At 42.7% G+C, this 72,089-nt stretch overlaps 2 pseudogenes; one reads left to right on the plus strand and one right to left on the minus strand.

The window, feature by feature from the left end:
• Nucleotides 1-3,934: 3,934 nt before the first annotated feature.
• LOC130875670 (rRNA 2'-O-methyltransferase fibrillarin-like) lies at nt 3,935-4,885 on the minus strand (annotated as a pseudogene).
• Nucleotides 4,886-28,017: 23,132 nt separating this feature from the next.
• On the plus strand, nt 28,018-36,249 carry LOC130876033 (RNA-binding protein EWS-like; annotated as a pseudogene).
• Nucleotides 36,250-72,089: the final 35,840 nt, after the last annotated feature.

The raw sequence follows: 72,089 nt of genomic DNA on the forward strand, positions 1-72,089 counted from the left end.
GGACCAGGTTGGGTGTGGCCTTGGGTACCAAAAAGGTGAGTGCCTGCCCCCTCCCCTCTTCTCTTGCCTGGATGCTGGATTCGATTCCTGTTCCCCATTCATGTAGAGGACTGTGATCTGTGAGTCCCCCTATATAGAGAACCCCCTTATACACATTTCTGAGTTAGTGTGGGATTAATTTATTCATATTCCCCTTCACATCCCCATCCCCAGGCCCACGTGGAGGCCCCCATCCCCAGGCTCACGTGGAGGCCCCCATCCCCAGGCCCACGTGGAGGCCCCCATCCCCAGGCCCATGTGGAGGCCCCCATCCCCAGGCCCACGTGGAGGCCCCCATCCCAGGCTCACGTGGAGGCCCCCATCCCAGGCTCACGTGGAGGCCGCCATCAGCGCTACTGGGTGTGGGCTCTCAGAACCTGTTTCCTTAAGAGGACTTTGTGATTATGTCACTGTCAATGTTTGATAAGCGCTGTTAGTAAAAAACAAAGATCCTATCAGAGAAAGGGCCTGAGTGTTGATAATGTTGAGTCCTAATCTGCAGATGTCAGGACGCTGTGACTTTTGTCCATTGGTAAAGTATGAGCACATCACTGGGGACAGACACCTGCCACTCACATGACAGGTGTTTCTATGGTAGGTAAGCTCAATGTTGCCAGGAAGGCAGCACCATGGAACCTGTGACCAGGACTTCACAATCAGGACTCTGTACATTTGCCCTATGTTAGAAATTGGGCAATAATAATAATAATTAATAATACTAACAATAGCCATGAAAATAAGAGGAAGACTAGCTGGGGGAAATGGGATGGGCAGGCACGGGAGGGAGAGAAGAGGGGGAAGAGGGAGATACGATCATAACGCGTTGGATATGGGATTGCCAAGAAGGATGTTCAATTAAAAATTAAATTAGAAAAATTAAATTGGGAGCTGGGGAGATGGCTCCGTGGTTAAACCCAGGACCACTCTTGCAGAGGACCAGAGTTCAATTCTCAGCACCCATTTCAGGCTCACCACCATTTGTAACTCCAGCTCCAGGGGATCCAGTGCCCTCTCTTGGCCTCTTTGGTTGCTGTATGCATGTATCTGTGCCCCCCCCTCCACTACAGACACATACACATAAATAAATAATAAAATAAACCTCTAAAATATTAGAATCATAAATGCAAAGCCATAACCACCAGTCCTAATATAGTAACATTATGTAAGTACATTTTTTTGGTGTCAAATATTTCCTGTTTCATAAAGGAAAAGTATACAAGATTGACATTGAATATGGAAACTCCCAGAAATGGAAAGATGTGGATGCTAGCATGGCTGTTATGGTGGTGACCAGTTGCTCCTTGACTTCATTTGTGCTTGCTCTGTGGGAGGGACCCCACACCTACTCTATAAACACCCAATCCCAAACCCGGGCTGAAGAGGCCTTGCGTCCTCAGGGTGCTGAAGACTGCCGTTTGATGGAGCCGACACCTTCTAAACATCTGTTTCTATCCACAGGGACGAGAGATGGGAATGCAGAGACTCGCGGCTGCACAAGATGCTGAGGATAGAAGATGGGTAAGTGCCCTGCCCTAAACAAGGCGCTATTTATACTACCCCGATGGCTGGGGGGGGGGGGAATCACTGTAGGAGGGGGTGGGGCCTATACAAGAGCTTTAAGATAAGAGCTACAAACGGTCCTTGGTTGCTGGCTTTTAGGCTCATGGGAAGATGGAACCTCAGGGTTGAAGCCTGTGCTGATTAGAACTGCTCCTGTAGAGGTGGGGGGGAGGGGAGAGAGAGAGAGAGAGAGAGAGAGAGAGAGAGAGAGAGAGAGAGAGAGAGAGAGAGAGAGAGAGATATCAACCCGGGAAGAGAGACAGAGAGATGGGAGAGGGGAGAGAGGTGAGGGATGCATGTGGACACTAGGGACAGGCTGTTCTCTTCAAGGGCGTCCCCCTTAGTAACCTACTTCTTCCAACTGGTTCCCCCTCCCTAGTTTTCTGCCTTCCCCGGTCCATTAAGCCTTGAGGACAATGATTGGATCAGAGGAGGTCAGAGTCTCCGGGACCCAATCACCTCCTATGGGAAACTGCTGTATCAGGTACCAACCTTCAACAGCGCAGCCTGGCCTGGAGCTCACCGTCCACCTGCCTCGGTGTCCTGAGGGCTGAGATTTGTGTCACCACATTCCGCTAGCCCAGCCAGAAACATCCTATTTACATATGTGTGTGCGGGTGGCTTGTGAACGCACACATACCATGGCATGGTTCTCCCGTCCCACCGAGTGGGTCCTGGGAGGCAGGCGCCTTTACCCGCGGAGCCCTCTCTCTGGCCCAGCCAATTTTTTTTTTTTGTTTTTTGTTTTTTTGTTTTTCGAGACAGGGTTTCTCTGTGGCTTTGGAGCCAGTCCTGGAACTACTCTGTAGACCAGGCTGGTCTCGAACTCACAGAGATCCGCCTGCCTCTGTGGCCCAGCCAATTTTAACACATAAACTTTTGGGGGAACATTTGAAGCCTGGTCTTTAAGGAAGGTTGTGTAAGAAAGAGAGGAGGAGCTTATGGGGTTGTTTTAGAGCAGTGCTTCTCAACCTTCTTATTGCTGGGACCCTTGAACACAGGTCCTCTTGTTGTGGTGACTTCAAACCGTAAAATTATTTTGTTGCTACCTCTTAACTGTATTTTTGCTACTGTTATTAATCGTAATGTAAATATCTTATACGCAGGATATCTGATATGTGACTCCACAGGTTGAGCACTGTCCGTTTAGAGGTCTGTTTCTGGCTTTCAGTTCTCATTGCTGTGACAAAATCCCCTAGAATGGCAATTGAAGGAAGGTTTACTGAGGTTCACAGCTCCAGGGTGCGGCTCAGCATGGTGAGGAAGACTGGGAGGCAGGAGTGAGGTGATGGTAGCAATGAAAGCAACCGTTTGTCCCGCTCAAGGGAGGGTGGGGGTTTCCCCACCGTCCCCAACCCTGAAGGTTGCCCTCCTGTTAACAAGGTGACACCGTGTGTCCCTGCAGGAAGGCCTTGGTCTGTGCCGGGAGAGCTGGTGCAAGGCTGTCCCGCGGACCGGAGGCGAGCACAGGGCGGGAAGCAGGCTGAGCCTGGCGAGCTCCATCCCAGCCAGGCCAGCTACAAAACCGCCTCCCAGCAGCGCCACCTGCCGACCACACCCCGCACTATCCCGTCCCGCTTTCCCCGGCAGGCTTCCTTGAAAAATGTCTTAGGGTGTTTGTGTACGCCTGTGTTTGCAGGCACGTGTTCGTGTGGTGTGTGTGTGTGTGTGCGCATAGTACGTGTGTACGTGCATAATACACGTGTGCACGTGTTCGTGTGTGTGTTTGTGTGTGCGTATGCGCACGCGCATATATGCATGTGGTCACGTGTTAGGGGTACGTGGGTATGTATGTACATGCCCAGCTACAGGTCAATGTTGGGTGTCTTCCTTCATTGCTCCCCACAGTTTTGTTTTTATTTTAAATCCTGTGCGTGTGTTTGTGTATGTGCATGTGTGTATGTCACCCTGTCACTCATGGTCCTAGACTCCACAGCTCAGAAAGAAAACACTGAGTGAGTTTCTTCAAGAGCAAAAACTCTCAGAACCCCACTCCCACCCCCCTACCCCTGGTCTTTCTACCTCTCTTTCTGTTTGTTTTCTTCTGGATCCCGGATCAGGCTCAGACCGCCCCAAACACCAATTTCAAGCCCAAAGAGATCCTTTATTAAGCAAAAAAGGAGAGAGACTGGGTGGATGAATCTGAGCAGGCAGACATCACAGACAAGGGGGCGTCTGTGATAGGGTATGCTGGTCAGTCCTGATTGGACATCTCGGGTGCTGTAGCCAAATAAGGCATTTTAATAGCTGGACCTTGGTGGCGTTAATCCTAAAGATTCGGAGAATCATCATGGCCACACGAATTAAAGCAAGCAATCAATGAAAGCGAGCTTTTTTATTCATGTACACAGTTCTTCGCCTCGGGAGGCGGCCTGTACACACCTACAACCACAGCGTGGTCCCGTTCATACCTAGGGCTCTAGCGTCGACTGCTCCCGGGGCTTCCTGTTCGCCTGCTGCATCTTCTTCGCTTCCGATGTAAACAGCAGCTACCAGGCTGTGGAGTCAATGCAGTTAGTTGGCCTTAATGGAAATCACAAAGTGCCCTCCATTCCGCAGAAGGGTGTGGGCATTCCGGGCCACACTCTGGGTTTGGTCTGGCTGCGCCATGTCAGCAAAGATCACATCCACAACCTTGGCAAGCATGCGCGATTTGTGTGGGTGCGGAGCATTTTAAATCACAGGAACAGTGTTGGTCCTCTTCTTGGCCAAGTTGATGAGGTCACGGCCAGAATGGTGGGAGAACTCAACTGTATAGACCAGACCACGTGAGAGACGTGAGAGACAGCGGTGCCTGAGGCTGCCCCAAGGTAGAGCACCTTGGCCCCCTGCCTGATGTGGATGTGGTCTACGCAGCCCAGGATTGTTGCCGCCAGCTTGGAATGGAAGCGGTTCCAGGCTCGGTACTCGGTTTTTTCATCTCCCTCTGAACTAGAGACTCTCTTCTCCCCTGCACAGAATTCTCCAGGGACCAGCTTTGTAGCACGGCCTCCTCCTTTCCGTGACAGATAAAGACGCCTGGTGAGGGGAGCAGAGAGGGGCTGAGGCCTCGGTCGGTCCACTTCGAGCTTCAGCTGCTCCCCCCACCCCCACTGCGCTCGCCTTCCTGTCCCTGTGGTTCCTCCACCATCACATTCTTCCCTGACTGGTTTTCTCTGGCCTCCCCAGCCGCCACCTCGACCAGGCTGCCCCTGGACTAGAAGCCTCCACCTCGTCCACCACCTTCTCCATCTCCTCGACCCCTGAAGCCTCTACCTCCGTCTCGACCTTCACTAAACCTCCTCATCCCCTGCCAAAGGCCTCCTTGTCCTCCTCCTCTACGACTTTTGCCGCCACCAAAGCTGCCCCCACAAGGGCTGGAACCTGGTTCCATCACTGTGTTCTGGTCGGGCGGCTCCAGCAATCTTCAGAGTCCCCCACTTTGCGAGTCTCAGGCTTTCCGGCTTTAAACAGTTTTTGAAAGGTTTTTTTTTTTTTTTTTTTTTTTTTTTTGATTAAAGATTGCTGCTAAAAAGATTTTCTTTGGACCCAGACAGTCCCAGATATTAGAAAACAGTTATAAAAATTAGAAAAATTTAAAGATATAAGTAGGTCCCAGTTGCTGGAGGTAGCTCAGGAGGTATTTAACAACAGAGAACTGATTGGGACAAGACCTTTCCCCTAGACTAAAACTTTGCTACTGATGAGATGCAGTTAGACTTACAGAGAACCAGAAGAATTTGGTGTCTGTCAAGAATATCTCCTAGCTACTTCCCATCAAAAGATACAGTTGGACACTCTCTCAGACTGACAACAAAGATTCCTGGGGATATTGGGCAGAAACCCCCCACCCCAGGACTGTCCCAACACTAAGCTCCTACAATTGTTCAACTAACCGGTTCAGTTACCCCTGTCTGGATTAAACAATACACAGTCACCCTGGAAACAAAAGGGGAAAATGAACTCCATATTGTCTGGCTTGAAGAGACAAGAATGCTGGCACTCTGCTGGTCATCCTGAAATATGCTCTCATGCCTAGGAAAAAACCTGGGGCCCCTGATTCTGGTGTAGGAAGATAAGGCCTACAAGGCCAAGAGATGAGCCAACCTGGAGTCTGTTTGAGGGCCTAGCAACAGGCACTGTCAGAGGTCCTAATCACGCCTAGCCAATGAGGGGTGACCTTGCAATACTGCCTGAGCGCCTAGCAACAGACACTGTCAGAGGTCCTGATCATGCTTAGCCAATGAGGGGCGACCATGTAATGTCAGTGGATAGGAATGCAGCCTGCATGCTGGCAGGAGGGTGTATAAGGCTCTCTTAGTTGCTGAATAACTGAGTCTGCTGTTGGCCTTTTACCCGACCCCCGGTGTCTCTGCTGTTAACACCACGGCTTTCTCACCCCCTCCCCGGAGGGAGCTACATCTGTTTCCTGAAGAGGTTCTCGTCATCTTCCTCTGCTCACTCACCGTGCTCGACAGTGAGAAGGCCTCTTGACGTGTGTTTTCAGTCCCTTTGGCAGGAAAGCATCGGGACCCCCTTCCTTCCATCCTTCCTTCCTTTTGTGTAGTCTGTTATGTTTGTCTGTCTGTCCAATTAGGAAGGCACATTTTTTTTCTGTTTCAATTTGCCTGGTGCCTCCACATAAGGGCTGACCCTCCAGTAGGTGGAACCAAGGGTCAGCTCCCGAATGCCATCCCTTGTCCAGAGACACCATGTGGGCAAACGGCCATGGCCAATAAAACCCCCGACAGAAGTCATCCACTAAGCATAAAACATAAAGGTTGGATACAGGTTTCCACCCCGCCCCTGGCGAGATGGAGAGATCCTATCTCCTTCCAATGGCAGCCACAAGACCCCCCTGCTAACCACTGGGTGAGGGTATGCTTGTGTTTTTCCTCAGACGGTCATGTCGCCAATATGTGTGCCTGACTGTGGATCGGCCCGTTTCCATCAAGGAGGGAATAGCCCAGGATGGGTGATGTATAGACACCCCCTTTTTGCTCTCATGGCCCCCCCCAAATAAATTGATTTATTATTAGAGGAAGAGATTAGTACTTTAAATACCTTGATAAGACTCAGTTGTGACCCACGCTTTTCCGCCTTTTGAGATGAGGAATGTTAGTTCAGTGTGCCTGGAGATGGCTAAATATATTAAGGGCCCATGGTCAACTAAGTTTCTATATTGTTCATTACAGCTAACACGTAAAATTTTTTCAGTTAGATCAGATAAGGGCAGAGGTTATGGCCTTTGGCTCTTCATTTTTTTTTTTTTGAAAAAGTTTGGCATAATATAAAAAGACGATTTGATCGCTTCTGGATGCTTACATATGCCTTAATTGGCAGGGTGGTATTGTTAATCCTTTTTTTTTTTTAATTGAGAAAAAATTTTCCGCCTCCTCCCTGCCTCCCATTTCCCTCCCCCTTCTCCTGCCCCTCTCCCCCACCCCCCACTCCTCTTCTCCTCCCTCTCCAGTCCCAAGAGCAGTCAGGGTTCCCTGCCCTGTGGAAAGTCCAAGGTCCTCCCCGCTCCATCCAGGTCTAGGAATGAGAACATCCAAACTGTCTAGGCTCCCACAAAGCCAGAACATGAAGTAGGATCAAAACCCCATGCCATTGTCCTTGGCCTCTCATTAGCTCTCATTGTCCGCCATGTTCAGAGAGTCCGGTTTTATCCCATGCTTTTTCAGTCACAGTCCAGCTGGCCTTGGTGAGCTCCCAATAGATTAGACCCACTGTCTCAGTGGGTGGGTGCACCCCTCGTGGTCCTGCCTTCCTTGCTCGTGTTCTCCCTCCTCCTGCTGCTCTTTAGGACCTTGGGAGCTCAGTCCGGTGCTCCAGTGTGGGTCTCTGTCTCTATCTCCATCCATCGCTAGATGAAGGTTCTATGGTGATGTGAAAGATATTCATCAGTGTGGCTATAGGATAGGTTCATTTCAGGTTCCCTATCCTCAGCTGCCCAAGGAAATAACTGGGGACATTGCCCTGGCACCTGGTAGCCACTCCAGGTTCAAGTCTCTTGCCAACCCTTAGGTGGCTCCCTTAACTAAGATGTGCTTCCCTGTTCACCTATCCAAGCTTCCTTTATCCCCAATCATCCCGTTTCCCCAAGTTCCCCCCATCCTCTCCTTCACACTTTTCTCTCTCCATCTCCCCTTACCCCCATCCCACCCCACCCCCCAAGATTCCAATTTTTTGCCCGGCAATCTTGTCTACTTCCCATAGCCAGGAGGATAACTATATGTTTTTCCTTGGGCTCACCCTCTTATTTAGCTTCTTTAGGATCACAAATTATAGACTCAGTGGCCCCTATCCACGGCTAGAAACCAATTATGAGTGAGTACATCCCATGATCTTCTTTTTGGGTCTGGGTTACCTCACCCAGGATAGTATTTTCTATTTCCATCCATTTGCATGCAAAATTCCAGAAGTCATTGTTTTTTTTTACCGCAGAGTAGTACTCTAATGTGTATATATTCCACACTTTCTTCATCCATTCTTCCATTGAAGGACATCTAGGTTGCTTCCAGGTTCTGCCTATTACAAATAATGCTGCTATGAACATAGTTGAACAAATGCTTTTGTCATATGATAGGGCATCTCTTGGGTATATTCCCAAGAGTGGTATTGCCGGGTCCAGGGGTAGGTTGATCCCAAATTTCCTAAGAAACTGCCACACTGATTTCCAAAGTGGTTGCACAAGTTTGCATTCCCACCAGCAGTGGATGAGGGTACCCCTTTCTCCACAACCTCTCCAGCAAAGGCTATCATTGGTGTTTTTGATTTTAGCCATTCTGACAGGTGTAAGATGATATCTCAAAGTTGTTTTAATTTGCATTTCTCTGATCACTAAGGAGGTTGAGCATGACCTTAAGTGTCTTTTGGCCATTTGAACTTCTTCTGTTGAGAATTCTCTGTTCAGTTCAGTGCCCCATTTTTTAATTGGGTTAATTAGCATTTTAACGTCTAGTTTCTTGAGTTCTTTATATATTTTGGAGATCAGACCTTTGTCTGTTGCGGGGTTGGTGAAGATCTTCTCCCAGTCAGTAGGCTGCCTTTTTGTCTTAGTGACAGTGTTTTTTGCTTTACAAAAGCTTCTCAGTTTCAGGAGGTCCCATTTATTCAATGTTGCCCTTAATGTCTGTGCTGTTGGGGTTATACATAGGAAGCGATCTCCTGTGCCCATGTGTTGTAGGGTACTTCCCATTTTCTCTTCTACCAGGTTGAGTGTGTTCAGATTGATATTGAGGTCTTTGATCCATTTGGACTTGATTTTTGTGCATGGTGATAGATATGGGTCTATTTTCATTCTTCTACAGGTTGACATCCAGTTGTGCCAGCACCATTTGTTGAAGATGCTTTCTTTCTTCCATTGTATACTTTTAGCTCCTTTATCGAAAATCAGGTGTTCATAGGTTTGTGGGTAAAAATCTGGGTCTTCTATAAGATTCCATTGGTCGACTTCTCTGTTTTTATGCCAGTACCACGCTGTTTTCATTACTGTAGCTCTGTAATAGAGCTTGAAGTCAGGGATGGTAATGCCTCCAGAAGTTCCTTTATTGTATAAGATTGTTTTGGCTATCCTGGGTTTTTTGTTTCTCCATATAAAGTTGATAATTGTCCTCTCAAGATCTGTGAAGAATTTTGATGGGACCTTGATGGGGATTGCATTGATCTATAAATTGCCTTTGGTAGAATTGCCATTTTTACTATGTTGATCCTCCCAATCCAAGAACAGGGGAGATTCTTCCATTTTCTAGTATCCTCTTCAATTTCTTTCTTCAATGCCTTAAAGTTCTTGTCAAATAGATCTTTTACTTCCTTGGTTAGAGTTACCCCAAGATAGTTTATGCTTTTTGTGGCTATCGTGAAAGGTGATGATTCTCTTATTTCCCTCTCTGCTTCCATATACTTTGTGTATAAGAGGGCGACTGATTTTTTGGAGTTGATCTTGTATCCTGCCACATTGCTAAAGGTGTTTATCAGCTGTAGGGGTTCTTTGCTGGAGTTTTTGGGGTCACTTATGTACACTATCATATCATCTGCAAATAATTCAAATTTAACTTCTTCCTTTCCAATTCGAATCCCCTTGATCCCCTTATGTTGTCTTATTGCTATTGCTAAAACTTCAAGGACTATATTGAAGAGGTATGGAGAGAGTGGACAGCCTTGGCGTGTTCCTGATTTTAGTGGGATGGCTTTAAGTTTCTCTCCATTTAATTTGATGTTTGCTGTTGGCTTGCTGTAAATAGCTTTAATTATATTTAGGTATGACCCTTGTATCCCTAATCTCTCCAAGACTTTTATCATAAAGGGATGTTGAATTTTGTCAAATGCATTTTCAGCATCTAGTGAAACGATCATATGGTTTTTTTCTTTCAGTTTATTTATTTATTTTTTTTCTTTTTTTATTCTTTTTTAATTAAAATTTCCAACTGCTCCCCGTTTCCCATTTCCCTCCCCCTCCTCCCACATATTGCCCCCTCCCCCCGCTCCCCTCCCCCTATCCCCACTCCTCTTCTCCTCCCCCTAGTCCACTCCCCCCCCTCTCGATACTGAAGAGCAGTCCAAATTCCCTGCTCTACAGGAAGACCAAGGTCCTCCCACTTCTATCTAGGTCCAGGAAGGTGAGCATCCAAACAGGCTACGCTCCCACAAAGCCAGTTCATGTATTAGGATCGAAACCTAGTGCCATTGTCCTTGGCTTCTCATCAGCCTTCATTGTCCTCCTTGTTCAGAGAGTCCAGTTTCAACCCATGCTTATTCAGTCCCAGTCCAGCTGGCCTTGGAGAGCTCCCAATAGATCAGTTCCACTGTCACTGTGGGTGGGTGCACGCCTCGTGTTCCTTGCTCATGTTCTCCCTCCTTCTGCTCCTCATTTGGACCTTAAGAGCTCAGACGGTTGATCCAAATTGGGTTTCTGTCTCTCTCTCGATCCATCGCCAGATGAAAGTTCCTGTGCCATTCTCCTTGGCCTCTCATCAGCTCTCATTGTCCACCACATTCAGAGAGTCCGGTTTTGTCCCATGTTTTTTTCAGTAGCAGTCCAGCTGGCCTTGGTGAGCTCCCAATAGATCGGCCCCCCTGTCTCAGTGGTTGGGTGCACCCCTCATGGTCCTGACTTCCTTGTTCCTGTTCTCTCTCCTTCTGCTCCTCATTATAACCTTGGGAGCTCAGTCCGGTGCTCCAGTGTGGGTCTCTGTCTCTATCTCCATCCATCGCTAGATGAAGGTTCTATGGCGATATGCAAGATATTCATCAGTATGATTATAGGATAGGTTCATTTCAGGTTCCCTATCCTCAGGTGCCCCAATGAACTAACTGGGGACATTGCCCTGGGCATCTGGTAGCCATTCCAGGTTCAAGTCTCTTGCCAACCCTTAGGTGGTTCCCTTAACTAAGGTATGAGTTTCCCTGCTCCCCAATCCAACCTTCCTTTAACCCCAATCACCCCGATTCCCCCAGTTCCCCTCATCCTCTCCTTCACACTTTTCTCTCCCCATCACCCCTCATCCCCTTCCCACCCCACCCCCCAAGATTCCAATTTTTTGCCCATCAATCTTGTCTATTTCCCATAGCTGGGAGGATATCTATATGTTTTTCCTTGGGTTTACCCTCTTGTTTAGCTTCTTTAGGATCACAAATTATAGACTCAGTGGCCCCTATCCATGGCTAGAAACCAATTATGAGTGAGTACATCCCATGATCTTCTTTTTGGGTCTGGGTTGCCTCACTCAGGATCGTATTTTCTATTTCCATCCATTTGCATGCAAAATTCGAGACGTCATTGTTTTTTACCGCAGAGTAGTACTCTAATGTGTATATATTCCACACTTTCTTCATCCATTCTTCTATTGAAGGGCATCTAGGTTGCTTCCAGGTTCTGGCTATTACAAATAATGCTGCTATGAACATAGTTGGACAAATGCTTTTGTCATATGATAGGGCATCTCTTGGGTATATTCCCAAGAGTGCTATTGCTGGGTCCAGGGGTAGGTTGATCCCAATTTTTCTGAGAAACCGCCACACTGATTTCCAAAGTGGTTGCACAAGTTTGCAGTCCCACCAGCAATGGATGAGGGTACCCCTTTCTCCACAACCTCTCCAGCAAAGGCTATCCTTGGTGTTTTTGATTTTAGCCATTCTGACAGGTGTAAGATGATATCTCAGAGTTGTTTTGATTTGCATTTCTCTGATCGCTAAGGAGGTTGAGCATGACCTTAAGTATCTTTTGGCCATTTTAACTTCTTCTGGTGAGAATTCTCTGTTCAGTTCAGTGCCCCATTTTTTAATTGGGTTAATTATCCTTTTAAAGTCTAGTTTCTTGAGTTCTTTATAAATTTTGGAGATCAGACCTTTGTCTGTAGCGGGGTTGGTGTAGATCTTCTCCCAGTCAGTAGGCTGCCTTTTTGTCTTAATGACAGTGTCCTTTGCTTTACAGAAGCTTCTCAGTTTCAGGAGGTCCCATTTATTCAATGTTGCCCTTAATGTCTGTGCTGTTGGGGTTATACATAGGAAGCGATCTCCTGTGCCCATATCTTGTAGGGTACTTCCCATTTTCTCTTCTATCAGGTTCAGTGTGTTCAGATTGATATTGAGGTCTTTGATCCATTTGGACTTGAGTTTTGTGCATGGTGATAGATATGGGTCTATTTTCATTCTTCTACAGGTTGACATCCAATTGTGCCAGCACCATTTGTTGAAGATGCTTTCTTTCTTCCATTGTATACTTTTAGCTCCTTTATCAAAAATTAGTTGTTCATAGGTTTGTGGGTTAAAATCCGGGTCTTCTATACGATTCCATTGGTCGACTGCTCTGTTTTTATGCCAGTACCACGCTGTTTTCATTACTGTAGCTCTGTAATAGAGCTTGAAGTCATGGATGGTAATGCCTCCAGAAGTTCCTTTATTGTATAAGATTGTTTTGGCTATCCTGGGTTTTTTGTTTCTCCATATAAAGTTGATTATTGTCCTTTCAAGATCTGTGAAGAATTTTAATGGGATTTTAATGGGGATTGCATTGAATCTATAAATTGCCCTTGGTAGAATTGCCATTTTTACTATGTTGATCCTCCCAATCCAGGAGCACGGGAGATCCTTCCATTTTCTGGTATCCTCTTCAATGCCTTAAAGTTATTGTCAAATAGATCTTTCACTTCCTTGGTTAGCGTTACCCCAAGATATTTTATGCTTTTTGTGGCTGTCGTGAAAGGTGATGATTCTCTTATTTCCCTCTCTGCTTCCATATCCTTTGTGTATAAGAGGGCGACTGATTTTTTGGAGTTGATCTTGTATCCTGCCACATTACTAAAGGCGTTTATCAGCTGTAGGAGTTCTTTGGTGGAGTTTTTGGGGTCGCTCATGTACACTATCATATCATCTGCAAATAATGCAAGTTTAACTTCTTCCTTTCCAATTTGAATCCCCTTTATCCCCTTATGTTGTCTTATTGCTATTGCTAAAACTTCGAGAACTATATTGAAGAGGTATGGAGAGAGTGGACAGCCTTGGCGTGTTCCTGATTTTAGTGGGATGGCTTTAAGTTTCTCTCCATTTAATTTGATATTAGCTGTTGGCTTGCTGTAAATAGCTTTAATTATATTTAGGTATGACCCTTGTATCCCTAATCTCTCCAAGAGTTTTATCATAAAGGGATGTTGAATTTTGTCAAATGCTTTTTCAGCGTCTAATGAAACGATCATATGGTTTTTTTCTTTCAGTTTATTTATATGATGGATTACATTGATAGATTTGCGTATGTTAAACCAGCCCTGCATCTCTGGTATGAAGCCTACTTGATCATAATGGCTAATTTTTCTAATGTGTTCTTGGATTCGGTTTGTCAGTTTTTTGTTGAGGATTTTTGCTTCGATGTTCATGAGTGAGATTGGCCTGTAATTTTCTTTCTTGGTTGGGTCTTTGTGTGGTTTTGGAATCAGAGTTACTGTAGCTTCATAAAAGGAATTTGGCAATGACTATTCTGTTTCTATATTGTGAAATACCTTAAGGAGTATAGGTATTAGGTCTTCTTGGAAGTTCTGGTAGAATTCCGCATTGAAACCATCTGGTCCTGGACTTTTTTTGGAAGGGAGGTTTTTGATAACCGCTTCTAATTCTTCACGACTAACAGGTCTATTTAGGTTGTTCACCTGGTCCTGGTTTAACTTTGGTATATGGTACTTATCTAAAAAAGTGTCCATTTCTTTTACATTTTCCAGTTTTGTGGCATACAGGCTTTTGTAGTAAGATCTAATGATTCTCTGAATTTCCTCTGTGTCTGTGGTTATGTCTCCCTTTTCATTTCTGATCTTATTAATTTGCAGATTCTCTCTCTGCCGTTTGATTAGTTTGGATAGGGGTTTATCAATCTTGTTGATTTTCTCCAGGAACCAGCTTTTTGTTTCATTGATTCTTTCAATTGCTTTCTGTGTTTCTATTTTGTTGATTTCAGCCCTCAGTTTGATTATTTCCAGTCTTCTACCCCTTCTTGGTGAGTCTGCTTCTTTTTTTTCTAGAGCTTTCAGGTGGGCTGTTAAGTCTCCAATGTGTGCTTTCTCTGTTTTCTTTAAGTGGGCAGTTAGTGCTATGATCTTTCCTCTCAGGACTGCTTTCATAGTGTCCCATAGGTTTGAGTATGTTGTTTCTTTATTTTCATTGATTTCAAAGAAGACTTTAATTTCTTCCTTTATTACTTCCTTAATCCAGGTATGGTTCAGTAGTTGACTATTCAGTTTCCATGGGTTTGTAGGCTTTCTGGGGCTAGCATTGTTGCTGAATTCTAGCTTTAATCCATGGTGATCTGATAAGATACAGGTGGTTATTAATATTTTTTTGTAACTGTGAATGCTTGCTTTGTTACCGAGTATGTGGTTGATTTTTGAGAAGGTTCCATGAGCTGCAGAGAAGAAGGTATATTCTTTCCTATTTGGGTGGAATATTCTATAGATGTCTGTTAAGTCCATTTGATTCATTACCTCCATTAATTCTCTTATTTCTCTGTTAGGTTTCTGTCTAATTGACCTGTCCATTGGTGAGAGAGGAGTATTAAAGTCTCCTACTATTAATGTGTGCGGTTTGATGGCTGCCTTGAGTTTTAGCAATGTTTCTTTTACGTACGTGGGTGCTTTTATATTAGGGGCATAGATATTCAGGATTGAGATTTCATCCTGATGAATTGTTCCTGTTATGAGTAGAAAATGTCCCTCTCCATCTCTTCTGATTGATTTAAGTTTGAAGTCAACTTTGTTAGAAATTAGTATGGCCACACCTGCTTGTTTCCTAGGTCCATTTACTTGATAAGCCTTATCCCAGCCCTTTACTCTGAGTAGGTGCCTGTCTTTGTGGTTGAGGTGTGTTTCCTGTAAACAGCAGAATGTTGGATCCTGTTTTCGTATCCAATCTCTTAGTCTGTGCCTTTTTATAGGTGAATTGAGTCCATTGACATTAAGTGATACTAATGACCAGTGGTTGTTAACTCCTGTCATTTTTTTTAGTGGTAGATTTTGTGTGTTTCCCTTCTTTGAGATGTGCTGGTAAAGGGTCTCTAGATGTCTGAGTTACTGTGGTCATTGTTGGACTCCTTGATTAATGATTTTCCTTCTATTACTTTCTGTAAGGCTGGATTTGTGGCTACGTATTGTTTAAATTTGTTTTTATCCTGGAAAATTTTGTTTTCTCCATTTATAGTGAACGAGAGCTTGGCTGGGTATAGTAGTCTGGGCTTGCATCCATGGTCTCGTAGTTTCTGCAGTACATCTATCCAGGACCTTCTGGCTTTCATGGTTTCCATAGAGAAGTCAGGTGTAAGTCTGATAGGTTTACCTTTATAAGTAACTTGCCCTTTTTCCTTTGCTGCTCTTAGTATTCTTTCTTTATTCTGTATGCTTTGTGTTTTGATTATTATATGGCGAGAGGATGTTTTTTTTTGATCCAGACTATTCGGTGTTCTGTATGCTTCTTGAACCTTCATAGGTATATCTTTCTTTAGGTTGGGAAAGTTTTCTTCTATAATTTTATTAAATATATTTTCTGGACCGTTGAGCTGCGCTTCTTCTCCTTCTTCTATTCCTATTATTCTTAGGTTTGGTCTTTTTATTGTGTCCCATATTTCCTGAATGTTTTGTGATGAGAATTTGTTGGCCTTGCTGTTTTCTTTGATCAGCGTGTTTATTTTCTCTATGGTATCTTCAGAATCTGAGATTCTTTCTTCTATCTCTTGTATTCTGTTGGTTATGCTTGCTTCTGTAGTTTCTATTCGTTTACCTAGATTTTCCCTGTCCAGCTGGCCTTCTGTTTGTGTTTTCTTCTTTGCCTCCATTTCAGTTTTTAAGTCTTGAACTGTTTCCATTATCTGTTTGATTGTTTTTCCTTGGTTTCCTAGGGTATCATTCACTGATTTACTCAGTTCTTCAAACTTTCTGTTATACTTCTCATCCATTTCTATAAGGGCATTTTTTACATGCTGTTTAAGGGCGTCAATCACTTTCATAAAGTCAATTTTATCTACTTCTTCATGATTAAGGTGTTCATGTCCTCCTGTTGTGAGGTCGCTGGGTTCTGTTGGTTTCATATAATTTTTCAGATTGTTGGGTGAATTCTTGCATTGGCGCCTGCCCATCTCTTTCTCCGAATGCTCCCCTATGGATCTTCTTTTACCGGATCAGGTCTCCTTGCCTACTGATGTACCTTCCCAGTGATGGCACCCTGCAGTGATAGCTCTCCTGATGCTCCAGTGATGTCTCTCCTGGTACCAATATCAGATCTCCGTGCCCAAAGACGGCTCTCCTGGTACCCAGATTAGCTCTCCCACTGACGGCGCTCCTGGTGTCAAGATCAGATCTCTGTGCAGGTTGGGTAGTTCATAAACAAAGCTCCTACCTTGCTTGGTGCAGGCAGGCCAGTGAACCAAAGGAAGTCTCGGCTGCCTACTTGCCCTGAGGATTTGCCCCCAGCGCCAGACAGACTGAGCTGGATGGTGTTATGTGCCCAAAGAGGAAAGGGGGCAGAAGGAAGAAGGGTTCTGGATGCAAGCTGGGTGGGACAAGAAGAGAGAGGCAGTATGCAGTGTGTAGAGCCCCTGCAGGGAACCCAGGGAGTATAGGGTGGGGGATGAGGAACTTCAGAGTTCCCTGTCCAGGGCTGCTTCCGCTGCCGCTGGTCACAAACTCACCCGGCTACTGTCTCTCCTGGTGCCTAGATCAGATCTCCCTGCAGGTTGGGTAGTTTGTAAACAAAGCCCTTACCTTCTTGTTGCAGGCAGGCCAGTGAGACAAAGGAAGTCTCGCCTGCCTACTTGCCCTGAGGATTTGCCCCCAGCGCCAGACAGACTGAGCTGGATGGTTTTATGTGCCCAAAGAGGAAAGGGGGCAGAAGGAAGAAGGGTTCTGGATGCAAGCTGGGTGGGACAAGAAGAGAGAGGCAGTATGCAGGGTGTAGAGCCCCTGCAGGGAGCCCAGGGAGTATAGGGTGGGGGATGAGGAACTTCAGAGTTCCCTGTCCAGGGCTGCTTCCGCCGCCGCTGGTCACAAACTCACCCCCTTTCAGTTTATTTATATGATGGATTACATTGATAGATTTGCGTATGTTAAACCAGCCCTGCATCTCTGGGATGAAGCCTACTTGATCATAATGGATAATTTTTCTAATGTGTTCTTGGATTCGGTTTGTCAGTATTTTGTTGAGGATTTTTGCGTCGATGTTCATGAGTGAGATTGGCCTGTAATTTTCTTTCTTGGTTCAGTCTTTGTGTGGTTTTGGTATTAGAGTTACTGTAGCTTCATAAAAGGAATTTGGCAATGACTATTCTGTTTCTATATTGTGAAATACATTAAGGAGTATAGGTATTAGGTCTTCTTGGAAGTTCTGGTAGAATTCTGCATTGAAACCATCTGGTCCTGGACTTTTTTTGGAAGGGAGGTTTTTGATAACAGCTTCTAATTGTTCGTGACTAACAGGTCTATTTAGGTTGTTCACCTGGTCCTGGTTTAACTTTGGTATATGGCATTTATCTAAAAAAGTGTCCATTTCTTTTACATTTTCCAGTTTTGTGGCATACAGGCTTTTATAGTAAGATCTAATGATTCTCTGAATTTCCTCTGTGTCTGTGGTTATGTGCCCCTTTTCATTTCTGATCTTATTAATTTGCAAATTCTCTCTCTGCCGTTTGATTAGTTTGGATAGGGGTTTATCAATCTTGTTGATTTTCTCCAGGAACCAGCTTTTTGTTTCATTGATTCTTTCAATTGCTTTCTGTGTTTCTATTTTGTTGATTTCAGCCCTTAGTTTGATTATTTCCAGTCTTCTACTCCTTCTAGGTGAGTCTGCTTCTTTTTTTTTCTAGAGCTTTCAGGTGGGCTGTTAAGTCTCCAATGTGTGCTTTCTCTGTTTTCTTTAAGTGGGCACTTAGTGCTATGAACTTTCCTCTCAGGACTGCTTTCATAGTGTCCCATAGGTTTGAGTATGTTGTTTCTTTATTTTCATTGATTTCAAAGAAGACTTTAATTTCTTCCTTTATTTCTTCCTTAATCCAGGTATGGTTCAGTAGTTGACTGTTCAGTTACCATGAGTTTGTAGGCTTTCTGGGGGTAGCATTGTTGTTGAATTCTAGCTTTAATCCATGGTGATCTGATAAGATACAGGTGGTTACAGATATTTTTTGTAACTGTGGATGTTTGCTTTGTTACCGAGTATGTGGTCAATTTTCGAGAAGGTTCCATGAGCTGCAGAGAAGAAGGTATATTCTTTCCTATTTGGGTGGAATATTCTATAGATGTCTGTTAAGTCCATTTGATTCATTACCTCCATTAATTCTCTTATTTCTCTGTTAGGTTTCTGTCTAATTGACCTGTCCATTGGTGAGAGAGGAGTGTTAAAGTCTCCTACTATTAATGTGTGCGGTTTGATTGCTGCCTTGAGTTTTAGCAATGTTTCTTTTACGTACGTGGGTGCTTTTATATTAGGGGCATAGATATTCAGGATTGAGACTTCATCCTGATGAATTGTTCCTGTTATGAGTAGAAAATGTCCCTCTCCATCTCTTCTGATTGATTTAAGTTTGAAGTCAACTTTGTTAGAAATTAGTATGGCCACACCTGCTTGTTTCTTAGGTCCATTTACTTGATAAGCCTTATCCCAACCCTTTACTCTGAGTAGGTATCTGTCTTTGTGGTTGAGGTGTGTTTCTTGTAAGCAGCAGAATGTTGGATCCTGTTTTTGTATCCAATCTCTTAGTCTGTGCCTTTTTATAGGTGAGTTGAGTCCATTGACATTAAGTGATATTAATGACCAGTGGTTGTTAACTCCGGTCATTTTTTTAGTAGTAAATTTTGTGTGTTTCCCTTCTTCGAGTTGCGCTGGTGAAGGGTCTCTAGTTGTCTGAGATATTGTGGTCATTGTTGGACTCCTTGGTTAGTGATTTTCCTTCTATTACTTTCTGTAAGGCTGGATTTGTGGCTACGTATTGTTTAAATTTGTTTTTATCCTGGAAAATTTTGTTTTCTCCATTTATAGTGAACGAAAGTTTGGCTGGGTATAGTAGTCTGGGCTTGCATCCAGTCTCTTAGTTTCTGCAGTACATCTATCCAGGCCCTTCTGGCTTTCATGGTTTCCATAGAGAAGTCAGGTCTAAGTCTGATAGGTTTACCTTTATAAGTAACTTGGCCTTTTTCCTTTGCAGCTCTTAATATTCTTTCTTTGTTCTGTATGCTTTGTGTTTTGATTATTATATGGCAAGGGGATGTTCTTTTTTGATCCAGCCTATTCGGTGTTCTGTATGCTTCTTGAACCTTCATAGGTATATCTTTCTTTAGGTTGGGAAAGTTTTCTTCTATAATTTTATTAAATATATTTTCTGGACCGTTGAGCTGCGCTTCTTCCCCTTCTTCTACTCCTATTATTCTTAGGTTTGGTCTTTTTATTGTGTCCCATATTTCCTGAATGTTTTGTGATGAGAGTTTGTTGGCCTTGCTGTTTTCTTTGATCAGTGTGTTTATTTTCTCTATGGTATCTTCAGAATCTGAGATTCTTTCTTTTATCTCTTGTATTCTGTTGGTTATGCTTGTTTCTGTAGTCTCTATTCGTTTACCTAGATTTTCCCTGTCCAGCTGGCCTTCTGTTTGTGTTTTCTTCTTTGCCTCCATTTCAATTTTCAAGACTTGAACTGTTTCCATTATCTGTTTGATTGTTTTCCCTTGGTTTCCTAGGGTATCATTCACTGATTTACTCAGTTCTTCAAACTTTCTGTTATACTTCTCATCCATTTCTATAAGGGCATTTTTTACATGCTGTTTAAGGGCGTCAATCACTTTCTTAGTTTTTTTTTTATTCTTCTTTACTTAAAATTTCCAACTGCTCCCCGTTTCCCATTTCCCTCCCCCTCCTCCCACATATTGCCCTTCCCAGTGATGGTACTCCCCCGTGATGGTTCTCCTGGTGTTCCAGTGATGTTTCTCCTGGTGACAATATCAGATCTCCGTGCCCAATGATGGCTCTCCTGGTGCCAAGATTAGCACTCCGTGCTCAATGATGGCTCTCCTGGTGCCGAGATCAGATCTCTGTGCTGGTTGGGTAGTTCGTAAACAAAGCGCCTACCTTGCTTGGTGCAGGCAGGCCAGTGAAACAAAGGAACTCCCGCCCACCTGTTTGCCCTGAGGATTCGCCCCCAGCGCCCAGACAGGCTGAGCTAGGTGGTGTTATGTGCCCAAAGAAGGAAGGGGGCAGAAGGAAGAAGGGTTCTGGATGCAAGCTGGGTGGGGTAGGAAGAGAGAGGCAGTCTGCAGGGAGTAGAGTCTCTGCAGGGAGCCCAGGAGGAATGGGGCGTGGGTGTGAGGAACTTCTGAGTTCCCTGTCCGGGGCTGCTGCCGCGGGTCACAAACTCACCCCAATGATGGTTCTCCTGGTACTGAGCTCAGATCTCCGTGCTGGTTGGGTAGTTCGTAAACAAAGCGCCTACCTTGCTTGGTGCAGGCAGGCCAGTGAAACAAGGGAACTCCCGCCCGCCTGTTTGCCCTGAGGATTCGACCCCAGCGCTGACTATAGGATTCTGTACTTTTTCACAGACTTGTTAGGCTTAAGTCATCAGTTTATTCAAAAATTTCAACTCCCAGTTATTGCTTTTGTCATTTGTATTTCTGATCCTCATCTCTTGACACCTTGCCATTTTTGACCAGTTTTCTTTCTAGTTTTTTTCTGGTCCATGTCAATATGTTGTATTTGTATATGATACATGTGCATATATAAGCACATGTGTGTATGTGTGTGTTGTGTGTATATATGTGGTGTGTACATGTGAATGTGGTGTATATGTGCATATACAGTGTATAAGTGTGAATGTATTAGGGTGAGTTTGTGTATGTATGCATGTGTGAAATATCCAGATATGTTCACAAGCAGAGGCCAGAGGTGAAAGCAAGGCATCTTTTTCTATCAGTGCCTTAAAATAAGGTTGGTCCCTCGGTGAACTTGAAGTTTGTACTTTCAGCTACCCTAGTTGCCCAGGAAATTCCTGGTTTCCTCTGCTTTCCTAGCACAGGCACATGCAATTGTACAATGTTTTACTGTGGGCTTTAGAGGCTCTAATTCATGCTTTTCCAGAGTATGTTCCCCACTGACCCATTTCTCCAGCTTGAAGACAAGGTTGAACAAGGATGAACTCACGATCAAGTTAGTCTACTTGGGGAGATGTCTGGCTCGCAAATCCTTCATATTATAAACAAGGAAAACAGCATGAATTTTCTCTCACTCTTTTTGTCTCTTTTAACTTGTTTTCAAGTTATGTCACGGCATAGCATTCAATATAGAAATGATCAGGTTTTTGCTTTGTTTTATACTACGTGGGTCATTTGGATTATAATTTGGAGTTTTATGTGTATTCTAACTTCCTTGCATCCTTTTGCCCACATGTGTTTTTTTGGTATCTACAATATGCTATCTGATTCTCACATATAATTTGGCATTTCATGTGGTCAGGATATACTCAGATCTGGCATTCCTATGTAATTCTACAGTCTATAGGTAGCCAAGGTATTTATTTGCACTAACTGTGATTTTGAATGTACTTGTTTAACATATTTTACTTTGAGATTTTCATATATTTAGTATTATGTATTTAAATTTATTATTATTATATATATACATGGGTGGTATAATGTATGCCCACATATATACTGGATGCACACCTGTGAATATTCATGAAGAGGATAGAGGGGGTCATCTTGTGCCCTGTTTGCTCACTCTGCACCTTATTCCCATGACATAGACTCCAGCTGAACCTGGACCTCCTCTGGCATCCAGTCAGACTCAGCCACCTTGACTCTCTGTCTCACAGTGCGGGAGTTGCAGGTGCATATCAAGGACACCAAACTTTAACCTGGGTGCAGGGGATAGGAACTCAGGTCCCATACTTAATGGAGAAGTGGAAGCCATGGAACCAGCTGTGCCATCCACTTGTAGTGTAGCTTCACTTGCCCTCTGCCAACCACATGCAGTCACACTGTCAGTCTGGATAAATGACACCATCTGCAGTGTGCTCAGTGGTTGTTTCATTTTTTTTCTCTCCTCGAATGACTTAGTTTTCTTGTACCATATATCGTTTTATATTTCTTATTCTAGTCTTTTGAAATAGTTTACCTTTTGTGGATTCCTAGTCTTAATATTCTAGATCTATATTTTCTTGTCTGTTAAACTTTAGTTGTCATTATTCACTTCTGATTTAGTGTCCAACACTGAAATACTTTTGTTTCCTTTAATTTTGAATTAGAATATAACTACAGCATTTCCCCTTTTCTTTTTTCCTCAGATTTCCCTGTATTCCCCTCTTTGTTCTTTTAATATATTGCCTTTTATTTTTTAATCTAAGTTTTAAAAAAAAAACCGAACTATCCTATTTCATTTTATATACCAATCCTAGTTCCTATTCCCTCCCCTTGTCCCATTCCCACCACCTACACTGTGAAAACATCACCCCATCCACTCCTCAGAGAGGGTAAGGAATATTGCTTTGGGAAAGGTCCAAAGCCCTCTCCCTACTCTATCTAGATTGAGCAAGGAATCCATCCAAAGAGAATGGGTTCCCAAAAAGCCAGTGAATGCAGCAGGGATAAATCCTGGTGTCACTGCCAATTGCCCCACAGTCTGCCCCAATCATACAACTATCACCCACATTCAGAGGGTCTACTTTGGTCCTTTGCTGGCTTCTTCATGTCTGGCTGGAATTGGTAAGCTCCCATTAGCTCAGGTGAACTGTTTCAGTGGATGTACCCATCATGGTCTTGACCTCTTTGTTCATATTCTCACGTCTCACACTCTTCAGCTGGTCTTTGGGAGCTCAGCCCAGTGCTCCACTGTGGGTCTCCACCTGTTTCCATCAGTTGTTGGATGAAGGTTCTATGATGACATTTAAGATATTCATCAATCTGACTACAAAGCAAGGCCAGATCGGGCACCCTCTCCTCTATTACTTAGGGTCATAGCTGGGGTCATCTTGTGGATTCCTGGGAATTTCCCTAGTGTCAGGTTTCTTTGAGCTTCCTGAATCAAAATATCCCTTTCCTTGCTCTCATCTTTGTCCTTCCTCCTTCTCAACTATCCCATTCCCTCAAGTTCTCCTCCCCGTTTCCATTCTTCCCTCCTCTTCCCCTTCCATTCTCCTTTCTCCCTACACCCCATACTCCCAATTTTGTGAGGTAATCTTATCTATTTCCCCTTTCTAAGGTGGATCTAGTATGTTTTTCTTAGGGCTCACCTTGTTACTTAGCTTCTCTGGGATCATGGACTATACACGCATTATCTTTTGCTTTACAGTTAGTATCCACTTATGAGTATATACCATGTTCATCTTTCTGCATCTGGGTTGGTTACCTCACTCAGGATGGTCTTTTTGAGTTCCATATATTTGCGTGCAAATATCAAGATGTCGTTACTTTTTACCTTTGAGCAGTATTCCATGGTGTAAATGTACCACATTTTCCTTATCCATTCTTTGGTTGAGGGGTATCTGATTTTTTCCAGGTTTTGGAAATAAACAAATAATGCTGCTATGAATATAGCTGAACAAATGTCCTTATATTAAGGTTGAACATCCTTTGGGTATATGCCCAAGAGCGGTATTGTTGGGTCTTGAGGTATGTTGATTCCCAATTTTCTGATAAACCACCATACTGATTTCCAATGTGATTGTACAGGTTTGCATTCCCACCATCAATGGAGGAGTGGTCCCCTAACTCCACATCCTCTCCAGCATAATCTATCATTAGTGTGTTTGATCTTAGCCATTCTTACAGGTGTAAGATGGTATCTCAGAGTTGTTTTGATTTGCATTTCTCTGATGTCTAAGGGTCTTGAACCTTTCCTTAAATGTCTTACAGCCATTTAAGATTCTTCCGAGAATTCTGTGTACTTCTGTACCCTATTTTTAATTGAATTATTTATCTTACATGTGGTTCCAAGCTTTGAATTTTTAGATAAATGTTTTAAATTTCGAGTGTCTGTAAAACTCAAAGCATGAAATGGATCATAGTGGAGAACAGGCCTGGAGGGAAGTGGGATGGCAGAGGAAATGCACTGTGGAAGGGGTAAGGAAACCTTGAAAGTGGAAAGTTTTCATCAGCGAAGGGAGAAGCATGGTGGTGGGGAAAGGGTTAACCAAAATTAAGTATGGAGGAAAAAATCCTTTTGGAAAGATACTACATTTGAAGTCCTTTAAAACCATTTGAGGGGCTGGTTAAATAGTTTAGCATGTGAAGGTGCTTTATGCCAGCCATATGCTGTTGAGTTTGATGTTGGGAAACCACACGGTAGAGGTAAGAAAATGATCTAGAAAATGCTGCTCTGACCTCTACACATGAACCGTGGCTTGCCACCAAGCCTAATGAATGGAGTTGCATCCTTGGAAGCCTAAGTAAAACAACTGAATGAAGGAGCCCTGCATGCATGTGTAATGTTCTTCCCAAAGATTAAGTTGACTAAACAAAGGTTCCAATATTGTGAGATAGTGTAATCTGATGTGAAGAAAGGGGGCTCCTGTCAAACATTACAGGATACTACCAATGTCCTCATTAACACACGAGGATTAGATTGTTGGACGATTCTGAACACACTATACACTTGGGATATAGGACATTTAAAGGTCATGTTGTATCTGTGCTGTATAGGTTTCACAGTACTAGAAGCTTCTATGCAAGCTACTGGATGAGGAAAGTTGGTGATGATTCTACCCATCTGTAGACCCTGCATATGACAACTTGCCTGGCAAGATATTGTCCGTGTGATAGTGTATTGACTCTTATAGGAACAATAAAGTTTGTGATTTGATTTTAAGTCTACCACACAGTAGGGAACTCTTGGCTGGTTCTCTAAACCTGGTTCAGAGCCCAATGACTAAGGCCATGGTGATGTAATATGGAAATATCTCTGATTCTAGAGACTGAAACCTTTGCTGGACATCACAGTCAGAGTTCATAACATGTTTTGAGGTCATTTAAGATATAAGGCTGCTATCTTACTGTGTACTCAAACTGATTGTTAACTCACTTTTAAGAGAATAATGTAACAATGACCACTACTTTCCTTGGTCTTCCTACATAGCCACCTTTTACAAACTAAACTAATACTTAACTAATCTTATTTTCTTCTGTGCCCCCTGATTCAGAACAAATGTGTATAATTTGTATAAAACAGCATACACAGAGGTTGAAAACACTCTTAAATGAATATCTACCAAAACAGTTGAACACAGCATCATCAATGGGCAAACATGGTGTTTGTAATGTTTTTTTTTTTTGTTGTTGTCTGGGTGAGTTGGGATCAGTTGCAGTTATTACCTTCATCCCTTGTCAGACTCCACGAATGATTCTGTAAGATGTCCCACTCCTTCCCCAGGTGATTCTTATGGGGAAATTCAATAAAAGGGTGAGCAACAAAAGGGGCAGACATACATTCACACACAGGGACAGATGCAGGGACAGACAGACAGAGGGACAGACACAGACTCAGACATGAAAACAGACACAGAGACAGACAGACTTCTTCAGAAAGGCACAGATTTAGATTCGTGCACTAGACAGAGAAGGGAAGACAGGGAACATGTAGAAAATTCAAATCTGGAAATGACTCCCAGTGGAAGTGCTTTTATTTCTTTCCTTAATGCCACACTGATGAAGTATTGGTGACCCTGAGTTAATCACTGATGTGTTGAATCCACACACTAGGCCCTCTGTTGTTGTTTTTTTAAAATTACATAGAATCAAGCTGCCTCCTAAGTACTCTCGCTGACACCTATACATTCGAGCAACTGTGATCCCTAATGAGAGACGTTTCTTTAGTCAATGGTCTCCGGTGAATGCATAGACTCACACCTGGCCAAAGTTTAGAGACTGCATAACTGTGCAGTTCTCAGACCTCAGCAGGACATCTGAACCACAGCACGCTCCAAGGCTCCTCAGGGACTACTCTGGAAGAGAGGCGGAGGTTGTAGATGGTTTCTGTGAAATGGTGTCCAGGACACAATGATCATCACACACAGGAAGGAGCTCAGTGAGGTACTTTTCTGACTTAATGTGTGCTGGGGGATGGGATGCCATAAAAATTACAGAAAAAGGAAATTCAGGTAAGCAGCCACACTTTAACTCTGTGGATGTTAAGGCCAATAGAGTAGTTTGGGTGGTGCTTTTTACTTATGTTAGAGTTGAGAATGGAAACCTCAACAAGGCTGGTCTGTGACTTAGAAAATCCACTAAAATTCATTGACACCTATTATTGAACTCCAGTTCCCAAAAAAGTAATGGGAGGCTCAGATACCCAGAAATGGGCTCAACCTGGACTTTGGAGGATATTTGGAGGATAGATAAAAGCCAACATTCCTTACAAACTTGTGAAGTTAGTTCCTCTACCCAAAGGTGTCATTTCTCTTATCACTAGAAGTAGGGAATATTGGTGGCCTGTGGTGTCTATTATCACAATAAGATACAGACTGGCCTCCAGGCTCCTTCAGTGGCACAAGTACCTGCTGTACAGTTCAAAGTCCATGCTAGTGTTCTAGGTCTTCTACCCTCCTGCCCTCCCCTAACCTTCCTCTAGTTCAGAAGCATCCCTACCCCAGCTCCTCATTCTCTTTCTAAGCCTATCTCTCTGTCTCCTCCTGTCTCTATGTTCCTCCCCCTCTCTGTGTGTCTCCTCCTCTGTCTCTCTCCCTCTGCCTCTCTGCTTTTGCTTCTTTCATAGTCAGGTGTTCAGCCAACATCTGTTCTTGCTCTGTCTGATTCGATATGCCACTATCTGTTCTATCTCTGATAGGTATTATTGAAGCTTTCTCCTTAAACATGTCACCAAGACATCATGTCAACAGTTTGTACAATACCAAGAAACAGTTTAAAATATTTTTAAAACATATTTTAATGAAAAAACTATTATATACTGAAATCAATATATACGGTGTCAAGAAATATTTAGCATTAAATTTTATAAATTTTCTAAAATATTCCTGAAATTGTCATTGTTGTCAGTAGTAGCTCCTCATAGGCTTCAGCAGCAACTAAAAAGAAAAGCAAGAATTATCAGTAGTATCAAGAACATCATTGGTGGCAGCGTCAGGATGAGCAGTAACAGGCATCACCAGTAGAATCTTATGTAGTGTCATGTCACAACGAATGTCATTGTAGTTGAGAAGTGGTGACAATGTGGAGTCTTATTTCATTGGTTTTAATTCTCACATGTTGCTTCTTTGGGGGTGTTTATTTCCAAAATGATGCTATCCACATAACTCATAGTGTATGGACAGAGAAAAATAGAAACTAATATCTAACACTTACATTTCTCTGCTTAGCCATTCAGACAACACAAGTTTCATGCTAGATGCATTTTCAAAATGATTCGAAAAGATAACCTTTTTTTCTAGTTTTAGGTAATGGCTAAAGGTCTACAAGAGCTAGTTCCAGGACAACAACCAAAAAAAGCTACGGAGAAACCCTGTCTCAAAAATTAAAAAAAAAAAGGGTCCTATATATATCACAAAATTTATTTATGATATGTATTGGTGCCAAAGAGAATTGGATTTCTAGCATCTATTTTAAACCACAGCTGTGGTCTAACTTACCTTGTTAAACTCATTTTAATGCATGTCACATGTTAAATTAGGTTGAATACCCACATCATCACTGTTGACACGAATTTCAGAAACCATATTCCGGTTGTTAGCATGAGCAGCGCCATTGTTGCTTCCCAAAGCGGCAGACCCTTGGAGTGAGTTGCATAGTGGGTGTATTCAGCTGGGCTGGTAGCACTGAAATACTCATTAGCACTCTGAGGGTCAAAAGCATCACCTGGGACATGAACAAGAGCAGATTCCTAATCAGTAGTGAAGCTACCACACTTGTGTTTTCTTCTAAGCAAGTTTCAAGAACAGGGTCAGAATGTTGCTGAGGGGGAGAGAATGAGGAGGAAGGCAAGAAAATGGCATCCACAGATTATAGTACCTACAGCCAAGCTGCAGCCCAGCAGGGCTACAGTGCTTACACAGCCCAGCCAACTCAACGATATGCACAGACCACCCAGGCGTATGGGAAACAAAGCTATGGAACCTATGGACAGCCTACTGATGTCAGCTCTACCCAGGCTCAGAGCACTGCCACCTACAGGCAGAGTGCATATGCAACTTCTTATGGACAGCCTCCCACTGGTGATACCACTCCAACTGCCCCCATGCATAGGCCAACCTGTACAAGGATGTGGCACTGGTGCTTATGACACCACCACTGGTCCAGTCACCACAACCCAAGCCTCTTGTGCAGCTCAGTCTGCATATGGCACCCAGCCTGCCTACCCAGCCTATGGCCAACAGCCAGCAGCCACTGCACCTGCAAGACCACAGGACGGTAACTGCCCACTGAGACTAGTGAACCTCAATCTAGCACAGGGGGTTATAACCAGCCCAGCCTAGGGTATGGACAGAGTAATTACAGATAGCCCCAGGTACCTGGGAGCTACCCCATGCAGCCAGTCACTGCACCTCCACCCTATCCTCCTACACATCCTATCTTCCTCTTCACAGCCAACTAGTTATGATCAGAGCAGTTACTCTCAGCAGAACATCTGTGGGCAACCTAGCAACTATGGACAGCAGAGTAGCTATGGGTCAACAAAGCAGCTATATGGGCAGCAGCCTCCCACTAGTTAACCCCCTCAGACTGGATCCTACAGCCAGGCTCCAAGTCAATATAGCCAACAGAGCAGCAGCTACGGGGAGCAGAGTTCATTCCGACAGGACCACACCACATGGTGTCGGCGGCAGGAGTCTGGAGGATTTTCCGGACAAGGAGAGAACCAGAGCATGAGTGGCCCTTACAACTGGGAGAGGAGAAGGAGGGGATTTAATCATGGAGGCATGAGCAGAGGTGGGCGGGGAGGAAGACTCAGTGGAATGGGCTCTAGAGAGCGAGGTGGCATCAGTAAGCCCGGTGGACCCATGGATGAAGGACCAGGTCCTGATCTAGGCCTTCCTATAGATCCTGATGAAGATTCTGACAACAGTGCAATTTATGTGCAAGGTTTAAATGACAATGTGAGTCTGGATGGTCTGGCAGACTTCTGTAAGCAGTGTGGGGTTGTGAAGATGAACAAGAGAACTGGGCAACGCATGATCCACATCTATTTGGATAAGGAGAGAGGAAAGCCTAAAGGTGACGCCACAGTGGCCTAGGAAGATCTGCCAACTGCCAAGGTTGCTGTGGAATGGTTTGATGGAAAAGATTTTCAAGGAAGCAAACTTAAAGCTTCTCTTGCCCGAAAGAAGCCTCCAAAGAATAGCATCTGGAGTGGCATGCCACCTCATGAGGGCAGAGGGATGCCACCACCATTCCGTGGAGGTCATAATAGCCCAAGAGGTCCCAATGGACCCATTGGTCACATGGGAGGCATTGGAGGAGACAAGGGAGCTTCCCCACCATAAAAACCATGGGGCTCCTGAGGGACCCCCTCTGGAGGAGGAAATGTCCAGCACTAAGCCGGAGATTGGCAGTATCCCATGCAGGGCTGTGGAACCCAGAACTTGACCTGGAGAACAGAATGCAACCAGTGTAAGAACCCAAACCTGAGGGCTTCCTCCCTCAACCCTTCCAACCTTCTGGATGTGATCGTTGCCAAGGTGGCAGTGGTGGCATGCAGGGAAGAAGAGTTGGACTATTGGATTGTGGTGGTCCTGGAGAAATGTTCTGAGGTAGCAGAGGTGGAGAGAAACGTGACTTCTGAGGTGGCCATAGCTTGGACTGAGGTGAACGTGGTGGAGAAATACGACATGGTCCTGGGGGTCCCCCTGGATCATTAATGGAACAGATGGAATGAAGAAGAGGTGGACATGGAGAACATGGAAGACCAACGTAATGGATATAGGCAAGCACGGTCAGGAACTTAGAGACCAGCCCTACTAAAGACCTGCAGAGTTGCATGGATGACCAGATTCATTTTTTAAAACCAGAAAATGTTTTAATTTTGAATTCCATATTTATAATGTTGGCCACAACATCATGATCATTACTGTCTGTACTTTAGTGTTTTCACCATTTGTGAAGAAACATTAAAACAAGTTAAATGGTAGTTTGCTGAGATTTTTTGTTCTTTTAAAGATCTTTGTTTTACCTTAACAATGGGAACTCTTGTGATCATACTCAGTATCATTGTGGAAAACCAAGAGGGCCCCTAATTGTAACAAAGTTCATGGTTGTGATTGTCTTCAAAAACATTTCAAATGCTTATTAACTGTCAAAAAATAATGTTGCAGAGGGTCAATGATGTCACCAGTGTGGCTACCAGGAGCAAGTTCAGCATCAGCATGTGATCTTCCCCTTAACGCCCAGTGTAAGTCCTAAAGAAAGTGTGTGATTCATTGTGGTGTCGTGAAGTGTAGCTTCTCAGATTCCAAAGAGTGTCAACTCTGTGACTTGTACCTGGAAATGTAGGTAATTCAGTGTCAGCGGTAGGTTGGGGCACAATGCCATCTTCAAAATTTGCAGGAAGAAATTCTTTCGGCTTGGTTTCTTCAACCTTTAAGGAAATTTTGAGATGTTAGTTTTCATTAAATATGTCACTGATTTTTATTCACTTTAGATGAACTTATCTGTTAATGCCAGGGTCTGGATTTATAGTCCCCAAATATTTGTTTGCTCCGGGAAATATTATCACTATAACCACTGATATCGTGTAACATTTGCTTCCTTTCTGTGTGATTCAAAGCCCAGAGTTTAAGAATCTTAAAAGGGGACCTGCTTAGCTTTATGTGTGTGTGGAGGGGGAGGTGGGCTGAGAATAACCTTCATAAGGTGGCTCTCTGTTTTCACCTGTTGAGGCTGCCCTGTTGGCATGCAGCGAGGATCAGGCGGACTTATGGACCGTGGTGGTGCTGGAGAAATGTTCCGAGGTGGCAAAGGTGAAGATACAAATGGCTTCAGAGTTGTCAGTATCTTGGACCGAGATCGTTTTGGTGGAGGAATATGACGTGGTCCTGGGTGATGGAGGAAGGTCATTGATTTATTAATAAATAAACTGCCTGGCCCTCATTGGTTCGAACATAGGTGGGTGGAGTAAACAGAACAGAATGCTGGGAGGAAGAGGAAGTGATCTCAGATGCAGGGCAGCTCCTCTGAGAGACAGACGCCATGCTCTCCTCTCCAGAGCAGATGCGATGAAGCTCTGACCCAGGATGGACGTAGGCTAGAATCTTCCCGGTAAGCGCACCTTGGGGTGCTACACACATGAACAGAAATGGGTCAAGCAGTATTTAAATGAATAGAGTTTGTGTATTGTTATTTCAGGTAGAAAGCTAACCATGCGGGAGCTGGGATATGGGAAGAGGCCTGCAGCTCCCACTACAGAATGGCGCCCAGACATGGGGCTTTGAATCTACAGAAAGACTGAGAAAGCTTGGGAAAGAATAGAGTAAAGCATGTTTTCTTCGTAGCAGCAATTTCTTGGGTCTGCTCCGCTTGCTAGATGCAAGCAAGCGTTCTCATCTAAGAGGATTCCTGGCTCAGCTTTAGTGCCAAACTCTGCAGCTCTTAAGAGGTCCTGCCACAAAACACTTAAATGGTATTGATGAAAGCTGACTGAATGCTTGTTTGTTTTCAGCTGTAGCAGGAAAAAAGTTGTGCTGTTTTAAAATGTTGGCTTTGTGGGCCATACTGCCAGGGCAAACTCTGACTCTTTGAGGCAGGAGGTCAGCTACAGAGAGAGCATTTGAGTGTTGTAGCTTGTTTGCTGGCAAGGACCTTGTAACGCCACAGAGTTGTGGTGATAAACATGGCTACAGCTGGTATCTCCACCATGAGGCTGGAAAGCTAAGGAATGGGCTGGATCTAGCTGGCAAAACCACGGCTTTAATCCTACCCATATTGCTCAGTAATTTAAAGGCTCGTGTGGTCAGAAAAAGAGAGAGATACAGTAAAGAGAGATTCAAAGACAAAGAAAACCTTTAAATGATTTACAGTGTACTTAAAAATATATGTAGACTAAATGTTAAAGTTCTTAAAAGTAAAAAAAAAAAAAAAGAAACCAAAAATAAGGAAGAAAGAAAGTAGTTGGGTGTGGTAGTACACACCTTTAATCCCAACACTTGGGAGGCAGAGGGAGATTTACCTCTGAGACGTCAAGGTGTGGTAGCACACACCTTTAATCCCAATGCCTGGGAGGCAGAGACAGATGGATCTCTGAGAGTTCAAGGACAGCCTGGTCTAAAGAGTTATTCCAGGACGAAGATATACAGAAAATATAAAATAGAAGTAAAAGTAAACGAAATAGAGGTTAAAATAAAGCCGCACAAAGATGTAAATTACAATGAGAATCTTGATACTATATGCTATTATGCTCTGTTTGAATTGTTTGAATGCTGAGGAAGGAGCAACAGCTGCTAAAAGATATTTGTTTATAAATGTTGCTGAACTAATCCAAGATAGATATTTACAAAATACCTTGACTTCAGAATTTGGATCTAAGGATATATTTTGGAAAAGAGATTCTTCTTTTGTTTTCACAGAGAATGAGACTCAATGGATTGCTTCTTCGATCCCAATATGGTATGATAGACCACGCCCTCCTGAAAGGTTGCTGTGAACACCCTTAAAAAATTGCTTCGCTCAACTGCCAACTGAAATGAACCTAGCAGACAGGTTATCCCATAAAATACCCGAATAACAGTGCCCCCATTCAGCAGGAAGTAGTTTGGAGAGAAAAAACTGCGCCCATGTTCTCATATATTGTTTATAAATGTTCTTTTACATTTAAAGGGGGAGATGATATAGATGTGAATAATTTGCATTGATATGAATCTTGGTTTACTGACATTATTTTAAGGTCAATTTTATTATATGTATATCTATTTCTGATATTGATTAAGGTATTGTGATTGTGTAGTTCACTTAAAAATGTAATGTATATAGGTTGTTAATGGATAATTATCAATAATAGTCAAGCTTGTAGTCATGTTAGTTAGATTTTCTAGATGTACATACATATATTTTAGATAGGCTTTCTTCATATCTTTCAAAGATTATAGAATATGGCATTTTAAATGTTTTAATAACTTAGAGTTTTTCATGACAATGAGACACTCTGCTCCTGGCAGCACCAATCTACTTCAAGAAGAAGATGGGCATCGAAGAGGCACCTTATGGAGTTTGATAGCCATTTGGGCAAGAAACTGCTCTTGCCTGGACTACTGCATAAACTGGACACAGAGAACCCACACAGAGAGGACTACTGAACTTGCCTAAAGGTGAGATGATCTTTCAGGGTTCCTGATTCATGAAAGAGTCTGCGAGACATTCTGCAGGACACAGCAGATAGTGACAGAACTGCCTTTGAAATTTCCTGCTTCATGGAAATGTCTGCTGGAAACTATGGGCCTTAGGCCGAAGATGGATGCCCCAATGGTACAAAAGAACTTTGGGTGACTGTCCAGGTAGCAAGATGTCTCTGTGATTTCTAGAGTTTTGTAAGTTGCTTACTTCACATTTACTTAGGTAATATTGTATCCTTCTCAAGTCTTTGATAGAGTTGAAGAATATATAGTTAGTTATAGTTTTCCTTAGTTATGATAAAGATAAAATAGATGTAAATATTGTAATTTTTACTTGATAACTGTTTTGTTATATGTAATTTTGCTATGTTAAAGTTAAGGCCTTCCTTTTTTTTTGTTGAAACAGAAAAAGGGGAAATAATGGAGGAAGGTCTTTGGTTAAAAATAAAGAAATTGCTTGGCCCTCATAGGTTAGAACATAGGTGGGTGGAGTAAACAGAACAGAATGCTGGGAGGAAGAGGAAGTGAGCTCAGATGAAGGGCAGCTCCTCTGAGAGACAGACACGATGCTCTCCTCTCCAGAGCAGATGCGATGAAGCTCTGACCCAGGTTGGACATAGGCTAGAATCTCCCCGGTGAGCGCACCTTGGGGGGCTACACACGTGAACAGAAATGGGTCAGGCAGTGTTTAAATGAATAGAGTTTGTGTATTGTTATTTCGGGTAGAAAGCTAACCATGCCGGAGCCGGGCTATGGGAAGAGGCCTGCAGCTACCACTACAGTCCTGGGTTATGGAAGAAGGTCATTGATTAATTAATAAAAAAACTGCCTGGCCCTCATTGGTTCGAACATAGGTGGGTGGAGTAAACAGAACAGAATGCTGGGAAGAAGAGGAAGTGATCTCAGATGCAGGGCAGCTCCTCTCAGAGCAGACGCCATGAAGACCTGACCCAGGATGGAAGTAGGCTCGAATCTTCCCGGTAAGCGCACCTTGGGGTGCTACACAGATTATTAGAAATTGGCTAATTAATACGTAAGAATTAGCCTAGAAGGGGCTAGATATAATGGGCCAGGCAGTGTTTAAAAGAATACAGTTTGTGTGTTGTTATTTTGGGGCATGAGCTAGCAAGGTGGCCAGGAGCAAGGTGGCAGGAACGCAGCCCGCAGCACCCACTACACCTGGAGTCCTCCTGGATCATTGATGGAACAGATGGATGAAGAAGGGGTGGACCTGGAGGACCCGCAGGACCTGCGTAAACGGATAAAGGCGAGAATGGACAGGAACTAAGAGACCGGCCCTACTAGGGAGACCTGCACAGCTGCATGGATGACCAGATTTATTTTTTAAAACCAGAAAATGTTTTAAATTTAGAATTCCGTGTTTATATGTTGGCCACAAATCATGATTATTATTGTCTGCACTTTAGTATTTTCACCATTTGTGAAGAAACATTAAAAAAACTTAAATGGTAGTTTGCTGAGATTTTTTTTTCTTTTAAAGATGCTTGTTTTAAGACTCGACAATGGGAACCCCTTGTGAGCATATGCATAATCATTGTGGAGAACCAAGAGGGACCCTAATTGTAACAAAGTTCATGGTTGTGATTATTTTCAAATACATTCCAAATGTTTATTAACTGTCAAAAAATAATGTTGCAGGGGTTCCATGGTGTCACTAGTGTGGCTACCAGGAGCAAGCTCAGCGTCAGCCTGTGGTCTCCCCCTTGCATGTCCAATGTAAGTCCTAAAGAATGTGTGTGATTCATTGTGGTGTCGGGAAGTGTAGCTTCTCAGATTCCAAAGAGTGTCAACTCTGTGACTTGTACCTGGAAATGTAGGTAATTCAGTGTCGGCGGTAGGTTGGGGCACAATGCCGTCGTCATAATTTGCAGGGAGAAATCCTTCCGGCTTGGTTTCTTCAACCTTTAAGGAAATTTTGAGATGTTAGTTTTCATTAAATATGCCACTGATTTATATTCACTTTAGAAGAACTTATCTTTTAATGCCAGGGTCTTGATTTATAGTCTTCAATTAATTCTTTGCTCTGGGAAATTTTATCACTGTAACCACTGATATCGTGTAATTTTTGCTTCCTTTCTGTGTGATTCAAAGCCCCGAGTTTGAGAATCTTAAAAGGGGACCTGCTCAGCTTTATGTGTGTGTGTGTGTGTTGGGAAACATGGGCTGAGAATAACCTTCATAAGGTGGCTCTCTGTTTTCACCTGGTGAGGCTGCCCTGTTGGCATGCAGCGAGGATCAGGCGGACTTATGGACCGTGGTGGTGCTGGAGAAATGTTCCCAGGTGGCAAAGGTGAAGACAAAAATGGCTTCAGAGTTGTCAGTATCCTGGACCGAGATCGTTTTGGTGGAGGAATATGACGTGGTCCTGGGTGATGGAGGAAGGTCATTGATTAATTAATAAATAAACTGCCTGGCCCTCATGGGTTTGAACATAGGTGGCTGGAGTAAACGGAACAGAAAGCTGGGAGGAAGGGGAAGTGAACTCAGATGCAGGGCAGCTCCTCTCAGAGCAGATGCCATGAAGCTCTGACCCAGGATGGAAGTAGGCTCGAATCTTCCCGGTAAGCGCACCTTGGGGTGCTACACAGATTATTAGAAATTGGCTAAATTAATACGTGAGAATTAGCCTAGAAGGGGCTAGATACGATGGGCCAGGCAGTGTTTAAAAGAATACAGTTTGTGTGTTGTTATTTTGGGGCATGAGCTAGCCAAGTGGCCAGGAGCAGGGTGGCAGGAACGCAGCCCGCAGCTCCCACTACACCTGGAGTCCTCCTGAACCACTGAAGGAACAGATGGAATGAAGAAGGGGTGTACCTGGAGGACCTGGAGGGCCTGCGTAAACGGATAAAGGCGAGAACAGTCAGGAACTTAGAGACCGGCCCTACTTGGGAGACCTCCACAGCTGCATGGATGACCAGATTTATTTTTTAAAACCAGAAAATGTTTTAAATTTAGAATTCCATATTTATAATGTTGGCCACAACATCATGATTATTATTGTCTGCACTTTAGTATTTTCACCATTTGTGAAGAAACATTAAAAAAACTTAAATGGTAGTTTGCTGAGATTTTTTTTTTCTTTTAAAGATGCTTGTTTTAAGACTCGACAATGGGAACCCCTTGTGAGCATATGCATAATCATTGTGGAGAACCAAGAGGGACCCTAATTGTAACAAAGTTCATGGTTGTGATTATTTTCAAATACATTCCAAATGTTTATTAACTGTCAAAAAATAATGTTGCAGGGGTTCCATGGTGTCACTAGTGTGGCTACCAGGAGCAAGCTCAGCGTCAGCCTGTGGTCTCCCCCTTGCATGTCCAATGTAAGTCCTAAAGAATGTGTGTGATTCATTGTGGTGTCGGGAAGTGTAGCTTCTCAGATTCCAAAGAGTGTCAACTCTGTGACTTGTACCTGGAAATGTAGGTAATTCAGTGTCGGCGGTAGGTTGGGGCACAATGCCGTCATCATAATTTGCAGGAAGAAATCCTTCCGGCTTGGTTTCTTCAACCTTTAAGGAAATTTTGAGATGTTAGTTTTCATTAAATATGCCACTGATTTTTATTCACTTTAGAAGAACTTATCTTTTAATGCCAGGGTCTTGATTTATAGTCTTCAATTAATTCTTTGCTCTGGGAAATTTTATCACTGTAACCACTGATATCGTGTAATTTTTGCTTCCTTTCTGTGTGATTCAAAGCCCCGAGTTTGAGAATCTTAAAAGGGGACCTGCTCAGCTTTATGTGTGTGTGTGTGTGTGTTGGGAAACATGGGCTGAGAATAACCTTCATAAGGTGGCTCTCTGTTTTCACCTGGTGAGGCTGCCCTGTTGGCATGCAGCGAGGATCAGGCGGACTTATGGACCGTGGTGGTGCTGGAGAAATGTTCCCAGGTGGCAAAGGTGAAGACAAAAATGGCTTCAGAGTTGTCAGTATCCTGGACCGAGATCGTTTTGGTGGAGGAATATGACGTGGTCCTGGGTGATGGAGGAAGGTCATTGATTAATTAATAAATAAACTGCCTGGCCCTCATGGGTTTGAACATAGGTGGCTGGAGTAAACGGAACAGAAAGCTGGGAGGAAGGGGAAGTGAACTCAGATGCAGGGCAGCTCCTCTCAGAGCAGATGCCATGAAGCTCTGACCCAGGATGGAAGTAGGCTAGAATCTTCCCGGTAAGCGCACCTTGGGGTGCTACACAGATTATTAGAAATTGGCTAAATTAATACGTGAGAATTAGCCTAGAAGGGGCTAGATACGATGGGCCAGGCAGTGTTTAAAAGAATACAGTTTGTGTGTTGTTATTTTGGGGCATGAGCTAGCCAAGTGGCCAGGAGCAGGGTGGCAGGAACGCAGCCCGCAGCTCCCACTACACCTGGAGTCCTCCTGAACCACTGAAGGAACAGATGGAATGAAGAAGGGGTGTACCTGGAGGACCTGGAGGGCCTGCGTAAACGGATAAAGGCGAGAACAGTCAGGAACTTAGAGACCGGCCCTACTTGGGAGACCTCCACAGCTGCATGGATGACCAGATTTATTTTTTAAAACCAGAAAATGTTTTAAATTTAGAATTCCATATTTATAATGTTGGCCACAACATCATGATTATTATTGTCTGCACTTTAGTATTTTCACCATTTGTGAAGAAACATTAAAAAAACTTAAATGGTAGTTTGCTGAGATTTTTTTTTTCTTTTAAAGATGCTTGTTTTAAGACTCGACAATGGGAACCCCTTGTGAGCATATGCATAATCATTGTGGAGAACCAAGAGGGACCCTAATTGTAACAAAGTTCATGGTTGTGATTATTTTCAAATACATTCCAAATGTTTATTAACTGTCAAAAAATAATGTTGCAGAGGTTCCATGGTGTCACTAGTGTGGCTACCAGGAGCAAGCTCAGCGTCAGCCTGTGGTCTCCCCCTTGCATGTCCAATGTAAGTCCTAAAGAATGTGTGTGATTCATTGTGGTGTCGGGAAGTGTAGCTTCTCAGATTCCAAAGAGTGTCAACTCTGTGACTTGTACCTGGAAATGTAGGTAATTCAGTGTCGGCGGTAGGTTGGGGCACAATGCCGTCGTCATAATTTGCAGGAAGAAATCCTTCCGGCTTGGTTTCTTCAACCTTTAAGGAAATTTTGAGATGTTAGTTTTCATTAAATATGCCACTGATTTTTATTCACTTTAGAAGAACTTATCTTTTAATGCCAGGGTCTTGATTTATAGTCTTCAATTAATTCTTTGCTCTGGGAAATTTTATCACTGTAACCACTGATATCGTGTAATTTTTGCTTCCTTTCTGTGTGATTCAAAGCCCCGAGTTTGAGAATCTTAAAAGGGGACCTGCTCAGCTTTATGTGTGTGTGTGTGTGTGTTGGGAAACATGGGCTGAGAATAACCTTCATAAGGTGGCTCTCTGTTTTCACCTGGTGAGGCTGCCCTGTTGGCATGCAGCGAGGATCAGGCGGACTTATGGACCGTGGTGGTGCTGGAGAAATGTTCCCAGGTGGCAAAGGTGAAGACAAAAATGGCTTCAGAGTTGTCAGTATCCTGGACCGAGATCGTTTTGGTGGAGGAATATGACGTGGTCCTGGGTGATGGAGGAAGGTCATTGATTAATTAATAAATAAACTGCCTGGCCCTCATGGGTTTGAACATAGGTGGCTGGAGTAAACGGAACAGAAAGCTGGGAGGAAGGGGAAGTGAACTCAGATGCAGGGCAGCTCCTCTCAGAGCAGATGCCATGAAGCTCTGACCCAGGATGGAAGTAGGCTAGAATCTTCCCGGTAAGCGCACCTTGGGGTGCTACACAGATTATTAGAAATTGGCTAAATTAATACGTGAGAATTAGCCTAGAAGGGGCTAGATACGATGGGCCAGGCAGTGTTTAAAAGAATACAGTTTGTGTGTTGTTATTTTGGGGCATGAGCTAGCCAAGTGGCCAGGAGCAGGGTGGCAGGAACGCAGCCCGCAGCTCCCACTACACCTGGAGTCCTCCTGAACCACTGAAGGAACAGATGGAATGAAGAAGGGGTGTACCTGGAGGACCTGGAGGGCCTGCGTAAACGGATAAAGGCGAGAACAGTCAGGAACTTAGAGACCGGCCCTACTTGGGAGACCTCCACAGCTGCATGGATGACCAGATTTATTTTTTAAAACCAGAAAATGTTTTAAATTTAGAATTCCATATTTATAATGTTGGCCACAACATCATGATTATTATTGTCTGCACTTTAGTATTTTCACCATTTGTGAAGAAACATTAAAAAAACTTAAATGGTAGTTTGCTGAGATTTTTTTTTTCTTTTAAAGATGCTTGTTTTAAGACTCGACAATGGGAACCCCTTGTGAGCATATGCATAATCATTGTGGAGAACCAAGAGGGACCCTAATTGTAACAAAGTTCATGGTTGTGATTATTTTCAAATACATTCCAAATGTTTATTAACTGTCAAAAAATAATGTTGCAGAGGTTCCATGGTGTCACTAGTGTGGCTACCAGGAGCAAGCTCAGCGTCAGCCTGTGGTCTCCCCCTTGCATGTCCAATGTAAGTCCTAAAGAATGTGTGTGATTCATTGTGGTGTCGGGAAGTGTAGCTTCTCAGATTCCAAAGAGTGTCAACTCTGTGACTTGTACCTGGAAATGTAGGTAATTCAGTGTCGGCGGTAGGTTGGGGCACAATGCCGTCGTCATAATTTGCAGGAAGAAATCCTTCCGGCTTGGTTTCTTCAACCTTTAAGGAAATTTTGAGATGTTAGTTTTCATTAAATATGCCACTGATTTTTATTCACTTTAGAAGAACTTATCTTTTAATGCCAGGGTCTTGATTTATAGTCTTCAATTAATTCTTTGCTCTGGGAAATTTTATCACTGTAACCACTGATATCGTGTAATTTTTGCTTCCTTTCTGTGTGATTCAAAGCCCCGAGTTTGAGAATCTTAAAAGGGGACCTGCTCAGCTTTATGTGTGTGTGTGTGTGTGTGTTGGGAAACATGGGCTGAGAATAACCTTCATAAGGTGGCTCTCTGTTTTCACCTGGTGAGGCTGCCCTGTTGGCATGCAGCGAGGATCAGGCGGACTTATGGACCGTGGTGGTGCTGGAGAAATGTTCCCAGGTGGCAAAGGTGAAGACAAAAATGGCTTCAGAGTTGTCAGTATCCTGGACCGAGATCGTTTTGGTGGAGGAATATGACGTGGTCCTGGGTGATGGAGGAAGGTCATTGATTAATTAATAAATAAACTGCCTGGCCCTCATGGGTTTGAACATAGGTGGCTGGAGTAAACGGAACAGAAAGCTGGGAGGAAGGGGAAGTGAACTCAGATGCAGGGCAGCTCCTCTCAGAGCAGATGCCATGAAGCTCTGACCCAGGATGGAAGTAGGCTAGAATCTTCCCGGTAAGCGCACCTTGGGGTGCTACACAGATTATTAGAAATTGGCTAAATTAATACGTGAGAATTAGCCTAGAAGGGGCTAGATACGATGGGCCAGGCAGTGTTTAAAAGAATACAGTTTGTGTGTTGTTATTTTGGGGCATGAGCTAGCCAAGTGGCCAGGAGCAGGGTGGCAGGAACGCAGCCCGCAGCTCCCACTACACCTGGAGTCCTCCTGAACCACTGAAGGAACAGATGGAATGAAGAAGGGGTGTACCTGGAGGACCTGGAGGGCCTGCGTAAACGGATAAAGGCGAGAACAGTCAGGAACTTAGAGACCGGCCCTACTTGGGAGACCTCCACAGCTGCATGGATGACCAGATTTATTTTTTAAAACCAGAAAATGTTTTAAATTTAGAATTCCATATTTATAATGTTGGCCACAACATCATGATTATTATTGTCTGCACTTTAGTATTTTCACCATTTGTGAAGAAACATTAAAAAAACTTAAATGGTAGTTTGCTGAGATTTTTTTTTTCTTTTAAAGATGCTTGTTTTAAGACTCGACAATGGGAACCCCTTGTGAGCATATGCATAATCATTGTGGAGAACCAAGAGGGACCCTAATTGTAACAAAGTTCATGGTTGTGATTATTTTCAAATACATTCCAAATGTTTATTAACTGTCAAAAAATAATGTTGCAGAGGTTCCATGGTGTCACTAGTGTGGCTACCAGGAGCAAGCTCAGCGTCAGCCTGTGGTCTCCCCCTTGCATGTCCAATGTAAGTCCTAAAGAATGTGTGTGATTCATTGTGGTGTCGGGAAGTGTAGCTTCTCAGATTCCAAAGAGTGTCAACTCTGTGACTTGTACCTGGAAATGTAGGTAATTCAGTGTCGGCGGTAGGTTGGGGCACAATGCCGTCGTCATAATTTGCAGGAAGAAATCCTTCCGGCTTGGTTTCTTCAACCTTTAAGGAAATTTTGAGATGTTAGTTTTCATTAAATATGCCACTGATTTTTATTCACTTTAGAAGAACTTATCTTTTAATGCCAGGGTCTTGATTTATAGTCTTCAATTAATTCTTTGCTCTGGGAAATTTTATCACTGTAACCACTGATATCGTGTAATTTTTGCTTCCTTTCTGTGTGATTCAAAGCCCCGAGTTTGAGAATCTTAAAAGGGGACCTGCTCAGCTTTATGTGTGTGTGTGTGTGTGTTGGGAAACATGGGCTGAGAATAACCTTCATAAGGTGGCTCTCTGTTTTCACCTGGTGAGGCTGCCCTGTTGGCATGCAGCGAGGATCAGGCGGACTTATGGACCGTGGTGGTGCTGGAGAAATGTTCCCAGGTGGCAAAGGTGAAGACAAAAATGGCTTCAGAGTTGTCAGTATCCTGGACCGAGATCGTTTTGGTGGAGGAATATGACGTGGTCCTGGGTGATGGAGGAAGGTCATTGATTAATTAATAAATAAACTGCCTGGCCCTCATGGGTTTGAACATAGGTGGCTGGAGTAAACGGAACAGAAAGCTGGGAGGAAGGGGAAGTGAACTCAGATGCAGGGCAGCTCCTCTCAGAGCAGATGCCATGAAGCTCTGACCCAGGATGGAAGTAGGCTAGAATCTTCCCGGTAAGCGCACCTTGGGGTGCTACACAGATTATTAGAAATTGGCTAAATTAATACGTGAGAATTAGCCTAGAAGGGGCTAGATACGATGGGCCAGGCAGTGTTTAAAAGAATACAGTTTGTGTGTTGTTATTTTGGGGCATGAGCTAGCCAAGTGGCCAGGAGCAGGGTGGCAGGAACGCAGCCCGCAGCTCCCACTACACCTGGAGTCCTCCTGAACCACTGAAGGAACAGATGGAATGAAGAAGGGGTGTACCTGGAGGACCTGGAGGGCCTGCGTAAACGGATAAAGGCGAGAACAGTCAGGAACTTAGAGACCGGCCCTACTTGGGAGACCTCCACAGCTGCATGGATGACCAGATTTATTTTTTAAAACCAGAAAATGTTTTAAATTTAGAATTCCATATTTATAATGTTGGCCACAACATCATGATTATTATTGTCTGCACTTTAGTATTTTCACCATTTGTGAAGAAACATTAAAAAAACTTAAATGGTAGTTTGCTGAGATTTTTTTTTCTTTTAAAGATGCTTGTTTTAAGACTCGACAATGGGAACCCCTTGTGAGCATATGCATAATCATTGTGGAGAACCAAGAGGGACCCTAATTGTAACAAAGTTCATGGTTGTGATTATTTTCAAATACATTCCAAATGTTTATTAACTGTCAAAAAATAATGTTGCAGAGGTTCCATGGTGTCACTAGTGTGGCTACCAGGAGCAAGCTCAGCGTCAGCCTGTGGTCTCCCCCTTGCATGTCCAATGTAAGTCCTAAAGAATGTGTGTGATTCATTGTGGTGTCGGGAAGTGTAGCTTCTCAGATTCCAAAGAGTGTCAACTCTGTGACTTGTACCTGGAAATGTAGGTAATTCAGTGTCGGCGGTAGGTTGGGGCACAATGCCGTCGTCATAATTTGCAGGAAGAAATCCTTCCGGCTTGGTTTCTTCAACCTTTAAGGAAATTTTGAGATGTTAGTTTTCATTAAATATGCCACTGATTTTTATTCACTTTAGAAGAACTTATCTTTTAATGCCAGGGTCTTGATTTATAGTCTTCAATTAATTCTTTGCTCTGGGAAATTTTATCACTGTAACCACTGATATCGTGTAATTTTTGCTTCCTTTCTGTGTGATTCAAAGCCCCGAGTTTGAGAATCTTAAAAGGGGACCTGCTCAGCTTTATGTGTGTGTGTGTGTGTGTGTTGGGAAACATGGGCTGAGAATAACCTTCATAAGGTGGCTCTCTGTTTTCACCTGGTGAGGCTGCCCTGTTGGCATGCAGCGAGGATCAGGCGGACTTATGGACCGTGGTGGTGCTGGAGAAATGTTCCCAGGTGGCAAAGGTGAAGACAAAAATGGCTTCAGAGTTGTCAGTATCCTGGACCGAGATCGTTTTGGTGGAGGAATATGACGTGGTCCTGGGTGATGGAGGAAGGTCATTGATTAATTAATAAATAAACTGCCTGGCCCTCATGGGTTTGAACATAGGTGGCTGGAGTAAACGGAACAGAAAGCTGGGAGGAAGGGGAAGTGAACTCAGATGCAGGGCAGCTCCTCTCAGAGCAGATGCCATGAAGCTCTGACCCAGGATGGAAGTAGGCTAGAATCTTCCCGGTAAGCGCACCTTGGGGTGCTACACAGATTATTAGAAATTGGCTAAATTAATACGTGAGAATTAGCCTAGAAGGGGCTAGATACGATGGGCCAGGCAGTGTTTAAAAGAATACAGTTTGTGTGTTGTTATTTTGGGGCATGAGCTAGCCAAGTGGCCAGGAGCAGGGTGGCAGGAACGCAGCCCGCAGCTCCCACTACACCTGGAGTCCTCCTGAACCACTGAAGGAACAGATGGAATGAAGAAGGGGTGTACCTGGAGGACCTGGAGGGCCTGCGTAAACGGATAAAGGCGAGAACAGTCAGGAACTTAGAGACCGGCCCTACTTGGGAGACCTCCACAGCTGCATGGATGACCAGATTTATTTTTTAAAACCAGAAAATGTTTTAAATTTAGAATTCCATATTTATAATGTTGGCCACAACATCATGATTATTATTGTCTGCACTTTAGTATTTTCACCATTTGTGAAGAAACATTAAAAAAACTTAAATGGTAGTTTGCTGAGATTTTTTTTTTCTTTTAAAGATGCTTGTTTTAAGACTCGACAATGGGAACCCCTTGTGAGCATATGCATAATCATTGTGGAGAACCAAGAGGGACCCTAATTGTAACAAAGTTCATGGTTGTGATTATTTTCAAATACATTCCAAATGTTTATTAACTGTCAAAAAATAATGTTGCAGAGGTTCCATGGTGTCACTAGTGTGGCTACCAGGAGCAAGCTCAGCGTCAGCCTGTGGTCTCCCCCTTGCATGTCCAATGTAAGTCCTAAAGAATGTGTGTGATTCATTGTGGTGTCGGGAAGTGTAGCTTCTCAGATTCCAAAGAGTGTCAACTCTGTGACTTGTACCTGGAAATGTAGGTAATTCAGTGTCGGCGGTAGGTTGGGGCACAATGCCGTCGTCATAATTTGCAGGAAGAAATCCTTCCGGCTTGGTTTCTTCAACCTTTAAGGAAATTTTGAGATGTTAGTTTTCATTAAATATGCCACTGATTTTTATTCACTTTAGAAGAACTTATCTTTTAATGCCAGGGTCTTGATTTATAGTCTTCAATTAATTCTTTGCTCTGGGAAATTTTATCACTGTAACCACTGATATCGTGTAATTTTTGCTTCCTTTCTGTGTGATTCAAAGCCCCGAGTTTGAGAATCTTAAAAGGGGACCTGCTCAGCTTTATGTGTGTGTGTGTGTGTGTTGGGAAACATGGGCTGAGAATAACCTTCATAAGGTGGCTCTCTGTTTTCACCTGGTGAGGCTGCCCTGTTGGCATGCAGCGAGGATCAGGCGGACTTATGGACCGTGGTGGTGCTGGAGAAATGTTCCCAGGTGGCAAAGGTGAAGACAAAAATGGCTTCAGAGTTGTCAGTATCCTGGACCGAGATCGTTTTGGTGGAGGAATATGACGTGGTCCTGGGTGATGGAGGAAGGTCATTGATTAATTAATAAATAAACTGCCTGGCCCTCATGGGTTTGAACATAGGTGGCTGGAGTAAACGGAACAGAAAGCTGGGAGGAAGGGGAAGTGAACTCAGATGCAGGGCAGCTCCTCTCAGAGCAGATGCCATGAAGCTCTGACCCAGGATGGAAGTAGGCTAGAATCTTCCCGGTAAGCGCACCTTGGGGTGCTACACAGATTATTAGAAATTGGCTAAATTAATACGTGAGAATTAGCCTAGAAGGGGCTAGATACGATGGGCCAGGCAGTGTTTAAAAGAATACAGTTTGTGTGTTGTTATTTTGGGGCATGAGCTAGCCAAGTGGCCAGGAGCAGGGTGGCAGGAACGCAGCCCGCAGCTCCCACTACACCTGGAGTCCTCCTGAACCACTGAAGGAACAGATGGAATGAAGAAGGGGTGTACCTGGAGGACCTGGAGGGCCTGCGTAAACGGATAAAGGCGAGAACAGTCAGGAACTTAGAGACCGGCCCTACTTGGGAGACCTCCACAGCTGCATGGATGACCAGATTTATTTTTTAAAACCAGAAAATGTTTTAAATTTAGAATTCCATATTTATAATGTTGGCCACAACATCATGATTATTATTGTCTGCACTTTAGTATTTTCACCATTTGTGAAGAAACATTAAAAAAACTTAAATGGTAGTTTGCTGAGATTTTTTTTTCTTTTAAAGATGCTTGTTTTAAGACTCGACAATGGGAACCCCTTGTGAGCATATGCATAATCATTGTGGAGAACCAAGAGGGACCCTAATTGTAACAAAGTTCATGGTTGTGATTATTTTCAAATACATTCCAAATGTTTATTAACTGTCAAAAAATAATGTTGCAGAGGTTCCATGGTGTCACTAGTGTGGCTACCAGGAGCAAGCTCAGCGTCAGCCTGTGGTCTCCCCCTTGCATGTCCAATGTAAGTCCTAAAGAATGTGTGTGATTCATTGTGGTGTCGGGAAGTGTAGCTTCTCAGATTCCAAAGAGTGTCAACTCTGTGACTTGTACCTGGAAATGTAGGTAATTCAGTGTCGGCGGTAGGTTGGGGCACAATGCCGTCGTCATAATTTGCAGGAAGAAATCCTTCCGGCTTGGTTTCTTCAACCTTTAAGGAAATTTTGAGATGTTAGTTTTCATTAAATATGCCACTGATTTTTATTCACTTTAGAAGAACTTATCTTTTAATGCCAGGGTCTTGATTTATAGTCTTCAATTAATTCTTTGCTCTGGGAAATTTTATCACTGTAACCACTGATATCGTGTAATTTTTGCTTCCTTTCTGTGTGATTCAAAGCCCCGAGTTTGAGAATCTTAAAAGGGGACCTGCTCAGCTTTATGTGTGTGTGTGTGTGTGTTGGGAAACATGGGCTGAGAATAACCTTCATAAGGTGGCTCTCTGTTTTCACCTGGTGAGGCTGCCCTGTTGGCATGCAGCGAGGATCAGGCGGACTTATGGACCGTGGTGGTGCTGGAGAAATGTTCCCAGGTGGCAAAGGTGAAGACAAAAATGGCTTCAGAGTTGTCAGTATCCTGGACCGAGATCGTTTTGGTGGAGGAATATGACGTGGTCCTGGGTGATGGAGGAAGGTCATTGATTAATTAATAAATAAACTGCCTGGCCCTCATGGGTTTGAACATAGGTGGCTGGAGTAAACGGAACAGAAAGCTGGGAGGAAGGGGAAGTGAACTCAGATGCAGGGCAGCTCCTCTCAGAGCAGATGCCATGAAGCTCTGACCCAGGATGGAAGTAGGCTAGAATCTTCCCGGTAAGCGCACCTTGGGGTGCTACACAGATTATTAGAAATTGGCTAAATTAATACGTGAGAATTAGCCTAGAAGGGGCTAGATACGATGGGCCAGGCAGTGTTTAAAAGAATACAGTTTGTGTGTTGTTATTTTGGGGCATGAGCTAGCCAAGTGGCCAGGAGCAGGGTGGCAGGAACGCAGCCCGCAGCTCCCACTACACCTGGAGTCCTCCTGAACCACTGAAGGAACAGATGGAATGAAGAAGGGGTGTACCTGGAGGACCTGGAGGGCCTGCGTAAACGGATAAAGGCGAGAACAGTCAGGAACTTAGAGACCGGCCCTACTTGGGAGACCTCCACAGCTGCATGGATGACCAGATTTATTTTTTAAAACCAGAAAATGTTTTAAATTTAGAATTCCATATTTATAATGTTGGCCACAACATCATGATTATTATTGTCTGCACTTTAGTATTTTCACCATTTGTGAAGAAACATTAAAAAAACTTAAATGGTAGTTTGCTGAGATTTTTTTTTTCTTTTAAAGATGCTTGTTTTAAGACTCGACAATGGGAACCCCTTGTGAGCATATGCATAATCATTGTGGAGAACCAAGAGGGACCCTAATTGTAACAAAGTTCATGGTTGTGATTATTTTCAAATACATTCCAAATGTTTATTAACTGTCAAAAAATAATGTTGCAGAGGTTCCATGGTGTCACTAGTGTGGCTACCAGGAGCAAGCTCAGCGTCAGCCTGTGGTCTCCCCCTTGCATGTCCAATGTAAGTCCTAAAGAATGTGTGTGATTCATTGTGGTGTCGGGAAGTGTAGCTTCTCAGATTCCAAAGAGTGTCAACTCTGTGACTTGTACCTGGAAATGTAGGTAATTCAGTGTCGGCGGTAGGTTGGGGCACAATGCCGTCGTCATAATTTGCAGGAAGAAATCCTTCCGGCTTGGTTTCTTCAACCTTTAAGGAAATTTTGAGATGTTAGTTTTCATTAAATATGCCACTGATTTTTATTCACTTTAGAAGAACTTATCTTTTAATGCCAGGGTCTTGATTTATAGTCTTCAATTAATTCTTTGCTCTGGGAAATTTTATCACTGTAACCACTGATATCGTGTAATTTTTGCTTCCTTTCTGTGTGATTCAAAGCCCCGAGTTTGAGAATCTTAAAAGGGGACCTGCTCAGCTTTATGTGTGTGTGTGTGTGTTGGGAAACATGGGCTGAGAATAACCTTCATAAGGTGGCTCTCTGTTTTCACCTGGTGAGGCTGCCCTGTTGGCATGCAGCGAGGATCAGGCGGACTTATGGACCGTGGTGGTGCTGGAGAAATGTTCCCAGGTGGCAAAGGTGAAGACAAAAATGGCTTCAGAGTTGTCAGTATCCTGGACCGAGATCGTTTTGGTGGAGGAATATGACGTGGTCCTGGGTGATGGAGGAAGGTCATTGATTAATTAATAAATAAACTGCCTGGCCCTCATGGGTTTGAACATAGGTGGCTGGAGTAAACGGAACAGAAAGCTGGGAGGAAGGGGAAGTGAACTCAGATGCCGGGCAGCTCCTCTCAGAGCAGATGCCATGAAGCTCTGACCCAGGATGGAAGTAGGCTAGAATCTTCCCGGTAAGCGCACCTTGGGGTGCTACACAGATTATTAGAAATTGGCTAAATTAATACGTGAGAATTAGCCTAGAAGGGGCTAGATACGATGGGCCAGGCAGTGTTTAAAAGAATACAGTTTGTGTGTTGTTATTTTGGGGCATGAGCTAGCCAAGTGGCCAGGAGCAGGGTGGCAGGAACGCAGCCCGCAGCTCCCACTACACCTGGAGTCCTCCTGAACCACTGAAGGAACAGATGGAATGAAGAAGGGGTGTACCTGGAGGACCTGGAGGGCCTGCGTAAACGGATAAAGGCGAGAACAGTCAGGAACTTAGAGACCGGCCCTACTTGGGAGACCTCCACAGCTGCATGGATGACCAGATTTATTTTTTAAAACCAGAAAATGTTTTAAATTTAGAATTCCATATTTATAATGTTGGCCACAACATCATGATTATTATTGTCTGCACTTTAGTATTTCCACCATTTGTGAAGAAACATTAAAAAAACTTAAATGGTAGTTTGCTGAGATTTTTTTTTTCTTTTAAAGATGCTTGTTTTAAGACTCGACAATGGGAACCCCTTGTGAGCATATGCATAATCATTGTGGAGAACCAAGAGGGACCCTAATTGTAACAAAGTTCATGGTTGTGATTATTTTCAAATACATTCCAAATGTTTATTAACTGTCAAAAAATAATGTTGCAGAGGTTCCATGGTGTCACTAGTGTGGCTACCAGGAGCAAGCTCAGCGTCAGCCTGTGGTCTCCCCCTTGCATGTCCAATGTAAGTCCTAAAGAATGTGTGTGATTCATTGTGGTGTCGGGAAGTGTAGCTTCTCAGATTCCAAAGAGTGTCAACTCTGTGACTTGTACCTGGAAATGTAGGTAATTCAGTGTCGGCGGTAGGTTGGGGCACAATGCCGTCGTCATAATTTGCAGGAAGAAATCCTTCCGGCTTGGTTTCTTCAACCTTTAAGGAAATTTTGAGATGTTAGTTTTCATTAAATATGCCACTGATTTTTATTCACTTTAGAAGAACTTATCTTTTAATGCCAGGGTCTTGATTTATAGTCTTCAATTAATTCTTTGCTCTGGGAAATTTTATCACTGTAACCACTGATATCATGTAATTTTTGCTTCCTTTCTGTGTGATTCAAAGCCCCGAGTTTGAGAATCTTAAAAGGGGACCTGCTCAGCTTTATGTGTGTGTGTGTGTGTTGGGAAACATGGGCTGAGAATAACCTTCATAAGGTGGCTCTCTGTTTTCACCTGGTGAGGCTGCCCTGTTGGCATGCAGCGAGGATCAGGCGGACTTATGGACCGTGGTGGTGCTGGAGAAATGTTCCCAGGTGGCAAAGGTGAAGACAAAAATGGCTTCAGAGTTGTCAGTATCCTGGACCGAGATCGTTTTGGTGGAGGAATATGACGTGGTCCTGGGTGATGGAGGAAGGTCATTGATTAATTAATAAATAAACTGCCTGGCCCTCATGGGTTTGAACATAGGTGGCTGGAGTAAACGGAACAGAAAGCTGGGAGGAAGGGGAAGTGAACTCAGATGCAGGGCAGCTCCTCTCAGAGCAGATGCCATGAAGCTCTGACCCAGGATGGAAGTAGGCTAGAATCTTCCCGGTAAGCGCACCTTGGGGTGCTACACAGATTATGAGAAATTGGCTAAATTAATACGTGAGAATTAGCCTAGAAGGGGCTAGATACGATGGGCCAGGCAGTGTTTAAAAGAATACAGTTTGTGTGTTGTTATTTTGGGGCATGAGCTAGCCAAGTGGCCAGGAGCAGGGTGGCAGGAACGCAGCCCGCAGCTCCCACTACACCTGGAGTCCTCCTGAACCACTGAAGGAACAGATGGAATGAAGAAGGGGTGTACCTGGAGGACCTGGAGGGCCTGCGTAAACGGATAAAGGCGAGAACAGTCAGGAACTTAGAGACCGGCCCTACTTGGGAGACCTCCACAGCTGCATGGATGACCAGATTTATTTTTTAAAACCAGAAAATGTTTTAAATTTAGAATTCCATATTTATAATGTTGGCCACAACATCATGATTATTATTGTCTGCACTTTAGTATTTTCACCATTTGTGAAGAAACATTAAAAAAACTTAAATGGTAGTTTGCTGAGATTTTTTTTTTCTTTTAAAGATGCTTGTTTTAAGACTCGACAATGGGAACCCCTTGTGAGCATATGCATAATCATTGTGGAGAACCAAGAGGGACCCTAATTGTAACAAAGTTCATGGTTGTGATTATTTTCAAATACATTCCAAATGTTTATTAACTGTCAAAAAATAATGTTGCAGAGGTTCGATGGTGTCACTAGTGTGGCTACCAGGAGCAAGCTCAGCGTCAGCCTGTGGTCTCCCCCTTGCATGTCCAATGTAAGTCCTAAAGAATGTGTGTGATTCATTGTGGTGTCGGGAAGTGTAGCTTCTCAGATTCCAAAGAGTGTCAACTCTGTGACTTGTACCTGGAAATGTAGGTAATTCAGTGTCGGCGGTAGGTTGGGGCACAATGCCGTCGTCATAATTTGCAGGAAGAAATCCTTCCGGCTTGGTTTCTTCAACCTTTAAGGAAATTTTGAGATGTTAGTTTTCATTAAATATGCCACTGATTTTTATTCACTTTAGAAGAACTTATCTTTTAATGCCAGGGTCTTGATTTATAGTCTTCAATTAATTCTTTGCTCTGGGAAATTTTATCACTGTAACCACTGATATCATGTAATTTTTGCTTCCTTTCTGTGTGATTCAAAGCCCCGAGTTTGAGAATCTTAAAAGGGGACCTGCTCAGCTTTATGTGTGTGTGTGTGTGTTGGGAAACATGGGCTGAGAATAACCTTCATAAGGTGGCTCTCTGTTTTCACCTGGTGAGGCTGCCCTGTTGGCATGCAGCGAGGATCAGGCGGACTTCTGGACCGTGGTGGTGCTGGAGAAATGTTCCCAGGTGGCAAAGGTGAAGACAAAAATGGCTTCAGAGTTGTCAGTATCCTGGACCGAGATCGTTTTGGTGGAGGAATATGACGTGGTCCTGGGTGATGGAGGAAGGTCACTGATTAATTAATAAATAAACTGCCTGGCCCTCATGGGTTTGAACATAGGTGGCTGGAGTAAACGGAACAGAAAGCTGGGAGGAAGGGGAAGTGAACTCAGATGCAGGGCAGCTCCTCTCAGAGCAGATGCCATGAAGCTCTGACCCAGGATGGAAGTAGGCTAGAATCTTCCCGGTAAGCGCACCTTGGGGTGCTACACAGATTATTAGAAATTGGCTAAATTAATACGTGAGAATTAGCCTAGAAGGGGCTAGATACGATGGGCCAGGCAGTGTTTAAAAGAATACAGTTTGTGTGTTGTTATTTTGGGGCATGAGCTAGCCAAGTGGCCAGGAGCAGGGTGGCAGGAACGCAGCCCGCAGCTCCCACTACACCTGGAGTCCTCCTGAACCACTGAAGGAACAGATGGAATGAAGAAGGGGTGTACCTGGAGGACCTGGAGGGCCTGCGTAAACGGATAAAGGCGAGAACAGTCAGGAACTTAGAGACCGGCCCTACTTGGGAGACCTCGACAGCTGCATGGATGACCAGATTTATTTTTTAAAACCAGAAAATGTTTTAAATTTAGAATTCCATATTTATAATGTTGGCCACAACATCATGATTATTATTGTCTGCACTTTAGTATTTCCACCATTTGTGAAGAAACATTAAAAAAACTTAAATGGTAGTTTGCTGAGATTTTTTTTTTCTTTTAAAGATGCTTGTTTTAAGACTCGACAATGGGAACCCCTTGTGAGCATATGCATAATCATTGTGGAGAACCAAGAGGGACCCTAATTGTAACAAAGTTCATGGTTGTGATTATTTTCAAATACATTCCAAATGTTTATTAACTGTCAAAAAATAATGTTGCAGAGGTTCGATGGTGTCACTAGTGTGGCTACCAGGAGCAAGCTCAGCGTCAGCCTGTGGTCTCCCCCTTGCATGTCCAATGTAAGTCCTAAAGAATGTGTGTGATTCATTGTGGTGTCGGGAAGTGTAGCTTCTCAGATTCCAAAGAGTGTCAACTCTGTGACTTGTACCTGGAAATGTAGGTAATTCAGTGTCGGCGGTAGGTTGGGGCACAATGCCGTCGTCATAATTTGCAGGAAGAAATCCTTCCGGCTTGGTTTCTTCAACCTTTAAGGAAATTTTGAGATGTTAGTTTTCATTAAATATGCCACTGATTTTTATTCACTTTAGAAGAACTTATCTGTTAATGCCAGGGTCTTGATTTATAGTCCCCGAATATTTGTTTGCTCAGGGAATTTTTATCACTATGACCACTGATATCGTGTAACCTTTGGTTCCTTTCTGTTTCATTCAAAGCCCAGAGTTTGAGAATCTTAAAAGGGGACCTGCTCAGCTTTATATGTGTGTGTTTGTGGGGTGGGTGGGCAGAGAATGACCTTCATAAGGTGGCTCTCTGTTTCCACCTGTTGAGGCTGCCCTGGTGGCATGCAGCGAGAATGATATCGACTTATGGACCGTGGTGGTCCTGGAGAAATGTTCCGAAGTGGCAGAGGTGGAGACAGAGGTGGCTTCTGAGGTGTCTGTAGCTTGGACCGAGGTGGCTTTGGTGGAGGAATACGACGTGGTCCTTCGGGTCCTCCTGGACCATTGATGGAACAGGTGGAATGAAGAAGAGGTGGACTTGGAGGACCTGCGTAAATGGATAAAGGCGAGCACAGTCAGGAACTTAGAGACCGGCCCTACTCGAGAGACCTGCAGAGCTACATGGACGACTACATTTTTTTTTAAAACCAGAAAATGTTTAAAATTTATAATTCCATATTTGTAATATTGGCCACAACATCATGTTTATACTGTCTGTACTTTAGTATTTTCACCATTTGTGAAGAAACATGAAAACAAGTTAAATGGTAGTTTGCTGAGTCTTTTTCTTTTAAGGATGCTTGTTTTAAGATTTGACAATGGGAACCCCTTGTGAGCATACTCAGTATCATTGTGGAGAACCAAGAGGGTCCCTAATTGTAACAAAGTTTATGGTTGTGATTGTTTATAAAACATTCCAAACGGTTATTACCTGTCAAAAATAATGTTGCAGAGAGTCCATGGTGTCACTAGGGTGGCTACCAGGAGCAAGCTCAGCGTCAACATGTGGTCTCCCCCTTGCATGCCCAATGTAAGTCCTAAAAAATGCGTGTTACTTACTGGCTTTGTGGGAGCCTAGGAAGTTTGGATGCTCACCTTACTAGACCTGGAAGGAGGTGGGAGAACCTTGGACTTCCCACAAGGCCGGGAACCCTGACTGCTCTTTGGGCTGCTGTCGGAGGGGGAGTCTATCGGGGGAGGGGGAAGGAAATGGGAGGTGGTGGCAGGGAGGAGGCAGAAATCTTTGATAAACAAATAAATAAAAGAGTAAACTGGTGTTTGCTTCTTTTCAACAGTAGCAACCATAGTAGCTTTCAGCACTACTTATGCTGTGCAGTTGAGAAAAAATTTGCCAGATGTATAGTTTAACATCTATAAGTTGTGTGACTTGGATATCAGGTGTTTTCAATGTTATAATTTCCCCTTCAAGTTTTGGAAAGTAACAAGAACATTGGCAATGAATAGCCTGCAGTACATGGGAGGCCAGGAGACCTCACTGGCCAAACACTCTAAAGTACCAGACATATTCCTAAAATAGTACATTTTTATTTGCTAGCCTATGGTGTTTAGTAAGAGCATTTTCACCTAGTAAAAAGTTACTGGGGAGACAAGTCTTCCACAGAAATACGTAAGTTTCTAAATGAATTTTTGCAAAAGTGTTCAGAGTTCTCTGTCTTTCTGGAGTTTTTTTTTCTACCTCACCTTCCATCTCCCACTCTTTTAAAACTCTTTCCAACCCATTAATCCCGTTTAAGCTTTTATATCACTAATTTTTAACACCTTCCTTTCAAAATCTTTCTTTGCCCTCTTAATAATTTTCTGACATTTCTTGCTATTTTTTCAGAAACATATCAACCTAAATATTCAAAGCTGATATCAACAAATAAAAGACAAGTGTGGTACCTATCCATCTTGGCACATCACTAAGAATTATTGTTTCCTACTACTTTAACCTCTGAATATCATAAGTGTCTTATCTGTCATAGTTGTCATATTTTTCTTACTTATTGAATGATATTTTCATGTGGAAATATATGACATTTTCATTATCTGTTCAACAATTGAGGAACATCAAGGATGTTTAAAATTCTAGGATAATAAAATAAATAAAATAAAAAAATGTGTGTGATTCATGGTGGTGTCGTGAAGGGTAATTTTCTCAGATTCCTGAAGAGAGTCACCTCTGTGACTTGTACCTGGAAGTGAAGGTAATTCAGTGTCGGCGGTAGGCTGAGGCACAATGCCATCGTCATCATTTGCAGGAAGAAATCCTTCCGGCTTGGTTTCTTCAACCTTCAAGGAAATTTTGAGATCTTAGTTTTCATTAAAAATGTCACTGATTTTAATTCACTTTAGAAGAACTTATCTGTTAATGCCAGGGTCTTGATTTATAGTCCCCGAATATTTGTTTGCTCAGGGAATTTTTATCACTATGACCACTGATATCGTGTAACCTTTGGTTCCTTTCTGTTTCATTCAAAGCCCAGAGTTTGAGAATTTTAAAAGGGGACCTGCTCAGCTTTATGTGTGTGTGTGTGGGGGGTGGGTGGGCAGAGAATGACCTTCATAAGGTGGCTCTCTGTTTTCACCTGTTGAGGCTGCCCTGGTGGCATGCAGCGAGAATGATATGGACTTATGGACCGTGGTGGTCCTGGAGAAATGTTCCGAAGTGGCAGAGGTGGAGACAGAGGTGGCTTCTGAGGTGTCTGTAGCTTGGACCGAGGTGGCTTTGGTGGAGGAATACGACGTGGTCCTTCGGGTCCTCCTGGACCATTGATGGAACAGGTGGAATGAAGAAGAGGTGGACTTGGAGGACCTGCGTAAATGGATAAAGGCGAGCACAGTCAGGAACTTAGAGACCGGCCCTACTCGAGAGACCTGCAGAGCTACATGGACGACTACATTTATTTTTTAAAACCAGAAAATGTTTAAAATTTATAATTCCATATTTGTAATATTGGCCACAACATCATGTTTATACTGTCTGTACTTTAGTATTTTCACCATTTGTGAAGAAACATGAAAACAAGTTAAATGGTAGTTTGCTGAGTCTTTTTCTTTTAAAGATGCTTGTTTTAAGATTTGACAATGGGAACCCCTTGTGAGCATACTCAGTATCATTGTGGAGAACCAAGAGGGTCCCTAATTGTAACAAAGTTTATGGTTGTGATTGTTTATAAAACATTCCAAACGGTTATTACCTGTCAAAAATAATGTTGCAGAGAGTCCATGGTGTCACTAGGGTGGCTACCAGGAGCAAGCTCAGCGTCAACATGTGGTCTCCCCCTTGCATGCCCAATGTAAGTCCTAAAAAATGCGTGTTACTTACTGGCTTTGTGGGAGCCTAGGAAGTTTGGATGCTCACCTTACTAGACCTGGAAGGAGGTGGGAGAACCTTGGACTTCCCACAAGGCCGGGAACCCTGACTGCTCTTTGGGCTGCTGTCGGAGGGGGAGTCTATCGGGGGAGGGGGAAGGAAATGGGAGGTGGTGGCAGGGAGGAGGCAGAAATCTTTGATAAACAAATAAATAAAAGAGTAAACTGGTGTTTGCTTCTTTTCAACAGTAGCAACCATAGTAGCTTTCAGCACTACTTATGCTGTGCAGTTGAGAAAAAATTTACCAGATGTATAGTTTAACATCTATAAGTTGTGTGACTTGGATATCAGGTGTTTTCAATGTTATAATTTCCCCTTCAAGTTTTGGAAAGTAACAAGAACATTGGCAATGAATAGCCTGCAGTACATGGGAGGCCAGGAGACCTCACTGGCCAAACACTCTAAAGTACCAGACATATTCCTAAAATAGTACATTTTTATTTGCTAGCCTATGGTGTTTAGTAAGAGCATTTTCACCTAGTAAAAAGTTACTGGGGAGACAAGTCTTCCACAGAAATACATAAGTTTCTAAATGAATTTTTGCAAAAGTGTTCAGAGTTCTCTGTCTTTCTGGAGTTTTTTTTTCTACCTCACCTTCCATCTCCCACTCTTTTAAAACTCTTTCCAACCCATTAATCCCGTTTAAGCTTTTATATCACTAATTTTTAACACCTTCCTTTCAAAATCTTTCTTTGCCCTCTTAATAATTTTCTGACATTTCTTGCTATTTTTTCAGAAACATATCAACCTAAATATTCAAAGCTGATATCAACAAATAAAAGACAAGTGTGGTACCTATCCATCTTGGCACATCACTAAGAATTATTGTTTCCTACTACTTTAACCTCTGAATATCATAAGTGTCTTATCTGTCATAGTTGTCATATTTTTCTTACTTATTGAATGATATTTTCATGTGGAAATATATGACATTTTCATTATCTGTTCAACAATTGAGGAACATCAAGGATGTTTAAAATTCTAGGATAATAAAATAAATAAAATAAAAAAATGTGTGTGATTCATGGTGGTGTCGTGAAGGGTAATTTTCTCAGATTCCTGAAGAGAGTCACCTCTGTGACTTGTACCTGGAAGTGAAGGTAATTCAGTGTCGGCGGTAGGCTGAGGCACAATGCCATCGTCATCATTTGCAGGAAGAAATCCTTCCGGCTTGGTTTCTTCAACCTTCAAGGAAATTTTGAGATCTTAGTTTTCATTAAAAATGTCACTGATTTTAATTCACTTTAGAAGAACTTATCTGTTAATGCCAGGGTCTTGATTTATAGTCCCCGAATATTTGTTTGCTCAGGGAATTTTTATCACTATGACCACTGATATCGTGTAACCTTTGGTTCCTTTCTGTTTCATTCAAAGCCCAGAGTTTGAGAATTTTAAAAGGGGACCTGCTCAGCTTTATGTGTGTGTGTGTGGGGGGGTGGGTGGGCAGAGAATGACCTTCATAAGGTGGCTCTCTGTTTTCACCTGTTGAGGCTGCCCTGGTGGCATGCAGCGAGAATGATATGGACTTATGGACCGTGGTGGTCCTGGAGAAATGTTCCGAAGTGGCAGAGGTGGAGACAGAGGTGGCTTCTGAGGTGTCTGTAGCTTGGACCGAGGTGGCTTTGGTGGAGGAATACGACGTGGTCCTTCGGGTCCTCCTGGACCATTGATGGAACAGGTGGAATGAAGAAGAGGTGGACTTGGAGGACCTGCGTAAATGGATAAAGGCGAGCACAGTCAGGAACTTAGAGACCGGCCCTACTCGAGAGACCTGCAGAGCTACATGGACGACTACATTTATTTTTTAAAACCAGAAAATGTTTAAAATTTATAATTCCATATTTGTAATATTGGCCACAACATCATGTTTATACTGTCTGTACTTTAGTATTTTCACCATTTGTGAAGAAACATGAAAACAAGTTAAATGGTAGTTTGCTGAGTCTTTTTCTTTTAAAGATGCTTGTTTTAAGATTTGACAATGGGAACCCCTTGTGAGCATACTCAGTATCATTGTGGAGAACCAAGAGGGTCCCTAATTGTAACAAAGTTTATGGTTGTGATTGTTTATAAAACATTCCAAACGGTTATTACCTGTCAAAAATAATGTTGCAGAGAGTCCATGGTGTCACTAGGGTGGCTACCAGGAGCAAGCTCAGCGTCAACATGTGGTCTCCCCCTTGCATGCCCAATGTAAGTCCTAAAAAATGCGTGTTACTTACTGGCTTTGTGGGAGCCTAGGAAGTTTGGATGCTCACCTTACTAGACCTGGAAGGAGGTGGGAGAACCTTGGACTTCCCACAAGGCCGGGAACCCTGACTGCTCTTTGGGCTGCTGTCGGAGGGGGAGTCTATCGGGGGAGGGGGAAGGAAATGGGAGGTGGTGGCAGGGAGGAGGCAGAAATCTTTGATAAACAAATAAATAAAAGAGTAAACTGGTGTTTGCTTCTTTTCAACAGTAGCAACCATAGTAGCTTTCAGCACTACTTATGCTGTGCAGTTGAGAAAAAATTTACCAGATGTATAGTTTAACATCTATAAGTTGTGTGACTTGGATATCAGGTGTTTTCAATGTTATAATTTCCCCTTCAAGTTTTGGAAAGTAACAAGAACATTGGCAATGAATAGCCTGCAGTACATGGGAGGCCAGGAGACCTCACTGGCCAAACACTCTAAAGTACCAGACATATTCCTAAAATAGTACATTTTTATTTGCTAGCCTATGGTGTTTAGTAAGAGCATTTTCACCTAGTAAAAAGTTACTGGGGAGACAAGTCTTCCACAGAAATACATAAGTTTCTAAATGAATTTTTGCAAAAGTGTTCAGAGTTCTCTGTCTTTCTGGAGTTTTTTTTTCTACCTCACCTTCCATCTCCCACTCTTTTAAAACTCTTTCCAACCCATTAATCCCGTTTAAGCTTTTATATCACTAATTTTTAACACCTTCCTTTCAAAATCTTTCTTTGCCCTCTTAATAATTTTCTGACATTTCTTGCTATTTTTTCAGAAACATATCAACCTAAATATTCAAAGCTGATATCAACAAATAAAAGACAAGTGTGGTACCTATCCATCTTGGCACATCACTAAGAATTATTGTTTCCTACTACTTTAACCTCTGAATATCATAAGTGTCTTATCTGTCATAGTTGTCATATTTTTCTTACTTATTGAATGATATTTTCATGTGGAAATATATGACATTTTCATTATCTGTTCAACAATTGAGGAACATCAAGGATGTTTAAAATTCTAGGATAATAAAATAAATAAAATAAAAAAATGTGTGTGATTCATGGTGGTGTCGTGAAGGGTAATTTTCTCAGATTCCTGAAGAGAGTCACCTCTGTGACTTGTACCTGGAAGTGAAGGTAATTCAGTGTCGGCGGTAGGCTGAGGCACAATGCCATCGTCATCATTTGCAGGAAGAAATCCTTCCGGCTTGGTTTCTTCAACCTTCAAGGAAATTTTGAGATCTTAGTTTTCATTAAAAATGTCACTGATTTTAATTCACTTTAGAAGAACTTATCTGTTAATGCCAGGGTCTTGATTTATAGTCCCCGAATATTTGTTTGCTCAGGGAATTTTTATCACTATGACCACTGATATCGTGTAACCTTTGGTTCCTTTCTGTTTCATTCAAAGCCCAGAGTTTGAGAATTTTAAAAGGGGACCTGCTCAGCTTTATGTGTGTGTGTGTGGGGGGGTGGGTGGGCAGAGAATGACCTTCATAAGGTGGCTCTCTGTTTTCACCTGTTGAGGCTGCCCTGGTGGCATGCAGCGAGAATGATATGGACTTATGGACCGTGGTGGTCCTGGAGAAATGTTCCGAAGTGGCAGAGGTGGAGACAGAGGTGGCTTCTGAGGTGTCTGTAGCTTGGACCGAGGTGGCTTTGGTGGAGGAATACGACGTGGTCCTTCGGGTCCTCCTGGACCATTGATGGAACAGGTGGAATGAAGAAGAGGTGGACTTGGAGGACCTGCGTAAATGGATAAAGGCGAGCACAGTCAGGAACTTAGAGACCGGCCCTACTCGAGAGACCTGCAGAGCTACATGGACGACTACATTTATTTTTTAAAACCAGAAAATGTTTAAAATTTATAATTCCATATTTGTAATATTGGCCACAACATCATGTTTATACTGTCTGTACTTTAGTATTTTCACCATTTGTGAAGAAACATGAAAACAAGTTAAATGGTAGTTTGCTGAGTCTTTTTCTTTTAAAGATGCTTGTTTTAAGATTTGACAATGGGAACCCCTTGTGAGCATACTCAGTATCATTGTGGAGAACCAAGAGGGTCCCTAATTGTAACAAAGTTTATGGTTGTGATTGTTTATAAAACATTCCAAACGGTTATTACCTGTCAAAAATAATGTTGCAGAGAGTCCATGGTGTCACTAGGGTGGCTACCAGGAGCAAGCTCAGCGTCAACATGTGGTCTCCCCCTTGCATGCCCAATGTAAGTCCTAAAAAATGCGTGTTACTTACTGGCTTTGTGGGAGCCTAGGAAGTTTGGATGCTCACCTTACTAGACCTGGAAGGAGGTGGGAGAACCTTGGACTTCCCACAAGGCCGGGAACCCTGACTGCTCTTTGGGCTGCTGTCGGAGGGGGAGTCTATCGGGGGAGGGGGAAGGAAATGGGAGGTGGTGGCAGGGAGGAGGCAGAAATCTTTGATAAACAAATAAATAAAAGAGTAAACTGGTGTTTGCTTCTTTTCAACAGTAGCAACCATAGTAGCTTTCAGCACTACTTATGCTGTGCAGTTGAGAAAAAATTTACCAGATGTATAGTTTAACATCTATAAGTTGTGTGACTTGGATATCAGGTGTTTTCAATGTTATAATTTCCCCTTCAAGTTTTGGAAAGTAACAAGAACATTGGCAATGAATAGCCTGCAGTACATGGGAGGCCAGGAGACCTCACTGGCCAAACACTCTAAAGTACCAGACATATTCCTAAAATAGTACATTTTTATTTGCTAGCCTATGGTGTTTAGTAAGAGCATTTTCACCTAGTAAAAAGTTACTGGGGAGACAAGTCTTCCACAGAAATACATAAGTTTCTAAATGAATTTTTGCAAAAGTGTTCAGAGTTCTCTGTCTTTCTGGAGTTTTTTTTTCTACCTCACCTTCCATCTCCCACTCTTTTAAAACTCTTTCCAACCCATTAATCCCGTTTAAGCTTTTATATCACTAATTTTTAACACCTTCCTTTCAAAATCTTTCTTTGCCCTCTTAATAATTTTCTGACATTTCTTGCTATTTTTTCAGAAACATATCAACCTAAATATTCAAAGCTGATATCAACAAATAAAAGACAAGTGTGGTACCTATCCATCTTGGCACATCACTAAGAATTATTGTTTCCTACTACTTTAACCTCTGAATATCATAAGTGTCTTATCTGTCATAGTTGTCATATTTTTCTTACTTATTGAATGATATTTTCATGTGGAAATATATGACATTTTCATTATCTGTTCAACAATTGAGGAACATCAAGGATGTTTAAAATTCTAGGATAATAAAATAAATAAAATAAAAAAATGTGTGTGATTCATGGTGGTGTCGTGAAGGGTAATTTTCTCAGATTCCTGAAGAGAGTCACCTCTGTGACTTGTACCTGGAAGTGAAGGTAATTCAGTGTCGGCGGTAGGCTGAGGCACAATGCCATCGTCATCATTTGCAGGAAGAAATCCTTCCGGCTTGGTTTCTTCAACCTTCAAGGAAATTTTGAGATCTTAGTTTTCATTAAAAATGTCACTGATTTTAATTCACTTTAGAAGAACTTATCTGTTAATGCCAGGGTCTTGATTTATAGTCCCCGAATATTTGTTTGCTCAGGGAATTTTTATCACTATGACCACTGATATCGTGTAACCTTTGGTTCCTTTCTGTTTCATTCAAAGCCCAGAGTTTGAGAATTTTAAAAGGGGACCTGCTCAGCTTTATGTGTGTGTGTGTGGGGGGGTGGGTGGGCAGAGAATGACCTTCATAAGGTGGCTCTCTGTTTTCACCTGTTGAGGCTGCCCTGGTGGCATGCAGCGAGAATGATATGGACTTATGGACCGTGGTGGTCCTGGAGAAATGTTCCGAAGTGGCAGAGGTGGAGACAGAGGTGGCTTCTGAGGTGTCTGTAGCTTGGACCGAGGTGGCTTTGGTGGAGGAATACGACGTGGTCCTTCGGGTCCTCCTGGACCATTGATGGAACAGGTGGAATGAAGAAGAGGTGGACTTGGAGGACCTGCGTAAATGGATAAAGGCGAGCACAGTCAGGAACTTAGAGACCGGCCCTACTCGAGAGACCTGCAGAGCTACATGGACGACTACATTTATTTTTTAAAACCAGAAAATGTTTAAAATTTATAATTCCATATTTGTAATATTGGCCACAACATCATGTTTATACTGTCTGTACTTTAGTATTTTCACCATTTGTGAAGAAACATGAAAACAAGTTAAATGGTAGTTTGCTGAGTCTTTTTCTTTTAAAGATGCTTGTTTTAAGATTTGACAATGGGAACCCCTTGTGAGCATACTCAGTATCATTGTGGAGAACCAAGAGGGTCCCTAATTGTAACAAAGTTTATGGTTGTGATTGTTTATAAAACATTCCAAACGGTTATTACCTGTCAAAAATAATGTTGCAGAGAGTCCATGGTGTCACTAGGGTGGCTACCAGGAGCAAGCTCAGCGTCAACATGTGGTCTCCCCCTTGCATGCCCAATGTAAGTCCTAAAAAATGCGTGTTACTTACTGGCTTTGTGGGAGCCTAGGAAGTTTGGATGCTCACCTTACTAGACCTGGAAGGAGGTGGGAGAACCTTGGACTTCCCACAAGGCCGGGAACCCTGACTGCTCTTTGGGCTGCTGTCGGAGGGGGAGTCTATCGGGGGAGGGGGAAGGAAATGGGAGGTGGTGGCAGGGAGGAGGCAGAAATCTTTGATAAACAAATAAATAAAAGAGTAAACTGGTGTTTGCTTCTTTTCAACAGTAGCAACCATAGTAGCTTTCAGCACTACTTATGCTGTGCAGTTGAGAAAAAATTTACCAGATGTATAGTTTAACATCTATAAGTTGTGTGACTTGGATATCAGGTGTTTTCAATGTTATAATTTCCCCTTCAAGTTTTGGAAAGTAACAAGAACATTGGCAATGAATAGCCTGCAGTACATGGGAGGCCAGGAGACCTCACTGGCCAAACACTCTAAAGTACCAGACATATTCCTAAAATAGTACATTTTTATTTGCTAGCCTATGGTGTTTAGTAAGAGCATTTTCACCTAGTAAAAAGTTACTGGGGAGACAAGTCTTCCACAGAAATACATAAGTTTCTAAATGAATTTTTGCAAAAGTGTTCAGAGTTCTCTGTCTTTCTGGAGTTTTTTTTTCTACCTCACCTTCCATCTCCCACTCTTTTAAAACTCTTTCCAACCCATTAATCCCGTTTAAGCTTTTATATCACTAATTTTTAACACCTTCCTTTCAAAATCTTTCTTTGCCCTCTTAATAATTTTCTGACATTTCTTGCTATTTTTTCAGAAACATATCAACCTAAATATTCAAAGCTGATATCAACAAATAAAAGACAAGTGTGGTACCTATCCATCTTGGCACATCACTAAGAATTATTGTTTCCTACTACTTTAACCTCTGAATATCATAAGTGTCTTATCTGTCATAGTTGTCATATTTTTCTTACTTATTGAATGATATTTTCATGTGGAAATATATGACATTTTCATTATCTGTTCAACAATTGAGGAACATCAAGGATGTTTAAAATTCTAGGATAATAAAATAAATAAAATAAAAAAATGTGTGTGATTCATGGTGGTGTCGTGAAGGGTAATTTTCTCAGATTCCTGAAGAGAGTCACCTCTGTGACTTGTACCTGGAAGTGAAGGTAATTCAGTGTCGGCGGTAGGCTGAGGCACAATGCCATCGTCATCATTTGCAGGAAGAAATCCTTCCGGCTTGGTTTCTTCAACCTTCAAGGAAATTTTGAGATCTTAGTTTTCATTAAAAATGTCACTGATTTTAATTCACTTTAGAAGAACTTATCTGTTAATGCCAGGGTCTTGATTTATAGTCCCCGAATATTTGTTTGCTCAGGGAATTTTTATCACTATGACCACTGATATCGTGTAACCTTTGGTTCCTTTCTGTTTCATTCAAAGCCCAGAGTTTGAGAATTTTAAAAGGGGACCTGCTCAGCTTTATGTGTGTGTGTGTGGGGGGGTGGGTGGGCAGAGAATGACCTTCATAAGGTGGCTCTCTGTTTTCACCTGTTGAGGCTGCCCTGGTGGCATGCAGCGAGAATGATATGGACTTATGGACCGTGGTGGTCCTGGAGAAATGTTCCGAAGTGGCAGAGGTGGAGACAGAGGTGGCTTCTGAGGTGTCTGTAGCTTGGACCGAGGTGGCTTTGGTGGAGGAATACGACGTGGTCCTTCGGGTCCTCCTGGACCATTGATGGAACAGGTGGAATGAAGAAGAGGTGGACTTGGAGGACCTGCGTAAATGGATAAAGGCGAGCACAGTCAGGAACTTAGAGACCGGCCCTACTCGAGAGACCTGCAGAGCTACATGGACGACTACATTTATTTTTTAAAACCAGAAAATGTTTAAAATTTATAATTCCATATTTGTAATATTGGCCACAACATCATGTTTATACTGTCTGTACTTTAGTATTTTCACCATTTGTGAAGAAACATGAAAACAAGTTAAATGGTAGTTTGCTGAGTCTTTTTCTTTTAAAGATGCTTGTTTTAAGATTTGACAATGGGAACCCCTTGTGAGCATACTCAGTATCATTGTGGAGAACCAAGAGGGTCCCTAATTGTAACAAAGTTTATGGTTGTGATTGTTTATAAAACATTCCAAACGGTTATTACCTGTCAAAAATAATGTTGCAGAGAGTCCATGGTGTCACTAGGGTGGCTACCAGGAGCAAGCTCAGCGTCAACATGTGGTCTCCCCCTTGCATGCCCAATGTAAGTCCTAAAAAATGCGTGTTACTTACTGGCTTTGTGGGAGCCTAGGAAGTTTGGATGCTCACCTTACTAGACCTGGAAGGAGGTGGGAGAACCTTGGACTTCCCACAAGGCCGGGAACCCTGACTGCTCTTTGGGCTGCTGTCGGAGGGGGAGTCTATCGGGGGAGGGGGAAGGAAATGGGAGGTGGTGGCAGGGAGGAGGCAGAAATCTTTGATAAACAAATAAATAAAAGAGTAAACTGGTGTTTGCTTCTTTTCAACAGTAGCAACCATAGTAGCTTTCAGCACTACTTATGCTGTGCAGTTGAGAAAAAATTTACCAGATGTATAGTTTAACATCTATAAGTTGTGTGACTTGGATATCAGGTGTTTTCAATGTTATAATTTCCCCTTCAAGTTTTGGAAAGTAACAAGAACATTGGCAATGAATAGCCTGCAGTACATGGGAGGCCAGGAGACCTCACTGGCCAAACACTCTAAAGTACCAGACATATTCCTAAAATAGTACATTTTTATTTGCTAGCCTATGGTGTTTAGTAAGAGCATTTTCACCTAGTAAAAAGTTACTGGGGAGACAAGTCTTCCACAGAAATACATAAGTTTCTAAATGAATTTTTGCAAAAGTGTTCAGAGTTCTCTGTCTTTCTGGAGTTTTTTTTTCTACCTCACCTTCCATCTCCCACTCTTTTAAAACTCTTTCCAACCCATTAATCCCGTTTAAGCTTTTATATCACTAATTTTTAACACCTTCCTTTCAAAATCTTTCTTTGCCCTCTTAATAATTTTCTGACATTTCTTGCTATTTTTTCAGAAACATATCAACCTAAATATTCAAAGCTGATATCAACAAATAAAAGACAAGTGTGGTACCTATCCATCTTGGCACATCACTAAGAATTATTGTTTCCTACTACTTTAACCTCTGAATATCATAAGTGTCTTATCTGTCATAGTTGTCATATTTTTCTTACTTATTGAATGATATTTTCATGTGGAAATATATGACATTTTCATTATCTGTTCAACAATTGAGGAACATCAAGGATGTTTAAAATTCTAGGATAATAAAATAAATAAAATAAAAAAATGTGTGTGATTCATGGTGGTGTCGTGAAGGGTAATTTTCTCAGATTCCTGAAGAGAGTCACCTCTGTGACTTGTACCTGGAAGTGAAGGTAATTCAGTGTCGGCGGTAGGCTGAGGCACAATGCCATCGTCATCATTTGCAGGAAGAAATCCTTCCGGCTTGGTTTCTTCAACCTTCAAGGAAATTTTGAGATCTTAGTTTTCATTAAAAATGTCACTGATTTTAATTCACTTTAGAAGAACTTATCTGTTAATGCCAGGGTCTTGATTTATAGTCCCCGAATATTTGTTTGCTCAGGGAATTTTTATCACTATGACCACTGATATCGTGTAACCTTTGGTTCCTTTCTGTTTCATTCAAAGCCCAGAGTTTGAGAATTTTAAAAGGGGACCTGCTCAGCTTTATGTGTGTGTGTGTGGGGGGGTGGGTGGGCAGAGAATGACCTTCATAAGGTGGCTCTCTGTTTTCACCTGTTGAGGCTGCCCTGGTGGCATGCAGCGAGAATGATATGGACTTATGGACCGTGGTGGTCCTGGAGAAATGTTCCGAAGTGGCAGAGGTGGAGACAGAGGTGGCTTCTGAGGTGTCTGTAGCTTGGACCGAGGTGGCTTTGGTGGAGGAATACGACGTGGTCCTTCGGGTCCTCCTGGACCATTGATGGAACAGGTGGAATGAAGAAGAGGTGGACTTGGAGGACCTGCGTAAATGGATAAAGGCGAGCACAGTCAGGAACTTAGAGACCGGCCCTACTCGAGAGACCTGCAGAGCTACATGGACGACTACATTTATTTTTTAAAACCAGAAAATGTTTAAAATTTATAATTCCATATTTGTAATATTGGCCACAACATCATGTTTATACTGTCTGTACTTTAGTATTTTCACCATTTGTGAAGAAACATGAAAACAAGTTAAATGGTAGTTTGCTGAGTCTTTTTCTTTTAAAGATGCTTGTTTTAAGATTTGACAATGGGAACCCCTTGTGAGCATACTCAGTATCATTGTGGAGAACCAAGAGGGTCCCTAATTGTAACAAAGTTTATGGTTGTGATTGTTTATAAAACATTCCAAACGGTTATTACCTGTCAAAAATAATGTTGCAGAGAGTCCATGGTGTCACTAGGGTGGCTACCAGGAGCAAGCTCAGCGTCAACATGTGGTCTCCCCCTTGCATGCCCAATGTAAGTCCTAAAAAATGCGTGTTACTTACTGGCTTTGTGGGAGCCTAGGAAGTTTGGATGCTCACCTTACTAGACCTGGAAGGAGGTGGGAGAACCTTGGACTTCCCACAAGGCCGGGAACCCTGACTGCTCTTTGGGCTGCTGTCGGAGGGGGAGTCTATCGGGGGAGGGGGAAGGAAATGGGAGGTGGTGGCAGGGAGGAGGCAGAAATCTTTGATAAACAAATAAATAAAAGAGTAAACTGGTGTTTGCTTCTTTTCAACAGTAGCAACCATAGTAGCTTTCAGCACTACTTATGCTGTGCAGTTGAGAAAAAATTTACCAGATGTATAGTTTAACATCTATAAGTTGTGTGACTTGGATATCAGGTGTTTTCAATGTTATAATTTCCCCTTCAAGTTTTGGAAAGTAACAAGAACATTGGCAATGAATAGCCTGCAGTACATGGGAGGCCAGGAGACCTCACTGGCCAAACACTCTAAAGTACCAGACATATTCCTAAAATAGTACATTTTTATTTGCTAGCCTATGGTGTTTAGTAAGAGCATTTTCACCTAGTAAAAAGTTACTGGGGAGACAAGTCTTCCACAGAAATACATAAGTTTCTAAATGAATTTTTGCAAAAGTGTTCAGAGTTCTCTGTCTTTCTGGAGTTTTTTTTTCTACCTCACCTTCCATCTCCCACTCTTTTAAAACTCTTTCCAACCCATTAATCCCGTTTAAGCTTTTATATCACTAATTTTTAACACCTTCCTTTCAAAATCTTTCTTTGCCCTCTTAATAATTTTCTGACATTTCTTGCTATTTTTTCAGAAACATATCAACCTAAATATTCAAAGCTGATATCAACAAATAAAAGACAAGTGTGGTACCTATCCATCTTGGCACATCACTAAGAATTATTGTTTCCTACTACTTTAACCTCTGAATATCATAAGTGTCTTATCTGTCATAGTTGTCATATTTTTCTTACTTATTGAATGATATTTTCATGTGGAAATATATGACATTTTCATTATCTGTTCAACAATTGAGGAACATCAAGGATGTTTAAAATTCTAGGATAATAAAATAAATAAAATAAAAAAATGTGTGTGATTCATGGTGGTGTCGTGAAGGGTAATTTTCTCAGATTCCTGAAGAGAGTCACCTCTGTGACTTGTACCTGGAAGTGAAGGTAATTCAGTGTCGGCGGTAGGCTGAGGCACAATGCCATCGTCATCATTTGCAGGAAGAAATCCTTCCGGCTTGGTTTCTTCAACCTTCAAGGAAATTTTGAGATCTTAGTTTTCATTAAAAATGTCACTGATTTTAATTCACTTTAGAAGAACTTATCTGTTAATGCCAGGGTCTTGATTTATAGTCCCCGAATATTTGTTTGCTCAGGGAATTTTTATCACTATGACCACTGATATCGTGTAACCTTTGGTTCCTTTCTGTTTCATTCAAAGCCCAGAGTTTGAGAATTTTAAAAGGGGACCTGCTCAGCTTTATGTGTGTGTGTGTGGGGGGTGGGTGGGCAGAGAATGACCTTCATAAGGTGGCTCTCTGTTTTCACCTGTTGAGGCTGCCCTGGTGGCATGCAGCGAGAATGATATGGACTTATGGACCGTGGTGGTCCTGGAGAAATGTTCCGAAGTGGCAGAGGTGGAGACAGAGGTGGCTTCTGAGGTGTCTGTAGCTTGGACCGAGGTGGCTTTGGTGGAGGAATACGATGTGGTCCTTCGGGTCCTCCTGGACCATTGATGGAACAGGTGGAATGAAGAAGAGGTGGACTTGGAGGACCTGCGTAAATGGATAAAGGCGAGCACAGTCAGGAACTTAGAGACCGGCCCTACTCGAGAGACCTGCAGAGCTACATGGACGACTACATTTATTTTTTAAAACCAGAAAATGTTTAAAATTTTTAACTCCTACAGCTGATAAACACCTTTCGTGATTTGGCAGGATACAAGATCAACTCCATAAAATCAGTTGCCTTCCTATACACTAAGGATAAGGAAGCAGAGAGGGAAATCAGAGAAGCATCACCTTTCACGATAGCCACAAATAGCATAAAATATCTTGGGGTAAATCTGACCAAGGAAGTGAAAGATCTATTTTACAAGATCTTTAAGTCTTTGAATAAAGAAATTAAAGAGGACACCAGAAAATGGAAGGATCTCCCTTGCTCTTGGATTGGGAGGATCAACATAGTAAAAATGTTAATTCTACCAAAAGCAATCTATAGATTCAATGCAATCCCCATCAAAATCCCCTCAAAATTCTTCACAGATCTGGAGAAGACAACAATCAACTTTATATGGAAAAACAAAACACAGGATAGCCAAAACAATCTTATACAATAAAGGATTGTTTGGAGGCATTACCATCCCTGACTTCAAACTCTATTACAGAGCTACAGTATTGAAAACCGCTTGGTATTGGCATAAAAACAGAATTCGACCAATGGAATCGAATAGAAGACCCTGACTTTAACTCACAAACCTATGAACACCTGATTTTCGATAAAGGAGCTAAAAGTATACAATGGAAAAAAGAGAGCATCTTCAACCAATTGTGCTGGCTGAACTGGATGTCAATCTATAGAAGAATGAAAATAGATCCATATCTGTCACCATGCACAAAACTCCAGTCCAAATGGATTAAAGACCTCAATATCAGTCTGAACACAATGAACCTGATATAAGAGAAAGTGGAAGTACTCTATAACACATGGGCACAGGAGACCACTTTCTACGTATAACCCCAGCAGCACAGACATTCAGGGCACCATTGAATAAATGGGACCTCCTGAGACTGAGAAGCTTCTGTAAAGCAAAGGACACTCTCACTAAGACAAAAAGACAACCCACTGACTGGGAGAAGATCTTCATCAACCCTGCTACTGACAAAGGTCTGATCTCCAAAATATATAAAGAACTCAAGAAACTAGGCCGTAAAGGCTAATCAACCCAATTATAAAATGGGGCACTGAACTGAACAGAGAATTCTCAACAGCAGAAGTTCGAATGGCCAAAAGACATTTAAGGTCATGCTCAATCCTTAGCGATCAGATCAGGGAAATGCAAATCAAGACAACTTTAAGACACCATCTTACACCTGTCAGAATTACTAAAATAAAAAACACCAATGATAGTCTTTACTAGAGAGGTTGTGGAGATGCGGAACACTCATTCATTGCTGGTGGGAATGCAAACTTGTGCAACCACTTTGGAAAGCAGTGTGGTGGTTTCTCAGGAAATCCGGGATCAACCTACCCCTGGGCCCAGCAATACCACTCTTGGGAATATTCCCAAGAGAGCCCTATCATACAACAAAAGTATTTGCTCAACTTTGTTCATAGTAGCATTGTTTGTAATAGCCAGAACCTGGAAACAACCTAGATGCACGTCAATGGTAGAATGGATGAAGAAAGTATGGAATATATACATATTAGAGTACTACTCAGCAGTAAAAACAATGACTTCTTGAATTTTGCATGCAAATGAACAGAATTAGAAAACACTATCCTGAGTGAGGTCAGCCAGACCCAAAAAGAGGAACATGGGATGTACTCACTCATATTTGGTTTCTAGCCATAAATAAAGGACATCGAGCCTATAATTCATGATCCTAGAGAAGCTAAATAAGAAGGTGAACCCAAAGAAAAACATTTAGGCATCCTCCTGAATATTAACCTTCATCAGGCGATGAAAGGAGACAGAGACAGAGACCCACATTGGAGCAACGGACTGAAATCCGAAGGTCCAAATCAGGAGCAGAAGGAGAGAGAGAACGAGCAAGGAACTCAGGACCCCTAAGGGTGCACCCACACACTGCGACAATGGGCATGTTCTATCGGGAACTCACCAAGGCCAGCTGGCCTGGGTCTGAAAAACCATGGGATATAACCAGACTCTCTGAACATAGCGGACAATGAGGACTACTGAGAACTCAAGAACAATGGCAATGGGTTTTTGATCCCACTGCACGTATTGGCTTTGTGCGAGCCTAGGCAGTTTGGATGCTCACCTTACTAGAACTGGATGGAGGTGGTTGGTGCTTGGACTTCCCACAGGGCAGGGAAACCTGATTGATATTAGGACCGACGAGAAAGGGGGACTTGTTTGGGGGAGGGGGAGGGTAATGGGAGGCGGTGACGGCGAGGAGGCAGAAATCTTTAAAAAAGAAATAAATAAACAAAAAAAATAAAAAGAAAAAAATATAAATAACTTGGAATGAAACAAAAGGACTTGACAATGGGAACCCGTTGTGAGCATATTCAGTATCACTGTGTAGAACCAAGAGAGTCTCTAACTGTAACAAACTTCATGGTTGTGATTGTTTTCAAAAATATTCCAAATGATTATTAACTGTCAAAAAATTAATATGGCAGAGGGTCCATGGTGTCACCAGTATGGCTACCAGGAGCAAACTCAGCGTCAGCATGTGGTCTCCCCCTTGCATGGCCAGTGTAAGTCCTAAAGAACGTGTGTGATCCATTGTGGTGTAGTGAA

Source organism: Chionomys nivalis, chromosome 6 (genome assembly GCF_950005125.1).
Source record: "Chionomys nivalis chromosome 6, mChiNiv1.1, whole genome shotgun sequence".
NCBI classification, from domain to species: domain Eukaryota; kingdom Metazoa; phylum Chordata; class Mammalia; order Rodentia; family Cricetidae; genus Chionomys; species Chionomys nivalis.